Source organism: Salminus brasiliensis, chromosome 20 (assembly GCF_030463535.1).
Source record: "Salminus brasiliensis chromosome 20, fSalBra1.hap2, whole genome shotgun sequence".
Classification (NCBI taxonomy): domain Eukaryota; kingdom Metazoa; phylum Chordata; class Actinopteri; order Characiformes; family Bryconidae; genus Salminus; species Salminus brasiliensis.
Window position 1 is genome coordinate 26,438,668 of NC_132897.1, and position 72,089 is coordinate 26,510,756.

Genomic DNA, 72,089 nt, shown 5'->3' on the forward strand with positions numbered 1-72,089 from the left:
GGATGTCATGACCCACCTGACGCACCTTTTTCCCTGAAAGTGGATCTTGCAATTAATCTGCAACTGTGTAATAGGTACGTGTTAATTCGGTTTTTATACATATATTGATTTTCTTTTTTCTTATCACACAGGATCTCATGACGCACCTTTTTACCTGAAAGTGGATCTTGCAATTAATCTGCAACTCTGTAACAGGTACGTGTTAATTCGGTTTTTATACACATATTGATTTTCTTTTTTTTTGTCACACAGGATCCCATCACGCACCTTTTTACCTGAAAGTGGATCCGGCCAACAAGGGGATATCCATGTCCAGCTGTGAGAGGTTGCCTGCATCTTGTTAGAAATCCGGCGTCCAGGAGACAGATTCAGGAGTCAGGAGACTGGATCTTCAGTGTTGATGAGTTTATTGGTACACACAGAGATGTACAACTCGATCGGTCACGGTCAACCCAGTCTGATTAGGGGTATTTTGAGAGGGCCTTATATACATTAGAAATTGTGGGAGGAGAAAGGTTGATGAAGAGGAGTTTAAGGAGGGGTAGGAGGGGGATGAAGGATAGGTCACTTGGAGTATCAACAATAGGGGGTCATAGTTATCACTTTAAAGAGGGGTAGGAGGTGGGTGAAGTTGAGGGGGGTTGAGGGTTATCACACATCAAAGGTCATCGGTATGCTCACTTGATTATCACCTTTTGGGGGTTATTAGAGTGCGGCAGACGAAGGGTAACAAAAGGTGAGAACAAAGGTTTAAGATAACCATTTGATCACAAGTTGAAACCACATGAAAGTAAAGTTAGAAAGGGCCATATTTTCTCTCAATTCCCCCTTTGATTCTCCCTCATGGAGAATCACAAAACAATATTATAATTACAAGTACGAAATATATGTACAATGAGAAGCCGGGAACAAAAACAAACGGTACAAATTGTTATAACTGTACAAAGCAAAACAAGACCTATCTCGACAATGTTATGCCAGAAAGTCCCAAAAAGTCCATGTAGCCAAGTACCAGAATTGTTCATGCTTGATACCTGGTCATGTAAATTCCGCAAGTCTGTCAGGATATTTGAAATGTTTTCCCTAGGATTCATAACATCCGTGCAGCATTCAGGACCTACTACTGAGCAAGTTCCACCTTGGCTGGATAGTAGATAGTCCAGAGCAATGCGGTTCTGCAGAATCATCATTCTGTGGGAGGCTAAAGCTAAGCTGATGTTGTTCAAGGCAAAGACAGTGTCATTTATCAGCTTGTCCATTTGTCTTGAGAGCGTACGGACCTGATCCAGGGATTGCATGACACCATATGATGGAATTAGAGCACCTAGAGTGCGAGACCACAAAGTCTGTTGACAGGTTAAACCAGGAATGCAGGAGCCACTCTGGTCAGTGCTGTCAGCTGTGAGTTTTAGCTTTTCTTGATTACTCCTCATGGATGGATACAGATATGCAAGGGTGCATCTACCATTAAATCTGGAGGGCAGTTCAGACCAAGCAGTGGTTCCACAGAGCCAGTAGGTTCCTGCTGGTGCAGGTAGACGGCATAACTGGGCCAAACCCAACAGGTTATGCCAGTGAGCACCTTCTTGTACACATTCTTCATCATCAGCAAACTCATCATTGGTTTGAGAAGAAAATTTCAGTGATGGTTTAGATGTATGTCTGTAGACTTTGCTCTTGTTGTCTCGGACATAGATTTTGGCACATGACTGCTTGGGAATTTCACCTAGAGAAGATGATTCACTTCTATTTTCAACGCACCAAGGAAAAGAACTAGGAGTAATAAGGTCTGAGACATTTGTTGTCGGAAGTGAAGTGGTGTCACATTTCATTTCACCAGGAATACAGCAGCTAGTGATTACTGGTACAGTAACATTATGACAGGAGATAATGTTGACTGGCTTGTTAGTGCGGACTTGTAAGATAGAGCATGTGTCACAATTGGAGATCGGATGTGCAGTCCATGAGATTCCTCCAGTTACGCTGACAGGTTGCGGGACACATACAGACTGATCTCCAAAGAGGTGAGTTCTAGTCAGTGAAAAGAGATGTGAAAAAACATTTTCTTTTGGGGTAATCAAGGAAATGCTTGGAACATGATTTCCCCCTTGGTTTGTATTCACAGCAGTATTTACATAAAGCTGATGATACTGGACATGATTACCACATTTACATCTATACAGGCCTTCGTTGTCATGTTTTATCTTGTTAAAGGATAAGGTTCCATTTCGTTGTAGAACAAATGGGTTGTTTGTTTGTTGTGTTATCAGTACAAAGTCTGCTTTTGTTCTGAAGCTCACTATTAGTGAACTGAGTCCTATTGTTCCAGAATCTTTGTGACTGCAGAAGTTCCAAAAACATAGGGTGTTTTCAGGTAATGTTTGTCCATGATGAATGCAGGTCAGGGAGCTTGGGTTATTCGCCTCTGCATGCTGGAATGTCATATCTTCAGTGGGCATACGTGTGCAATCCCATGCATTTACACCATGGATCACTATCATGATCATGTACAGTGTTTGGATTTGTGATGTATTCATGTTGTCCTTGTAAACTTCTCAGCGTGTTCTCCAATTGGCTGTGCAGATTTTCTTGAAGATGCTCTTTTTCTTGGAAAATCTTGGGAATCATCCAGAAGTCACTGTAGTGTCTTGAGTGGATGGGGACTCCGCCTCTGCTGTGTGGTTCTGTAGAATACACAAAAGAAGCATACGCAGTGATCTTGTTCACAATCAGAAGTTAAAGGATATTATTCTACATTTAGGTTATGCTACTCCTCACTATCTATCCCTTAAAAGAGGCTGTTATGGTAATGCACAGTGTTGTGTTGTCTTCACCTCAAGGGTGGCCCCCATGATAATAGAAATCATAGTTCTTCCTTGAGGCTCTGTACATTACCCACCTCCTCTTCTACTGGCCCTCAAACTTATATTAGAGGAGCAGGCACAACCTTACAATGAGAAACATGAATCCATGTTTTCTTTCCCTCACATTTCACTGCTGAGTCGGTAATTAAAAGAACCTGGTATGGACCTTCCCATCTGGGTTCTAAGGATTGTTTGTTATGTCTTCTCACCATGACCCATTGACCTGGAATTATCGAATGACCACCTTCAGCTTGTTTGCCCCAAGCACTAGTGACCTGACTCTGAGCTGCCTGTACTGCTTGTGTAAGTGTTTGACAGTAGTTGAGAAGTGCATCTGACAATAAATGCACATCTGCTTTCCTGAGGTCAATCACTCCTGGAACCAGCATCGGTCTACCTGTCACTACCTCATAAGGACTAAGCCCAACAGTTTTGTTGCTAGTTGCCCTTATACTGCAAAGTACTGCAGGCAAGGCTGTAGTCCATTTCACGCCCTGACTATGAAGTTTAGTCAGCCGTTCCTTGATGACACGGTTTGCACGCTCTACCTGTCCTGAAGCTTGTGGTCGGTATGGACAGTGAAGTTTCCAGTTTACCTTCAGAAGTTTACAGACTGCCTGCACTACCTGTCCAGTGAAATGAGTACCTTGATCTGACTCAATTTGCTCAGGAAGTCCCCACCTAGGAATAAAATCCTGTACTAACATTTTGGCAGTGTGTGCAGCAGTACCCTTGGAAGTTGGATAGCCTTCAATCCAGCGAGAAAATTTATCCACTACAATCAAAACATCTTGTTTTCCCTCACATTTAGGCAGTGTGATGTAATCTACCTGTAGATGGCGAAATGGACCTGGAGGTGCTACTGTCTTTGTAGCAGGAGTGCGCACCTGAGGTGCAACATTGACCTGATTACACGCTACACAATTTTGAACAACTGCTTTAGCTTGTTCCCTAAACTTAGGATTCCACCAGGAATGTGAAAATTGATTAACCATCTTTTCCACCCCAATATGACCCAAAGAATGTACCTGTGTAGCAAGGTAAGGAAGTAATGATTCAGGGGCGATTAGTTTTCCCCCTTTGGTCCAGACACCATCTGGACCAATTTTTGCGCCTGAATCTAGCCAAGTCCAGAGTTCCCAGTTTGGGGAATCGGACTGTAATTTATGAATTGAAGAAATCTCATTAGTATTGCACTCTGTGCTAGTAAGAGATGCAATGTTTGCTGATGGTAAAAAACTTGCCCTTTTAGCCGCTTCATCTGCAATTCTGTTGCCTTGTGCTTCAAAAGAAGTACCACCTGTGTGTGCTTTAACTTTTACAATGGCTAGATCTGTGGGTAACTTGACAGCCTCCAATAGACCCTGTACTAAATCAGCATTTTTAACTGGAGTGCCAGCAGCTGTGAGAAAACCCCTGTGGCTCCATAAATGTCCAAAATCATGGGCCACACCAAACGCATATCTAGAATCTGTAAAAATTGTAGCACTTTTACCAGATGCCAGTTTACATGCTTCAGTTAGAGCCACCAACTCAGCCTGCTGGGCTGAATAGGAGGAAGGAAGACTACCACTGGCCAAAGTTTGAAAGCTGTCAGTCACCGCCCATCCAGATCTTCGCTGACCATCAGTGTAAGTTGAGGAACCGTCAGTAAAAAGAATCAAATCAGGATTATCAAGAGGAACATCTTTAAAAACAGGATGAGGGCTTGATAATTCAATGCAATCATGATCATCCCCTTCCTCATAACCATCAGTCAGTGAGGACATCATAAAGGAGGAAGGGTTGTTCATGGGTGCATTCCGAATCACCACATTAGGAGCGGTCAAAACTGCAAGCCAGTTGCCCCATCTGGAGGCTGTTACTGATAACACGCGGCCATTGTTCAGCAGTGCTGACACAGAATGAGGGCATTTGACTGTGACTACCTGTTCTAACGTCCGTGGCGCAAATGCCAACAGTGCCAGGTAAGTGGCCTGTACTGATCTTAAACATGGACCCATTCCACAGGCTACAGCATCTAACTTAGCTGAATGATAAGCTACTGGACGCTGCATACCACCATGTTCCTGAGTCAGACAGGATGTCATAAAACCACAGTCTTCATGCACAAAGACAGTGAAAGGTTTGTTTGGATCACAAAGGCCAAGAGCTGGTGCAGATATCAATGCCGATTTCAAATTTACAAAAGCAGTGTTTGTGTCTTCTGTGTGCACAAGAGGGTCATGTTGTCCAGGGTTACCTTTTAGCAGATCGTATAGTGGTTGTGAAATTGCAGCATAAGAATCAATCCAAGGTCTACAGTAGTTGCAGAGGCCTAAGAAAGCTCGCAATTTATGCACTGTGGTTGGTAACGACACTGCATTAATTGCTGAACTTCTAGCCGGCAAAATTCCTCTAGAACCTTGAGTAACCCACTGTCCCAAATATTGCACACCAGAACAACACAACTGAGCTTTGTCATGACTGGCCTTGTGTCCTTTGCTCACCAAAAAGTCAAGAAGTGCTTTCACGTCTTTGTCATGTGTTTCCTCATTCTCACTGCTCAACAAAACATCATCCACATATTGGATAACAACAGATGACTGCAAAATATGTTCAGCCTGGGAAAGATGATTTCTGAGCGCTTGATGGTAAATACTGGGACTGTTGTGAAATCCCTGTGGCAGCCGTGTCCATTGATACTGCACATTCCCCACAGTGAAGGCAAGCCATGGCTGGCTTTGTAATGCTAATGGAACTGACCAAAAACCATTGGCCATATCAACAACAGAAAAAACACTGTGTGCTGTTGGAATGCCATCAAAAATGGTGGATGGGTCAGCAACCAATGGAGTTAGCTTGTCTATATGCTGATTTGCTACTCTGTAGTCCACTGTTAGCCGCCAAGTTCCATTAGCTTTACGAACTGGCCACACAGGACTGTTGGATACACTATGTGTTTTGACCAAAATACCTCTTTTCTCAAGCTGCTCTATGATGGCCTTAATACCCTCCAAAGCTTCCTTGTTAATAGGATATTGTTTAGTACAAGGAGGTTGATGACCTGTAAGAACAACTGGTTCCATATCTAAAAGGCCACAATCATCCTTATCATCAGACCAAATAGGGTGATTAGCCAAATTAGACCGTTTCAAAGAGGCAATGCTCCAAACACAAGAATCAGCATTAATAGACAAAGAACAATTCAATTTCCTCAGAAAATCCATCCCAAGAATGTTTTCAACCTTTCCTACCCAAAATTGCCACTGGACTGTTTTAGGTCCTAAATTAACATCAATGGGTGAAGATAAGGTTAAGGAAATACCAGCATTACCCAGCCCCTCAGCTGTAATGTGTCTGTCTGTTAGCAGTACTCCTAAAGATTTACAAACTGTTTCAGAAAGAGTGGTGACTTGAGCGCCTGTATCTACAAGAAATGATAAATCTTGTTCCCCAATTTGAACATCAACAAAAAGACGGTTCTCAAATACTCTACTGATGGCACACAGATGGGCAGAAGCGGCTGGGCAAATTAGTTTAAAGCTGGGGCAGACGGAGTCGCTGACACCTCTGTATATCCATTCATTGCCTTGATGAGCATAGACAATTGTTCGGGTGAAATACCCTGGAAAGATTTCTCTACTGTGTCCCCCTGTGAGAACCCCCCAGATGATTTCCCTGTGGTGCTATCTCTTGTCTTTGAATGCCTATTATAATCTGCCTGTTTCTTACGACAGTCCCTTGCAAAATGGCCAATTTTATGACAGTAATAACACTCTTTTTTCTGAGTAATTTCATTACTAGAACCCTTGTTTGTTAAGACATGTATAGATGCCGAAACGTGGCCTGAATCTAGATCAAGGTCCAATCTGTCAAGTTCACTTTTAAGCTCACTCCATTTAACCTTACGCCAGTTTGGAAGAGCTGTCACTAAGGCTTGTCTAAGGTCTGGCCGTAGTGAATCAACCAGTTGTCCAAAGTGCGGACCCTCAGTGGTGCAGTCAATACTGTCACTATTGTAGGAATCAATTCCACAATGACGGAGGAAAATTCTTTCAAACCGCTCACAATACTCTGCAACTGATTCACCTTTTCTTTGCTTGCAGTTAGTAATCTGCCCCCAGTCAGTGGTCTTACGACACTTGTGGCTAATCCACTCCTTGAAGACTTGCCACCCTTTATTGATGTCCTGACCATTATCACCTAAACTGTCTGAAATCTTATTAGCAAGTCTCCTACTATCAGAGATGTTAAGGACTTGGCTTGCTATTGCTACAGCATCATTAGGATGCAGTGAGTATAAGTTTTTCTTTTTTTCAATAAGGTCAATGAAATCAAGGCCCATTACTCTTGGGTGTTTAAATTCCTTGGACAATCTGTCTAATGTAGCTGCATCCAAAGGAATATGACCAATCTGTACTCTGGTCTCCTTGATTTCACCACCCTTATTCAGGACCTCAGCAGACCTGATTGTGACTGGTCTCATCTGAAATACTTTATTGCATGTAGGTTCAGAATCCTCATCAGAGAGTCCAGATTCTGATCCATCTGAATGGAACTCATCTAGATCTGGATACAATCTAGCCAACATTGGAGGATTTTTATCCTCTGTGTTGCATGGCTGGCCTAGAGGAGGAGCTACAGCTGGAGGTCGGCTCTGATACTTAGATTTACATCTAGCATGTAACTGTTCAACCTCGGTCAGTGATTGTTGGAGCTTTTTACATGTTTTTTGGGCATTCAGTGAAGATGTTTTGTGCTTTTTACATTCACTAGTTAATTCTAGGATAATTCCCTCAGCTTTCTCTAGCTTGTCCTCTATATGCCTAAGTTTATACCCCCAGTATTGCTTCAGTACAAAAAGACATTCCTTTACTGAATCATGTTTGATACCATAGCCCAGAGCTGTTTTACATTCTGTAATGGACCACTTGCTATCAGTAGGAAAACCTTTGGAAGCAAAGTATTCTGACCTCTTTTGTTCATTAACATGTTTTTTGACTATTTTGTCCATTACCAATTCAAATTCAGAGTCAGTCCACTGGGGCATTTCAGTCCCACCCTTAACTAAGGTGCTATTCCTATGGTTAAAAGGTTTCCAGGAATCTTTACCATTTTTCTGAGAATTTTGGCCCTTTGAAATCATGGTGAAATGACTAGTAACAAACAACCAAAATAAACAGAACAACAACCTTCTCAGAACAGAGAGGGTAACAGCCACAAAACACTAGGTTTTATCAGTGACAAAAAACAAACTTTCCTTAAAAACAAACAAACAATCAAACTTCCCTCAAACAGAGAGGATAACAGCCACAAAACACTAGGTTTTTATCAGTGACAAACAACCAAACTTTCCTTAAAAACAAACAAACAATCAAACTTCCCTCAAACAGAGAGGATAACAGCCACAAAACACTAGGTTTTTATCAGTGACAAACAACCAAACTTCCCTCAAACAGAGAGGATAACAGCCACAAAACACTAGGTTTCTATCAGTGACAAACAGATAACTTCTCTTCTTTCAGAGAGGCTAACAATTACTGACTACTCTGTCTTAGGAAACCAGAATTTCTCTTCGATTCGAAATGGCGTTTACTCACCAAGAAGGTTTCAGTAGGCCATCCGGGTCACGGCACCAAATTGAAATCCGGCGTCCAGGAGACAGATTCAGGAGTCAGGAGACTGGATCTTCAGTGTTGATGAGTTTATTGGTACACACAGAGATGTACAACTCGATCGGTCACGGTCAACCCAGTCTGATTAGGGGTATTTTGAGAGGGCCTTATATACATTAGAAATTGTGGGAGGAGAAAGGTTGATGAAGAGGAGTTTAAGGAGGGGTAGGAGGGGGATGAAGGATAGGTCACTTGGAGTATCAACAATAGGGGGTCATAGTTATCACTTTAAAGAGGGGTAGGAGGTGGGTGAAGTTGAGGGGGGTTGAGGGTTATCACACATCAAAGGTCATCGGTATGCTCACTTGATTATCACCTTTTGGGGGTTATTAGAGTGCGGCAGACGAAGGGTAACAAAAGGTGAGAACAAAGGTTTAAGATAACCATTTGATCACAAGTTGAAACCACATGAAAGTAAAGTTAGAAAGGGCCATATTTTCTCTCAATCTAGAATGGTGTCTGACTGGCTTTCTTTTCATCTGCAACTGAGTTACAGGTAAGTGAAAATTCAGTTTCTATACTTATATTGACTTTCTTTTTTGTCTTTTTTATTTTCAGGATGTCATGACCCACCTGATGCACCTTTTCACCTGAAAGTGGATATGGCCAACAAGGGGCAAATCCATCTTCAGCTGTGAGTGGTTGTCTGCATCTGGAACGGTGTCTGGCTGGCTTACAATTAATCTGCAACTGTGTAAAAGATACGTGTTAATTTGTTTTTTATACATATTGATTTCATTTTTCTGGATCAGTGTCTGGCTGGCTTGCAATTAATCTGCAACTGTGTTGACTTTCTTTTTTGTTTTTCTTATTTTCAGGATGTCATGACCCACCTGACGCACCTTTTTCCCTGAAAGTGGATCTTGCAATTAATCTGCAACTGTGTAACAGGTACGTGTTAATTCGGTTTTTATACATATATTGATTTTCTTTTTTCCTTTCACAAAGGATCTCATGACGCACCTTTTTACCTGAAAGTGGATCTAGCCAACAAGGGGCAATCCATCTTCAGCTGCGAGTGGTTGTCTGCATCTGGAACGGTGTCTGGCTGGCTTGCAATTAATCTGCAACTGTGTAACAGGTACGTGTTAATTTGGTTTTTATACATATATTGATTTTCTTTTTTTTTTGTCACACAGGATCCCATCACGCACTTTTTTACATGAAAGTGGATCCGGCCAACAAGGGGCTATCCATGTCCAGCTGTGAGAGGTTGCCTGCATCTGGAATGGTGTCTGACTGGCTTTCTTTTCATCTGCAACTGAGTTACAAGTAAGTGAAAATTCAGTTTCTATACTTATATTGACTTTCTTTTTTGTTTTTCTTATTTTCAGGATGTCATGACCCACCTGACGAACCTTTTTACCTGAAAGTAGATCTCGCCAACAAGGGGCAATCCATCTTCAGCTGCGAGTGGTTGTCTGCATCTGGAACGGTGTCTGGCTGGCTTGCAATTATTCTGCAACTGTGTAACAGGTACGTGTTAATTCGGTTTTTGTACATATATTGATTTTCTTTTTTCTTGTCACACAGGATCTCATGACGCACCTTTTTACCTGAAAGTGGACCTGGCCAACAAGGGGCAATCCATCTTCAGCTGCGAGTGGTTGTCTGCATCTGGAACGGTGTCTGGCTGGCTTGCAATTATTCTGCAACTGTGTAACAGGTACGTGTTAATTCGGTTTTTATACATATATTGATTTTCATTTTTCTTGTCACACAGGATCTCATGACGCACCTTTTTACCTGAAAGTGGATCTTGCAATTAATCTGCAACTCTGTAACAGGTACGTGTTAAATCGGTTTTTATACACATATTGATTTTCTTTTTTTTTGTCACACAGGATCCCATCACGCACCTTTTTACCTGAAAGTGGATCCGGCCAACAAGGGGATATCCATGTACAGCTGTGAGAGGTTGCCTGCATCTGGAATGGTGTCTGACTGGCTTTCTTTTCATCTGCAACTGAGTTACAGGTAAGTGAAAATTCAGTTTCTATACTTATATTGACTTTCTTTTTTGTTTTTCTTATTTTCAGGATGTCATGACCCACCTGACGCACCTTTTTACCTTAAAGTGGATTTGGCCAACAAGGGGCAGTCCATCTTCAGCTGTGAGTGGTTGTCTGCATCTGGAACAGTATCTGGCTGGCTTACAATTAATCTGCAACTGTGTAAAAGATAAGTGTTAATTCGTTTTTTATTCATATTGATTTCTTTTTTCTGGATCAGTGTCTGGCTGGCTTGCAATTAATCTGCAACTGTGTTGACTTTCTTTTTTGTCTTTCTTATTTTCAGGATCTCATGACCCACCTGACGCACCTTTTTCCCTGAAAGTAGATCTTGCAATTAATCTGCAACTGTGTAACAGGTACGTGTTAATTCGGTTTTTATACATATATTGATTTTCTTTTTTCTTGTCACACAGGATCTCATGACGCACCTTTTTACCTGAAAATGGATCTGGCCAACAAGGGGCATTACTTCTTCAGTTGCGAGTGGTTGTCTGCATCTGGAACGGTGTCTGGCTGGCTTGCAATTAATCTGCAACTGTGTAACAGGTACGTGTTAATTCGGTTTTTATACATATATTGATTTTCTTTTTTCATGTCACACAGGATCTCATGACGCACCTTTTTACCTGAAAGTAGACCTGGCAAAAAAGGGGCAATCCATCTTCAGCTACGAGTGGTTGTCTGCATCTGGAACGGTGTCTGGCTGGCTTGCAATTATTCTGCAACTGTGTTGACTTTCTTTTTTGTTTTTCTTATTTTCAGGATGTCATGACCCACCTGACGCACCTTTTTCCCTGAAAGTGGATCTTGCAATTAATCTGCAACTGTGTAACAGGTACGTGTTAATTCGGTTTTTATACATATATTGATTTTCTTTTTTCTTGTCACACAGTTTCTCATGACGCACCTTTTTACCTGAAAGTGGATCTAGCCAACAAGGGGCAATCCATCTTCAGCTGCGAATGGTTGTCTGCATCTGGAACGGTGTCTGGCTGGCTTGCAATTAATCTGCAACTGTGTAACAGGTACGTGTTAATTTGGTTTTTATACATATATTGATTTTCTTTTTTTTTGTCACACAGGATCCCATCACGCACTTTTTTACATGAAAGTGGATCCGGCCAACAAGGGGCTATCCATGTCCAGCTGTGAGAGGTTGCCTGCATCTGGAATGGTGTCTGACTGGCTTTCTTTTCATCTGCAACTGAGTTACAGGTAAGTGAAAATTCAGTTTCTATACTTATATTGACTTTCTTTTTTGTTTTTTTTATTTTCAGGATGTCATGACCCACCTGACGCACCTTTTTACCTGAAAGTAGATCTGGCCAACAAGGGGCAATCCATCTTCAGCTGCGAGTGGTTGTCTGCATCTGGAACGGTGTCTGGCTGGCTTGCAATTAATCTGCAACAGTGTAACAGGTACGTGTTAATTCGGTTTTTATACATATATTGATTTTCTTTTTTCTTGTCACACAGGATCTCATGACGCACCTTTTTACCCTAAAGTGGACCTGGCCAAAAAGGGGCAATCCATCTTCAGCTACGAGTGGTTGTCTGCATCTGGAACGGTGTCTGGCTGGCTTGCAATTATTCTGCAACTGTGTAACAGGTACGTGTTAATTAGGTTTTTATACATATATTGATTTTCTTTTTTCTTGTCACACAGGATCTCATGACGCACCTTTTTACCTGAAAGTGGACCTGGCCAACAAGGGGCAATCCATCTTCAGCTATGAGTGGTTGTCTGCATCTGGAACGGTGTCTGGCTGGCTTGCAATTATTCTGCAACTGTGTAACAGGTACGTGTTAATTCGGTTTTTTTACATATATTGATTTTCATTTTTCTTGTCACACAGGATCTCATGACGCACCTTTTTACCTGAAAGTGGATCTTGCAATTAATCTGCAACTCTGTAACAGGTACGTGTTAATTCGGTTTTTATACACATATTGATTTTCTTTTTTTTTGTCACACAGGATCCCATCACGTACCTTTTTACCTGAAAGTGGATCCGGCCAACAAGGGGATATCCATGTCCAGCTGTGAGAGGTTGCCTGCATCTGGAATGGTGTCTGACTGGCTTTCTTTTCATCTGCAACTGAGTTACAGGTAAGTGAAAATTCAGTTTCTATACTTATATTGACTTTCTTTTTTGTCTTTCTTGTTTTCAGGATGTCATGACCCACCTGATGCACCTTTTTACCTGAAAGTGGATATGGCCAACAAGGGGCAAATCCATCTTCAGCTGTGAGTGGTTGTCTGCATCTGGAACGGTGTCTGGCTGGCTTGCAATTAATCTGCAACTGTGTTGACTTTCTTTTTTGTCTTTCTTATTTTCAGGATCTCATGACCCACCTGACGCACCTTTTTCCCTGAAAGTGGATCTTGCAATTACTCTGCAACTGTGTAACAGGTACGTGTTAATTCGGTTTTTATACATATATTGATTTTCTTTTTTCTTGTCACACAGGATCCCATCACGCACTTTTTTACATGAAAGTGGATCCGGCCAACAAGGGGCTATCCATGTCCAGCTGTGAGAGGTTGCCTGCATCTGGAACGGTGTCTGGCAGGCTTGCAATTATTCTGCAACTGTGTAACAGGTACGTGTTAATTAGGTTTTTATACATATATTGATTTTCTTTTTTCTTGTCACACAGGATCTCACGACGCACCTTTTTACCTGAAAGTGGATCTAGTCATCAAGGGGCAATCCATCTTCAGCTTCAAGTGGTTGTCTGCATCTGGAACGGTGTCTGGCTGGCTTTCAATTAATCTGCAACTGTGTAAAAGATATGTGTTAATTTGTTTTTTATACATATTGATTTCTTTTTTCTGGATCAGTGTCTGGCTGGCTTGCAATTAATCTGCAACTGTGTTGACTTTCTTTTTTGTTTTTCTTATTTTCAGGATGTCATGACCCACCTGACGCACCTTTTTACCTTAAAGTGGATTTGGCCAACAAGGGGCAGTCCATCTTCAGCTGTGAGTGGTTGTCTGCATCTGGAACAGTATCTGGCTGGCTTGCAATTAATCTGCAACTGTGTAAAAGATAGGTGTTAATTCGTTTTTTATACATATTGATTTCTTTTTTCTGGATCAGTGTCTGGCTGGCTTGCAATTAATCTGCAACTGTGTTGACTTTCTTTTTTGTCTTTCTTATTTTCAGGATCTCATGACCCACCTGACGCACCTTTTTCCCTGAAAGTGGATCTTGCAATTAATCTGCAACTGTGTAACAGGTACGTGTTAATTTGGTTTTTATACATATATTGATTTTCTTTTTTTTTGTCACACAGGATCCCATCACACACTTTTTTACATGAAAGTGGATCCGGCCAACAAGGGGCTATCCATGTCCATCTGTGAGAGGTTGCCTGCATCTGGAATGGTGTCTGACTGGCTTTCATTTCATCTGCAACTGAGTTAAAAGTAAGTGAACATTCAGTTTCTATACTTATATTGACTTTCTTTTTTGTCTTTCTTATTTTCAGGATGTCATGACCCACCTGATGCACCTTTTTACCTGAAAGTGGATATGGCCAACAAGGGGCAAATCCATCTTCAGCTCTAAGTGGTTGTCTGCATCTGGAACGGTGTCTGGCTGGCTTGCAATTAATCTGCAACTGTGTAAAAGATACGTGTTAATTTGTTTTTTATACATATTGATTTCTTTTTTCTGGATCAGTGTCTGGCTGGCTTGCAATTAATCTGCAACTGTGTTGACTTTCTTTTTTGTCTTTCTTATTTTCAGGATCTCATGACCCACCTGATGCAAATTTTTACCTGAAAGTGGATCTTGCAATTAATCTGCAACTGTGTAACAGGTACGTGTTAATTCGTTTTTTGTACATATATTGATTTTCTTTTTTCTTGTCACACAGGATCTCATGACGCACCTTTTTACCTGAAAGTGGATCTGGCCAACAAGGGGCAATCCATCTTCAGCTGTGATAGGTTGTCTGCATCTGGAACAGTGTCTGGCTGGTTTTCAATTAATCTACAACTGTGTTGACTTTCTTTTTTGTCTTTCTTATTTTCAGGATCTCATGACCCACCTGATGCACCTTTTTACATGAAAGTGGTTCTTGCAATTAATCTGCAACTGTGTAACAGGTATGTGTTAATTCGGTTTTTATACATATATTGATTTTTTTTTTCTTGTCACACAGTATCTCATGACGCACCTTTTTACCTGAAAGTGGATCTGGCCAACAAGTGGCATTCCATCTTCAGCTGCGAGTGGTTGTCTGCATCTGAAATGATGTCTGGCTGGCTTGCAATTAATCTGCCACTGTGTTGACTTTCTTTTTTTTCTTTCTTATTTTCAGCATGTCTTGACCCACCTGACGCACCTTTTTATCTGAAAGTGTATCTGGCCAACAAGTGCCTATCCATCTCCAGCTGAGAGAGGTTGTCTGCATCTGGAAGTCTGTCTGCCTGGCTTTCTTATTTGCAACTGAGTAACAGGTAAGTGAACATTCGGTTTCTATACAAATATTGACTTTCTTATTTTTCTTTCTTATTTTCAGGATCTCATGACCCAGCTTTTAACCTGAAAGTGGATTTGGCCAACAAGGGGCAATCCATCTTCAGCTGTGAGTGGTTGTCTGCATCTGGAACAGTGTCTGGCTGGCTTGCAATTAATCTGCAACTGTGTAACAGGAACGTGTTAATCCGGTTATTATACATATATTGATTTTCTTTTTACTGGAACAGTGTCTGGCTGGCTTGCAATTAATCTGCAACTGTGTTAACTTTCTTTTTTGTCTTTCTAATTTTCAGGATCTGATGACCCACCTGACGCACCTTTTTACTTGAAAGTGGATCTTGAAATTAATCTACAACTGTGTAACAGGTACGTGTAAATTCGGTTTTACACATATTTTGATTTTCTTTTTTCTTGTCACACAGGATCCCATGAAGCACCTTTTTACCTGAAAGTGGATCCAGCCAACAAGGGGCTATCCATCTCCAGCTGTGAGAGGTTGTCTGCATCTGGAACGGTGTCTGACTGGCTTTCTTTTCATCTGCAACTGAGTAACAGGTAAGTGAACATTTGGTTTCTATACTTATAGACTTTCTTTTTTGTCTTTCTTATTTTCAGGATCTCATTACCCACCCGATGCACCTTTTTACCTGAAAGTGGATCTTGCAATTAATCTGCAACTGTGTAACAGGTACGTGTCAATTATTTTTTATACATATATTGATTTTCTTTTTTCTTGTCACACAGGATCCCATGACGCACCTTTTTCCTGAAAATGGATCCGGCCAACAAGGGGCTATCCATCTCCAGCTGTGAGAGGTTGTCTGCATCTGGAACGGTGTCTGACTGGCTTTCTTCTCATCTGCAACTGAGTAACAGGTAAGTGAACATTCAGTTTCTATACTTATATTGACTTTCTTTTTTGTCTTTCTTAGTTTCAGGATGTCATGACCCACCTGACGCACCTTTTTACCTGAAAGTGGATCTGGCCAACAAGTGCCTATCCATCTCCAGCTGAGAGGTTGTCTGCATCTGGAAGTCTGTCTGCCTGACTTTCTTATTTGCAACTGAGTAACAGGTAAGTGAACATTCGGTTTCTATACATATATTGACTATTTATCTTTCTTATTTTCAGGATCTCATGACCCAGCTTTTTACCTGAAAGTTGATCTGGCCAACAAGGGGCAATCCATCTTAAGCTGTGACTGGATGTCTGCATCTGGAACAGTGTCTGGCTGGCTTGCAATTAATCTGCAACTGTGTAACATGTATGTGTTAATTCGGTTTTTATACATATATTGATTTTCTTTTTTCTTGTCACACAGGATCCCATGATGCACCTTTTTACCTGAAAGTGGATCCGGCCAACAAGGGGCTATCCATCTCCAGCTGTGAGTTTGTCTGCATCTGGAACGGTGTCTGACTGGCTTTCTTTTCATCTGAAACTGAGTAACAGGTAAGTGAACATTCAGTTTGTATACATATATTGACTTTATTTGTCTTTCTTATTTTCAGGATCTCATGACCCAGCTTTTTACCTGAAAGTGGATCTGGCCAACAAGGGGTAATCCATCTTCAGCTGTGAGTGGTTGTCTGCATCTGGAACAGTGTCTGACTGGCTTTGTTCTCATCTGCAACTGAGTAACAGGTAAGTGAACATTCAGTTTCTATACTTATATTGACTTTCTTTTTTGTCTTTCTTATTTTCAGGATCTCATGACCCACCTGACGCACCTTTTTACCTGAAAGTGGATCTGGCCAACAAGGGGCAATCCATCTTCAGCTGTGAGTTGTTGTCTGCATCTGGAACAGTGTCTGGCTGGCTTGCAATTAATCTGCAACTGAGTAACAGGTAAGTGAACATTCGGTTTCTATAAATATATTGACTTTCTTATTCGTATTTCTTATTTTCAGGATCTCATGACCCAGCTGTTTACCTGAAAGTGGTTCTGGCCAACAAGGGGCAATCCATCTTCAGCTGTGAGTGGTTGTCTGCATCTGGAATTGTGTCTGACTGGCTTGCCATTAATCTGTAACTGTGTAACAGGTACATGTTAATTCAGTTTTTATACATATATTGATTTTCTTTTTTGTCACACAGGATCCCATGACCCACCTTTTTGCCTCAAGGTTGTTCCTATGCAGTTGCTAGGTAGTTGCTATGGTGTTCCAGGTTGTTACCATGGATTTTGTAGGTGGTTGCTATGGAGTTGCTACATGGTAGCTATGGTGTCACAGGTGATTGCTACGGTGTCAGAAGTGGTTGCTATGTTTTTGCTAGATGGTTTCTAAGATGTTGCCAGGCGGTTGCTAGGATGTCACAAGCAGTTTCTATGATGTCACTAGGTGGTTGCTATAGTGTCCCTAAGTGGTTGCTAGGTGGTTGCTATTTTGTTGCTAGGTGGTTGCTATGGATTTTGTTTGTGGTTGCTATGGTGTTGCAAGTGGTTGCAATGGTTTCCCTAAGTGATTGCAAGGTGGTTGCTATGCTGGCATTGGCTGGTTGCTATGGTGTCGCCAGATGGTTCATAGGGTGTTGCTAGGTGGTTGCAATGGTGTTGCTCTGGAGTCACTAGGTGGTTGCCTGGCCGGGACCCAGGCCGAAGCCTGGAACCAAGCCGGGACCCAGACCGAAGCCTGGAACCAAGCTGGGACCCAGACCGAAGCCTGGAACCAAGCCTTGACACAGGATGAAGTTAGGAACCAGGCAGGGACCCAAGCCGAAGCCAGGAACCAAGCCAGGACCGAAACAGAAGCCGGGACTGTGGGAAGAGCCGTGGAAGGGGCCGGGGCAGTGAGGCTGGAGCAATACAGCTCCGTGAACCAGGCAGATGCACCAGAGAAACCCACCTGCAACCGTGGTTCTGGGCAAAATTGTTGAGTAGTGCTTTGACCCCTTAAAATTGCACTGCTTCCCAAAATCTCGACGGTACAGCTGAGTATGAGTACAGCTCAGCTACAGCTCTGTTTACAGAAGACTCAGAGTCTCAGGTTAAGCTCCTAAGAATAAGAGGAAGGTAGAAGAGACCACTGAAAAGGAATCGAGAGACAACTGTAAGGCAGACAGCAGTTCTCACCCTCTTGTTCATGAACAATTTCTGATGCTCAGCCAGCAGAGTTTTCCTCACTCCAAAGGTCATACTGCTCTCATACAGGGTCTGACAGCCAGCTTCAGTCAGACTCTCATCTCGCACTCGTAGAAGCAGCATCCCCCTCTCAGCACAGCTGACAGTGACCTGCCTGATCAGCTCATCTAAGGGAAAGACAATCAATGTGTAAGTGAGCAGTGTGTTCACATTGTATCTTACCAGGAGAATTCACCACTTATTTCAACATTTCTTTATTTCTGCACTCCAGTGGATTGATCAACTAAATCTGCTTTCTGTGAGCAGTGAGCTGGACTTCACTACAGGAAACACTAAAGCTCAGCTCACTGGAGTCACTCAATCATTTAACCTTTTCATTTCTAACCACCTCCACTCTGCCTGAATCTGATTTACAGGATTTTCATTAATAAAAATTTTAGTTCTTTATTATACAATATTCATTTATTTATTGGTCTTTATTGTTATTATAATTTTAGTGACATGTATGACTTTAATTATTATTATTGTTTAATATTTTTGTATATATATTAAAGTTACTTCAGTTAGTCTAGCTTAATGAAGGTTGATTGACTGACTGATCAATCACAGTTATTCACATTAGAAAGATGTTTCCTGCATTAGGTTCATGCTTTTAGCCTCTTTACATTCAGTTTAAACTAGATCAGTAAAAGCTTTTTTTAACCTGTTCATGGAGGAGAGGTGTATTCAGGGTGTTATCTGGCAGAACAGTGACTAAAGAAAGCCGTTGTAGCATTATCAGTATTACATGTTCATAGAAGAAAAGATGGAGATGGTAACACTGGTAATTTCAGTAGCAGCTAAAACTGCTACATGGTGAGCAGGTGAGGAAGGTCATACCTTGGTGGCAGAATGGCATTAAGGATCTTCTGGGTTTCTCCTAAAGGTAGACTGTGGTTTCAGGGAAGGTGGGACGAGGCACTGCTGAGAATTTTAATATGAACACTTTTGAGATAAATTTCTGATTAGCACTGCTGAGAAATTTTATAATAACACTGCTGAGGTAATTTTAATATTAACACTATTGAGATAAAAATATGATTAGCATTGCTGAGAAATTTAATATTAACACTGCTGAGGTAAATTTATGATTAGCACTGCTGAGATGCATTTCTTATTTACACTGCTGAATTTTGTTTTAGGATTAACACTGCTAAGGTACATTTAAGATTAGCACTGGTGAGAATTGTAATATTAACACTGCTGAGATACATTTATGATTAGCACTGCTGAGATACATTTAAGATTAGCACTGCTGAGATAAATGTAATATTAACACTGCTGAGATGAAAGCGATATCAACACTGCTGTGGTTAATGTATGATTAACACTGCTGAGAAAGTTATGATTATCACTGCTGACATAAAATTAAGATTAGCACTGCTATGGTACATGTATGAACATCACTGCTAAGATACATTTAATATTAACACTGCTTAAATAAATGTAATATTTTATAAATATTAACATTCATGATTAGCACTGCCGAGATAAATGTTATATTAACATTGCTGAGATAAATTTAATACTAACGCTGCTGGGAAATTTAATATTAACAGAGATAAATTTAGGATTATCACTGATGAGATAAATTAAAAATTAACACTGCTTAAATAAATGTAATATTAACATTGATGAGATAAATTTATGATTAGCACTGCAAAGATGCATTTAATATTAACATTGCTGAAATAAATTTGAGACCAACACTTCTGAGAAAAATGTAGGATTAGCACTGCTGAGGTAAATTTAATATTAACACTTGTGGTAAATGTATCATTAACACTGCTGAGATAAATGTAATATTAACACTGCTGAGATGAAAGCGATATCAACACTGCTGTGGTTAATGTATGATTAACACTGCTGAGAAAGTTATGATTATCACTGCTGACATAAAATTAAGATTAGCACTGCTATGGTACATGTATGAACATCACTGCTAAGTTAAATTTAAGATTAACACTGCTTAAATAAATGTAATATTTTATAAATATTAACATTCATGATTAGCACTGCCGAGATAAATGTTATATTAACATTGCTGAGATAAATTTAATACTAACACTGCTGAGAAATTTAATACTAACGCTGCTGAGAAATTTAATATTAACACTGCAGAGATAAATTTAGGATTATCACTGATGAGATAAATTTAAAATTAACACTGCTTAAATAAATGTAATATTAACATTGATGAGATAAATTTAAAATGCACTTAAATGCATTTAATAACATTGCTGAAATACATTTAGGATGAACACTGCTGAGAAAAATTTTGGATTAGCACTGCTCAGATGAACTTAATATTAACACTGCTGAGAAATGTAATATTAACACTGTTGAGATTAATTTATGATTAGCACTGATGAGATGAATGTAATATTAACACTACTGAGAAATGTATAATTAACACTGCTAAGATAAATGTATTTTTATTAACACTATTGAGATAAAATTATGATTAGCATTGCTGAGAAAATTAATATGAACACTGCTGACAAATTTAAGATTAGGACTGCTGCGGTTAATGTATGATTTTTAAAATGTAATTTTCTGATGAACACTGCTGAGATTAATTTAATAATAACACTGCTGAGATTCATTTATGACTAACCCTGCTGAGACAAATTTAATATTAACACTGCTTAAATAAATGTCATATTAACATTGCTAAGATAAAATTAAGATTAGCTCTGCTTAAGTGAATTTCTGATTAGCACTGCTGAGATTAATTTAATAATAACACTGCTGAGATTCATTTATGACTAACCCTGCTGAGACAAATTTAATATTAACACTGCTTAAATAAATGTAAGATTAATACCACTAAGGTACATTTAAGATTAGCACTGCTGAGATACATTTAATATTAACATTGCTGAGATACATTTCTTATTTACACTGCTGAGAAAGATTTAGGATTAACACTGCTGAGGTAAATTTATTTCTAACACTGCTTAAATAAATGTAATTTTAACATTGCTGAGATAAATTCCAGATTAGCATTGCTGAGATAAATGTAATACTAACATTGCGGAGATAAATTTAAGATTAACTTCTGAGAAATTTATGATTGGCACCGCGGAGATAAATTTATGATTGGCACTGCTGAAATAAATTTAATTTTAGCACTGCTGAAGTAAATGTAAGATTAGCACTGATGAGATAAATGTATGATTAGCACTGCTGAGGTAAATTTAAGAGTAATACCGCTAAGGTAAATTTAAGATTAGCACTGGTGAGATAAATGTAATATTAACACTTTTGAAATAAATTTAATATTTAACACTGCTGAGATAAATTTAATAACACTGCTGAGATAAATTTCAGATTAATATCGCTAAGGTATATTTAAGATTAGCGCTGGTGAGAATTGCAATATTAACTCTTCTGAGATAAATTTATGATTAGCACTGCTGAGATAAATTTCTGATCAACATCGTTGAGATAAATTTATGATTAACACTGCTGAGAAATTCTGGATTATCACTGCTGACATAAATTTAATATTAACACTGCTGACATAAGTTTAGGATTAACTTCTGAGATAAATTTAAGATTAGCACTGCTGAGAAAATTACGATCACTGCTCAGATGAATTTATGATTAACACTGCTGAGATTAATTTATGATTAACATTGCTGAGATTAATTTATGATTAACATTGCTGAGATTAATTTATGATTAGCACTGCTGAGATCAATTTGATTAGCACTGCTGAGATCAATTTATGATTAGCACTGCTGAGATCTATTTATGATTAGCACCATTGAGATAAATTTAACATTAACACTACTGAGAATTTATGATTTACACTGCTGAGATAAATTTAGGATTAGCACTGCTGAGAAATTTAATATTAACACTGCTAAGAAATTTATTATTAACACTGCTGACAAAGTTATGATTATCACTTCTGAGATAAATTTAATAGCACTGCTTAAATAAATGTAATATTAACATTGCTGAGATACATTTAAGATTAACACTGCTCAGATAAATTTCTGATTAGCACTGTTGAGAGAAAATTTGGATTGGCACTGCTAAGAAAAATGTAATTAACACTGCTGAGGTAAACTTATGATTAGCACTGCTAAGATAAATTTAATATTAACACTGCTGAGAAATTTATGATTAGCGCTATTGAGATACATTTATTATTTGAACTGCTGAGATAAATTTAATATAAACATTGCTGAGATAAACTTATGATTAGCACTGCTGAGGTAAATTTATGATCACTGCTTAGATTAATTTTATATTAACACTGCTGAGATAAATTTAGGATTATGATTAGCACTATTGAGACATTTATTATTTGAACTGCTGAGATAAAGTTATGAACACTGCTCAGATAAATGTAATATTAACACTGTTGAGATTAATTTAATATTAACACTGCTTAACTAAATGTCATATTAACATTGCTGAGATAAAATTATGATTAGCATTGCTGAGATAGATTTATGATTAGCACTGCTGAGATAAATTTAAGATTAACACTGCTGTGGTAAATGTATGATTAGCACTGCTGAGATAAATTTCATATTAATACTGCTTAAATAAATGTAAAATTAATACCGCTAAGGTACTTTTAAGATTAGCACTGGTGAGATAATTGTAATATTAAGTCTTCTGAGATAAATTTATGATAAGACCTGCTGAGATACATTTAATATTAACATTGCTGAGATAAATTTAAGATTAACACTGCTGAGAAAGATTTAGGATTAACACTGCTGAGGTAAATTTATTTCTAACATTGCTGAGATAAATTTCAGATTAGCACTGCTGAGGTAAATTTAAGATTAGCACTATTGAAATAAATGTAATATATAGCACTGCTGAGAAATTTATGATTAGCACTGCTGAGATAAATTTATGATTAGCACTGCTGAGATAAATTTAGGATTATGATTAGCACTATTGAGACATTTATTATTTGAACTGCTGAGATGGATTTAATATTAACACTGCTGAGATAAATGTAAGGTTAACACTGCTGTGGTAAATGTATGATTATCACTGCTGACATGAATTTAATATTAACACTGCTGAGAAATTTAATTTTAACACTCTTAAGAAATTTATGAGTGGCACTGCTGAGAAATTTTATATTAATACTGCTGAGGTAAATTTATGATCACTGTTGAGATAAATGTCATATTAACACTGTTGAGATTAATTTAATATTAACATTGCTTAAATAAATGTCATATTAACATTGCTGAGATAAAATTAAGATTAGTTCTGCTGAGGTGAATTTCTGATTAGCACTGCTGAGAGAAATTTAGGATTAGCGCTGCTGAGAAAGTTATGATCACTGCTCAGATAAATGTAATATTAACACTGTTGAGACACTGCTTAAATAAATGTCATTAACATTGCTGAGATAAAATTATGATTAGCATTGCTGAGATAAATTTATGATTAGCATTGCTGAGATAAATTTATGATTAGCACTGCTGAGATAAATTTCATATTAATACTGCTTAAATAAATGTAAAATTAATACCTCTAAGGTACTTTTAAGATTAGCACTGGTGAGATAATTGTAATATTAAGTCTTCTGAGATAAATTTATGATAAAGAACTGCTGAGATACATTTAATATTAACATTGCTGAGATAAATTTAAGATTAACACTGCTGAGAAAGATTTAGGATTAACACTGCTGAGGTAAATTATTTCTAAAATTATAGAAATAATTTAAAGTAAATTACTTCTAAATTTAAGATTAGCACTATTGAAATAAATGTAATATATAGCACTGCTGAGATAAATTTATGATTAGCACTGCTGAGATGCATTTAATTTTAACACTGCTGAGGTAAATGTATGATTAGCACTGCTGAGGTAAATGTAAGATTAGCACTGCTGATATAAATTTAAGATTAGCACTGCTGAGGTAAATGTAAGATTAGCACTGCAGAGATCATTTTATTATTAACACTGCTGAGGTAAATGTAAGATTAACACTGCTGAGGTAAATTTAACATTAACATTGCTGAGATAAATTTAAGATTAATCCTGCTGAGGTAAATTTAAGATTAACACTGCTGAGTGGAGGGTGGAAAAGGGGTAAATTTAAGATTAGCACTGCTGAGATTTATTTAATATTAACACTGCTTAAATAAATGTCATATTAACATTGCTGAGATAAAATTAAGATTAGCTCTGCTGAGGTGAATTTCTGATTAGCACTGCTGAGGTGAATTTAATATTAACACTGCTTAAATAAATGTAAGATTAATACCGCTAAGGTACATTTAAGATGGTGAGATGCATTTAATATTAACATTGCTGTGATAAATTTATGATTAGCACTGCTGAGAAAGTTATGATCACTGCTCAGATAAATTTAATATTAACACTGCTGAGATTAATTTATGATTAGCACTGCTAAGGTAAACTTATGATTAGCACTGCTGAGGTAAATTTATGATCACTGCTGAGATGAATTTAATATTAACACTGCTGAGATAAATTTCTGATTAGCACTGCTGAGATGAATTTATTTTTATTAACACTATTGAGATAAAATTATGATTAGCATTGCTGAGAAAATTAATAATTAAATTAATATTAACATGGCTGAGAAATTTCAGATAAATTTAGGATTAGCACTGCTGAGGTAAATTTCTGATCAACACTGCTGAGATAAATATAAGATTAGCGCTGCTGAGAAAGTTATGATCACTGCTCAGATGAATTTAATATTAACACTGATTAGATTAATTTCAGATTAGCACTGCTGGGATAAATTTAATATGAACACTGCTGAGATAATTTAATATTTAGCACTATTGAGAAATTTAACATTAACACTGCTGAGATAAATGCATGATTAGCACTTCTGAGAAATGTAATAATACTGCTGAGACAAATTTATTATTAACACTGCTGAGATCAATTTCTCAGCAGTGCTAATCCTACATTTCTCTCAGCAGTTCAAATAATAAATGTATCTCAATAGTGCTAATCATAATCCTAAAGGTATCTCAGCAGTGTTAATATTAAATTGATCTCAGCAGTGCTAATCCTAAATTTCTCAGCAGTGCTAATCCTAAATTTCTCAGCAGTGTTAATAATAAATTTCTCATCAGTTCAAATAATAAACGTATCTCAATAGTGCTAATCATAATCATAAATTTAGGATTAGCACTATTGAGATAAATTTATTATTTGAACTGCTGAGATTAATGTAAAATCAACACTGCTGAGATTAATGTAAGATTATTAACACTGCTGAGATTAATGTAAGATTATTAACACTGCTGAGATTAATGTAAGATTATTAACACTGCTGGGTCAGGACTGGTTAGGACAATGACGAGTGAACACTCGCGGTGCGATGCAAGACTTTATTAAACCAAACAGGGGAAACAAGAATGCAGCAATAACAAGAAAGAATGAATAAACCAAACAAACGAGACAAACTAACATGAGCTAAACCTGAAAGCCACCTGAGGCTGGTTGGGAGTCAGGGTGTCAGGCGAGATAGTGAGATGTGTATATAATATAAAAGTCCTGGACCTTGAAGCCTGTGGACCTGACAAAGCACTGCTGAGATATATTTAATATTAATACTGCTGAGATATATTTAATATTAACACTGCTGAGATAAATGTAATATTAACACTGCTGAGATAAATTTAATATTAATATTGCTGAGATATATTTAATATTAACACTGCTGAGATAAAATTAATATTAACACTACTGAGATATATTTAATATTAACACTGCTGAGATAAATGTAATATTAACACTGCTGAGATAAATGTAATATTAACACTGCTGAGATAATTTTAATATTAACACTGCTGAGATAAACGTAAGATTAAAGTCATTTTTCTGGAACGATCTTCTCCAGGAGGTCTATGAACTGATTAGCTTCCAGCAGATGGAGATGAAGCTCCAGCAAGCGGAACTGAATTTCCGGTCTGAAGCAGACAGGACTTATTTAGTGAAGGTAAAGGGAGCAGGGGTAGACAGTGGGTGTAGAAGTTCTGATTTACAGCTCTGTAGTTTTTAAAGCGGGTTTTTTTCTGCTTCACTGTTTAATCATCTCATTTTAGCTCCACTTTTTAGCTCTTCACCTCTCTCCTTCTCTTGAGTTTGTGTGAATTATTGTTTATTATTGTAAGTCCATTGTTAATCCTCCTCCTTCTACTAATAATAACAATAATAATAAAAGTGGAAATAAATAAGTATGAACTGCAGTTTGAAATCTAGAGGTGAAACATTAAGATGAAATATAATATAATATTTTTAATATAATAAAGTGCTGCTACTACTTTTTTGCTATAATTTTTACAGGGATAAGGACAGATATTTGAAAGAGATTTACATTGTAAACAGGTCTGTATGTGTTATGATCTATATTTATAATATATTTTATTTGAGATTTCAGAATCTTAAATTTTGGAGCATCACTGTAAAGATTTGATTGCATTTATCAACAAGGGCATTGGTGCGGTCAGAATATTGGATGATCATCACCCAACCTCATCCCCAACTGAAAGATTAAAGTTTCCCCAGCTCATCCCAGAAGTAATGGGCACCGTTTACCATTCACTGGCCACTGAATGTTATTAGTTGCACTTGTTTCTGAACCCATTTTCCATGTTTTCAACTCACACTAATCGTACAGGATACTTTACATAATAAAGTATGCAGAGAAACAGGAGGACTACAATCTGTAATTCTAGAACTACAAAGTTCTCCTACAGTGGGGAAAAAAAGTATTTAGTCAGTCACCAATTGTGCAAGTTCTCCCACTTAAAAAAATGAGAGAGGCCTGTAATTGACATCATAGGTAGACCTCAACTATGAGAGACAAAATGAGAAAAAAAATTCTGAAAATCACATCACATAAAGAATTTATTAGACCCAGGGAATTGAAGTACACTGAGATGCTGGAGCTGTCGTCTCGCAGCTTACACGCGATCACTCAGGTTTGTTGACGGTGGAGCAGATGGGTGCTCCCGTGTCCGTGATACCTTCTGGCTCTCTCCTTTTAATTAGGCTGTAATAGTCAGACCTGCTGGAGTCGTCAGACACAATCTGATACTGACCAACATTCTCTGCTCTCCGAATTAACCCTCTCTCTTTACCCTCTCCGAGTAAATGGCCACCCGGCCCGACCTGCTGGAAGATTGCCCGTTAAGGTCCCCTCTACCTTCGTCAAACCAGCTGCCACCTACCGGTCCAACCAGCAGGCCCCCGACCCACCACCACCCATAGCAGACCAGCAGCTCACACGCCTACCACTGCTACCTGTTTAGCGACCATGTTAAAAACATTTTTAACTATCTGTTGTATCTGGTTTGGAAATTTTATTATTAATGTTTAAATAGTTCTGGCCAGAGGAGGATGGGTCCCCCTTGTGAGTCTTGGTTCCTCCCAAGGTTTCTTCCTCCAGCTCTGAGGGAGTTTTTCCTTGCCACTGTCACCGTTGGCTTGCTCATTGGGGGTCTTTGATTCGTTATTTCTTCTTTGTCTCTCTTTTATTAATCACTATTTATGTAAAGCTGCTTTGTGACGACAACAGTTGTAAAAAGCGCAATACAAATAAATCTGACTTGACTCTTCTGCATTTTCTCTTTCATTAGTCCAAACAAGCCCGATTTTCCTCTACACATTGCAGGTGCGGCGTCTATGGTTAATCCAACCAATTTTTGCCAGGGCAATGCATTTTTACTTAAGGACTTCTCCACCGCATCAAAAATGTCCCGTACTGTTGTGGTCCCATGCATGGCAGCTATATCCAACAGCTCTTCAGTGACAGAGAGGTCCGACTTCACGCCTCTAATGAAAATGGATAGCTGCGCTGTATCCGTGCTGTCTGTGCTTTCATCAAGCGCTAATGAAAAGGTGATGTACTTGCACGTCTCTGCGGCCAGCTGTGTTGCCAGGTTTCCTGCAAGTTTCCTAATTCTCTGGTCGGGACACAGCTGCTCACAGACCTTCAGCATACACTGCTTCAAAAATGCAAATGAAAAAGACTTAGATGCGCGAGCGATTTCTTCAGCTACAATAAAGCCAGCTTTCACAGCTGCGTTGTTTTGGGCCGTAGCTCTTGTGAACATATTCTGCTGCGATCGCAGTTTGCCTTTTAATTCTTGTACAATTTGTTGCTTTTCTTGAAGGCTAACTAAGACATACCGGTTTTTTCTCCTTGAAGCACAAACATGTATTCGCCTTCCCATCTCTCTTGAAACTGTCTTCCATCTGCATCAATTTTTCTTTTCCTGGACATTTTGGGATCAATTTTTGTAGCTATTTCTTAATTCCACTTGTTGAAAAAAATCACATCAAAAAGGATACACTGTAATCTAGTGGTGGAATGCTGTCACTTGGCGGGCAACAGAGGAAAACAATTATAGGACTTCAGTGGTTAAAAATGTTTGAATGTTGTTTTCTGGTCTTTCAGGCAGGAATAATCTTTAATTAGCAGAAGAAATTGTTACATAAATGAATATGATGTATTGTGTCGAGAATGATGCACAATCAGGATTGTGGTGTGAATCTGAAGTGCTGCTTCAAAAATGGCACTTCCAAGTTTTTGCTTTCCCTTTTTGGCGAAATTGATACACGGATTGGACCATGTATCAAAAGGGCCGATGGTAGCAACAGTGAACAAACACTGGTTGGCGCCAGGTTTTTCAACATTTGCAGAAAAGTTTTGCAAATCCTGAGTCATTTGTATGAACATAACATAGGGAAAATGACACGACAGCTCAATCGGCATATCCTACTCCAAATTTTTCCAATTGAACACATTATGATTGACTTCATTGAGCTAACACCATGCCAAAATTACTGGTATTGTCTGATAATCATTGACATGTTCAGCAAATGTCCAGAGTGCTTTCCATGTAGAAAACAAGACACACTCGCAGTAGCAAAATGCTTGCTTAGGGAAGTAATTACTAGAGTACTTCCTTTGGAGTTCCAGTAAAAATTTCATCAGACAATGGCAAGCACTTTTAGAACAAACTGATCCAACATCTTTCTGGTGCTTTGAAAATTGATTTGAAAACACATTGCGCTTATCATCCGCAGTCGGCTGGTGCATGGGAACGTCTAAACCAGACCATCAAATAATTCAAACCGCCAAACAGGACTGAGCCCAATGGAAGTATTCTGTGGTTTTCCTAACCTTTCTCTTTACAGGCCAGTTGAATGCTCTCTACAGCAGGTCGATGATCACATGATTGATTATATGAGTGCACTGTGCAAAACTCTTCAGTCTATTCATTCACAGGTGAAAGAGGTGTTGCCAGTGAGTGCTGAGGGTCCTCTACACTCTGTGAAAGTCGGTGACGGGGTGGTAGTGAAAGCCTATCGAAGGAAGGCTCATGGATCCACTGCTCACATTGCAAGAGAGAGACTGTTCCAGACAGCTTTGTGTCTAAAACTGAAGATCCAGGTGATCAGATGACGTGCTAGTAACCTCTCACTGTTATGCCCAATGTCTCCTATGTAGTGCAAAACTCCACTAGGCAGAAGACGGTTGTTTCCATGCCATGGAAACCAACGCTGGCCCGGAGTAGTGGCCCAGAAGCAGATGCTTGTCGACAAGTTTGTTGTTATTTCCACTGTTTTCCGTCTAGTGTGTTAAAATTTTCTTTAGGGAAACAGACAGGACTTTGACCTTTGTGTTACACTTGTTCTTACTTATACTTCATGCTCTCCTATCTTTATGAACAATTGTATTAGATTTTATGACATGTAGAGGTAATTGGAATCGTGGACATAGATCTAAATTCAGATCAACTAATTCTGAACAGTTAGAATCTTTGTTTGACATTTTATGTTTAAAGGGAGGAAATGTGGTTTTGAGATCATAGTAGTACATAGTCAGATGATTATTATCTCTCACATATACCATATGTATTTCATTTCATCATCATTCTCTTAGTAAATTATATCCAGGCTAACATACTACTAGACTTACGCACTTAATCAAAACTTTTGGGTGGACTTTTACTGCTCCATATGAAGGAGACCACAAATCAGTTACTCCCCTTCAGCCGGAGTGGAACAAACTAGCTACTCCTCCGATCCCAAGTGTAGACCTTATCTGTTTTCTCTATGCTGGCCACAGTGAGTTATTGTTCAAGTGACCTCGAAGTTGCATACCAACTCGTTTGGGTATCTCCAGGTGTGAGGGGCTTCTAAAAAACATATTTGAGCTTCCTTCCTCTTCATTAATTATGCACGTATGTTAACACCCTTTTGTTTATTCATATCACAGTTAGGTGTAACCAATGCGCTTCAATAACTTCTTTGTCTTCTGTGAATCAGTGGAAAGTGACAACACCCCTTTGGGAAGATATATATGACCTTTTGTAACTTGGTCAACCTTCAGAGATCTCGGAGTATTTGCCAGGAGCTTCTCCCCGGCCGAAAGCTTTTCAATAAATATATTACTTTGGAGAATTTATAGTGATTTCTGCTTATTTAAAAAATGTCCACCATGGCTTAGTGTCAGTTTTAGGTTCAGCTCAGGTTAGGCTTGATTAAAAGTTAGGCCTGACATCAGTTTTAGGTTCAGCTGAGGTTTAGGCTGGATTTAAAGTTAGGCTTGACATCAGTTTTAGGTTCAGTGCAGGTTAGGCTTGATTTAAAGTTAGGCTTAGTGTCAGTTTTAGGTTCAGCTGAGGTTTAGAGTTGATTTAAAGTTAGGCTTAGTGTCAGTTTTAGGTTCAGCTGAGGTTTAGAGTTGATTTAAAGTTAGGCTTAGTGTCAGTTTTAGATTCAGCTGAGGTTTAGGCTATTTTAAGCAGACCTTTGTAAGAAGATAAAGTAATGGGAGGTAAAATACTGGACAGATCAGGTGGTTGTAGGAGAAGACTTTATTGTAGTTCCAGACGACTCAGTTGACCATCTTCCCTCTAGAGGGCAGCAGCATCTTTTTGATTATATTTTCAATAACTTAGTCTCCAATACTAATCTGACAAACTGTTGGAGGACAAGAAACCCCAATTCCAGACAGTACACCTGGTTTAATGCTTATAATAATGCTTAGTGTTCAAGGCTACACTACTGGTTAATCTCTCACAATAAGATAAGATAAGATAGTCCTGTATTAGTCCCGCAGTGGGGAAATTCACAGTGTGACAGCAGAAAGGGATAGCAAGACACTCAGTTACAAAAATTTAGATAAATAATTTACACTATATACACAATATAACTAAGAATTAAAAAGCAATAAACAATATTATTTACAGCAAAAGACTCTTAATTGCACATGGGGGGGGGGTATTGCACATAGTATCCCCTGAACATGAACATGTGTGTGTAGTTAAGTGTGTGTGTATGTGGTCCGCTGGGAGCAGTGCTGGTTGTGCAGTCTGACGGCAGCAGGAAGGAAGGACCTGCGATACCGCTCCTTCACACACTTGGGGTGAAGCAGCCTGTCGCTAAAGGAGCTGCCCAGTGATGCCAGAGTCTCATGCATGGTATGGGAGCTGTTTTCCAGCATGGATGCCAGCTTGGTTGTCATCCTCCTGTCTCCCACCACCTGCACTGGGAAGCACCCCAGGACAGAGTCGGCCCTCTTTATGAGTTTGTCCAGTCTCTTCTTATCTGCCGTCGAGATGCTACTGCCCCAGCAGACCACTCCATAGAAGATGGCAGATGCCACCACTGTGTCGAAGAACGTCCTCAGGAGCGCTCCCTGCACTCCAAAGGACCTCAATCTCCTCAGCAGGTAGAGTCTGCTCTGGCCTTTCTTGTAGAGTGCAGCAGTGTTGACTGACCAGTCCAGTTTGTTGTTCAGATGAACACCCAGGTATTTATAAGAGTCCACACTCTCGATGTTCATACCCTGGATGTTCACTGATGGAGGGGGGTGTCTGCACCTGCGGAAATCCACCACCAGTTCTTAGGTCTTTCCAGCGTTATTCTGCAGATGGTTCTGCAGACACCAGTCCACAAAGTCCTGAATAAGTTCTCTGTACTCGCTGTCCTCCTTATTGGATATGAGGCCGACGATCGCTGAGTCATCAGAGAACTTCTGGAGGTGACAGGTCGGTGAGCTGTACATGAAGTCAGCAGTGTACAGGGTGAAGAGGAACGGTGCCAAGACCGTTCCTTGAGGGGCTCCTGTGCTGCTGACCACCAAGTCAGAGACACAGTCCCGTGCCCTCACATACTGTGGTCGGTTGGTGAGGTAGTCCAGTATCCAGTTTGACAGGTGACTGTCCACTCCACAATGTCCCAACTTGTCCTTTAGAAGCTCTGGCTGTATGGTGTTAAAAGCACTGGAGAAATCGAAGAAGGTGATCCTCACAGTGCTGCCGGGCTTCTCCAGGTGAGAAAGAGCTCTGTGTAGAAGATAGATAGATGATATGACGAAAAGTATTTAAAGTTGTGAAATTTCAGCATCTCCTTTAACTGATCACTGTTCAGTTCCCTTCTTCCTCTCTCTGAACAAATGTAAATCACCTTTGAATTCAATTAGAAAATTTAATAGTAACCTTTTGCTTAATTGAAGATATTTCACTACTGGAAATTTCACCTTTGAACAAATGGGAGTGGTTTAAATGCAATGTTGGAGCAGCAGCAATTAGGACAGTATGCTTCTAAACAGATGAGGGTCCAACACTCACAACAGACACACACAGATTCGTTCAGCATTGATTAGGAAGTGAATATGGGTTGAATGCAGTGTATTAAGCTTAGCCTGTAGCTCAGCTAGTCTGTGCTGCAGCATGACTGAGGAGACAGAGGCTGCTTCTCTTTAGTGAACTGCATCTCTTCATTTCATTTAGACGGGCTGGAGCACGGTCGAAGAGAAGAACCAGGCTGAACCAGCAGACGGAGTCCAGCCTGTTTCTCTGTGCAGCTGGACACAACGCAGAGTCGTGGACGGGTATCCCGGATGTAAAGAGGACCGGCTACATTTATACACTGATCCATTAATAAAGACTTTTATCTTAGATTTTGTCTGAATAACTTAATACTTTTGTCTCAGTCCCTCTGACGCCTACTTTCCAGAATGTGTGAAAGTGTGTAAAAAAGAAAGAAGAGAGAGACATTTTTAAGTTAATTTTATTATTTTTTTCGGTGGTTAATAAGAATGAGAATTATATCAGTTCAGTGGTATATTAATTTAATTTTGAAAATATCAAATTGACATTTGCGTTGTATGAAAGGTGTAGTTGTATTAAACGACAGAAACCGTCATTGTAGGAGATTAAACTAGACGCTAGGTGGCAGCATGGAGTCAGGAGTCAAATGCTTCAACAGCACTGAACTGTGTTAATACTCTGAAAAGCTTCTCAGTGAGCATCTCTATACCAAAGCTGCTCAAGTACTTCAAGTACATCGCTGCGCTAATGGCGCCCCCTGTGGAGAGTCTTAAGCTCGCGGGAGCCATTACAGCACAGTGTGTAATAAAAACTGAATCCAAATTTCTAAAGAATTTCATTTTTAAAGCATAAAGAAAAATGATATCACTCTCCAGTGTAAATTAGACCTTCCAGCAGTAAATATTCACTCAGCTTCTAGTTAAAGAAATATTTGAAGGAAACAGTGGCGTAGGGTTCAGTTAAACTGCTCACACCACCCAACCTAACCCCTCATATGAGTCGTGTTTTATGTTAAATTAAATATAGGAAATGTTACACAAGGAACGACAACAAATATTTACCATGTCACCCTGAATGTCACGAGAAGCGCCGGGAAGCGAGTCTTTATACAAGGAAGCTGTTACTGACATATAATGATCGCTAGATGCCGATTCTTCCACGCATCATTCAGTTGGGTGTAGAGACTCTCGATATGCCCGGTGAGTTTAAACTGTTCACTGGATGTTCAAAAATAAAATTGTTATAATTAAAAATATATTAAATAATCATATACATAAGAATAATCAGTGTAATTACAAATTACAAAAGTATATTTAAGTATTAAATAATTGTTTACCGTTGTCTGCAGAATATTGGTTCTGAAAGATGCCAATGCCCCCTACTGTTACCATAAAGCTATAACTGTCAGGCCCTCGTTATCGTGCCCTCCCCCGGGCCGCTGCCCACAGGCCCAAATAGGGACTTCCTGATCGTGTCTGTTTATTTGTGTTGATTCATTGTTCATGTGTTTCACCTGGGACTGGGAGTAAGGAGAAAGGAGTGTAGTTCCCTTTGCCGTGAATTGACTCGACTGGAATCCCTGTGACGCTCTGGGATTTATCACGCGTTACTGGCGTGTTCAGCTCAGCTCTAGTTTTGCGGTCCATGTTTAGGAGAGATTCTCCGTCTGACTCGGAGGCAAGCGAGGTACATTCGCTTCCTGCTCAGGTTCCAAGGCGACCTACATTTTAGGCAGTACTCTGCAGGTTCAGGTTAGGTCTGCCCTGCTTTCTAGTCTGGCAGCTGGCTCTCCAGCTACCCCTGTGTGTTTACGATACCATAGTCTGTTTCGAGAGGCAAGCGTGTTACATTCGCTTCCTGCTCAGGTTCCAAGGCAACCTACGTTTTAGTACTCTGCAGGTTCAGGTTAGGTCGGCCTTGCTCGCTGGTCTAGCGGCTAGTTCCCCAGCTACCTTCGTTTGTACACAGAGTTCAGCTCTGTCCTTAGTTTTGTATCTCCCCTCTCTGCCCAAGCGAGGCTTGTGGCTTTGTGTTTATCTCCCCTTTAGTTCTCCCCTCGTTTCACTCTCCCTGCTCCTCCCAGTCCCGGGTTTGTTTTGTTCGCCATCTGATTTGTGGTGTTTTGGTTCTGTTCATGGTTTTGCCCATGTTGCTGCACTTTGCTGTTCATATCTCTTTGTTTTGTATTTGGTTAATAAAGTACCATGCTTTGATTTCCATCTCTGCGAGTGTTCATCCCTTCAGGTCTGGCCGTACACGCCATGATAATAACATTAACAGGTGAACGTCATTCTTTTTTGAGGTTAATTTATTTAGATTTTCATTTGTTGTATTTAATAATCATTTAAGAAAGAGGAGAGAGGTCTGTAATTTTCATCATAGGTACACTTCAACTATAATCCAGGAAATGACATTGTAGGATTTGTAAAGAATTTATTTGTAAATTTTGGTGGAAAATAAGTATTTGGTCAATAACAAAAGTTCAACTCAAAACTTTGTAACATAACCTTTGTTGGCAATGACAGGTCAAACGTTTCCTGTCTTCACCAGGTTTGCACACACTGTAGCTGGTATATTAAGCATGATTAAAAAACCACATGTATCCAGGATGTACTTGGATTACCTGGATGTCATGCAAGCTAGCAGACCAAGAAGCATTCTGGTCAATAAGACAAACAGATCTTCCATTAACTTCTGTTATTAGACTGTACTATTACACTGCATAGTGTTAGAAGGGTGAGCTGAACTGTATTGATTACTTAAGTGCTGATTTAACACTGGGAACTTTACTGTGCATGTAGTCTTTATAAGTCAGAAGTCAGAGGTTTCTTAATAACAAAAACTAACTGGCACCATTAATGATCAGAGACTAATCACATTCCTTCAACAGACGCCCTGGAGAGCCCAAAGCTCACCCTAAACACCTCAAACTCGTCTCACCTGGGGAAGCAGTCCAGTACAGCTGTGACCACTGTAACATCTTATACAAATCAGACAGGAGCAACTCCATCAGCATCACTGTGGGTAAGAGAACAGAGAATGACTTTATAATAAGCTCATCTGACTGCAGTAGTAGTAGCAGCATTCTGTAATCATATGTGAGCAGCACGGATTGCTACTGGCTGTCTAAAAACGTCCATAAAAAAAGTGTGCCACTACCGGATTCACACCCGGCCAGTTTTGTGCTTAGCATGTGCTGCTCTGTTTAGAGAACAGGTATGGACTATAAGAAGTTATAAGAACCAATGAAAATTAAAGAGAATATTATATTATACTAATTAGCGCTAAATCAAGAATTCTGTGATTTACACTATATGGACAAAAGTATTTGGACACCTGCTCATTCATTGTTTATTCAAAATGAAGGATATAAAAAAAGTATTTATCCTGCTTTTGTTGGAGTAACTGTCTCTACTGTTCAGGGAAGAAGGCTTTCTACTAGAGTTTGGAGGAGCATTGCTGTGAGGATTTTATTGCATTCAGTGACAAGAGCGTTAGTGAGGTCAGGATGTTGGATGATCACCACCCCACCACCTCATCCCCAACTCCCCAACTCATCCCATCTAAAACTATTAGATGGAGCACCACCATAATTCAGCTCAATGCTGGGTGGTTTTATACCCCTCTAACCCACGCCTGACATCAGGCATGGCGCAAGCAGGTTCATGTTTACTATCTGCTCCATAAAAAGTGTCCTATTCTAATGGCAGTACTTTTCTACAAGCACTAGACAAGCTGCGTGCTGTTTGCACATCTGTGTCAGAAATAGGTGCACCTTAAAGATGCTGAATTCAGTCCATTATCTATTTTTAGTAGAGCAACTTAACTGATTGGTATCTGTCTGGCTGTCATCAGCTCACAAACAGTAGCTGCCTTCCCCACAGAGAACTGCTGTATGTGTGAACAGCCACTGTGGGTGAGCTGCTGCAATCACAATGTGGCCTGTGTGAATGTTGTACCAGTTTACAGCTACTGATACCAGTTCCTCTTCTTTTCCAGTGAATTTGCTGCAGCCCAACATCTCCTTCAGTGCTTCACCAGTGTTTCACTGGTGGCTTGAAGGGCCTGAAGTGACCAGGAGCTACAGCTCCATCATCTGCTCCGTTCAACCGCAGTATCCAGGAGGCTCCTGGAGTTCAGTGGTGAATCCAGCATCACCAAAACTCAGTCAGCTGTTAACCACTCAACCACCTTCTCCTTCCCTGAGGCTGATTATGTCCACCAGGGAAACTACAGTTGTGTTTAGGAAGTAACTGTGTCTTCACACTCTTTTAGATTCTCCAACACGGAACTCTTGGCCGTCACTGTGAAAGTTACAGTAATAAGATGAGCTCATCGTTTTTCTGGACTAGTTCTCCTGAAGTGTAAATGTTCTGACAGTTTTGGTTCCCATCATCAGTTTTTCAGCAGCAGCAGCAGCAGGACTGTTACTCGTATCAGTGCCGATCATTGTTTTCCTCAAAGGGAGAAATAAGCAAAAACTGCAGAAAGCTGAGAAGACGTATCGTAGACACTGTGAGTACTTTCTGTTCAGAGGACAGTTTACTGAGGTACACTGAAACTCACAGAAGGTAAACAGAGAGTAGATACACATGTCCAAATGTTTGTGGACACCTGCTCATTCATTTCTTCTGAAATCAAGGGTATTAAAAAGTATCTTATTTTCTTCTCTGCAGAACGAACATGGATGTGAGGATTTCCACCCCACCTCATCCCAAACTCCCCAACTCATCCCAAAACTAATGGATGAAGCATCATCCATTATATTTTGAAGACATTTTATAAAATCTATAAGAAATCCCAAAAAGAAACATTCTTCTTGCAGACTACTTTGTTGAGTTGTTGTGGATCTCTATATTGAGAAGAAACAATGAGCATGAGCAGGTGTCCCAATACTTTTGTACCTAGTTACATAGTGTACCTAGGTACTGTGTAGAATGCCTTTTGGTAAAAATGTACTGATATTAAAAAAAAAATTATTTAACCAGGCAAGGAACCATGTAAAATTCAGTAGTTCTTTGATGTGTCATGGTTTTATAAAGAGGCCTTTAAGAACCCCCTTGTTTAAAGTGTAGAGAAATGTGCTGCTGTAAAAGATGGTTAACCACTAAAAAGATGTATTTATTTATTTATTAATTTATCTATCCACACAATTCTTCAGGTGCCAGAGCCCCGGCGGGAAATGAGGAGACTGAGGGGGAGGAGGAGGATGATTATGAAAAAGCAGAAATCGCTCTTCAACAAAGAGAGGACTCTAATCTGGTGCATCCTGTTACACTTAGTAGTCTAATGCCTCTCTGGTTCGTCAGACTGGAATCTGATTGCTTAGTGGGATGGAATCTGCTAATTCACTTATTTCCCAGTAAAGGGAGGGGATTTGGTTCTACTGGGAGGGACTTTGGATGTACTGAGAGGAGTTAAGGTGGTACTGGGAGGAGTTACGCTTGTACTGGTGGTGATTTTGTTTGTACTCGCAAGACTTTTAGTTGTACTGGGAAGAGTTCTGGTTGTACTGGAAGGAATTCTGGTTGCCCTGGGAGGAGTTTGGGTTGTACTGGGAGGAGTTGGGGTTGTATTGAACCAGGTGTAAGAGAATTAAAGAACTCTGGAATTAGAGAAGGGTGGAATTCTGGTGGCTTTTGCTTTGTGGGAGAAGACCAGACCCTCCTCTGAAAAGTGAAGCTAGGACTGAGAGATGTGGCAGAGTTAAGTTTTAACTGTATTGTGACTCAGTTATTCTGTAGGGGGAAAACACAGGATCAGGATCACCTGTTTGAGGAAGAAGATGGAGGATGAAGATGATAATGATGAAAGTGGAGAAACAGTTCTTCCAGAGAAAGAAGATTCGGTGACTCTGATGATGACTACATCAATGTAGATGCTGATGTGGAAAAACCAGCGTTGGAAAATCAGCAGCAGGTGAATGTTTATGTAAACTGTGTAGAACATCATAGTCATTTCAGTCAGTACTGGTTATAATATTGGAAATTGACTTATTTTCCCATCTTTCAGGTTCCTGCCCACTTTGTAGTTCACATAACATTGACATTTTGTGGCTAAAATTGTGTCGTAAACCAGTTTTTCATTTGTGTGTTCTGATATGATCATCCTGTAGATGCCAAACACACACACACGACTGCCCATGAGGAGATTGAATCCTCTGAGTTCTCATAATAGTCTTCATCATCCATCTCAGAGTTCTCTGATGAGGACTACATTAATGTAAACTAGATAGTGGTGATGACGTACTCTGACCAGAAAAGTCAGGAGGTCTTTATACACATTCAGCCACTAAGCTCAGAGGAGCAGATGCTGTTCTGCTCTCCACAGCTGTACAGAGTGATTCTCTGAGTCACTGTAGCCTTTCTGTCAGCTCCAACCAGTCTGACCATCCTCTGTTGACCCTCTCCTAGTAACAACGTGTTTCCGTCTGCTGAACTGGATGTGTTTTCTTTATTAAATCTCTGACTGTCTCAATTCCAGAAGAGGTGAGGAAAGCTTCTTCAAGCACCTGCTGAAACACTTTCTAGTGACAGATGTGAGTAACTGGGGCAGCGTCACTGCTCACACATTCAGACAGGAGGGACAGTGTGGAGGAGGCCGGCTGTGGTTTTCCTTCTGGGCTTTGCATGTGCTGCTATGTTGTTGATGCTCGGTGTAAAACATTAAGGAAAGGCCACACAAATACAAATCAGCTGGCCCTCCTGTTGGCTACCTGGAGAACTAGGGGCATGTCTGCAAGTGATTGCTGTGATTGTCTAAGTTCATCAACAGTCAAAATCAGTTCAGTTTCAAGTAATGAATAAAGGACATCATTATTATTACTGTTGTTGTTCATTTATAATTAACAATAATGGCAATATAAATATATTCAAATATTTAAAACTGTAAACATAACCGTTATTATTAATAGTAAAATAAATGATATAAATGAATTGTGTAAATACAGTGTAATACCTGTAACTGTCAGGCCCTCGGCACGCGCTCAGCAGCCGGCTTCCCTCATTAAGCGGATCAAGGTCAGCTGGGACTGGAGCTTCTTAAGCCGTCGCTTTGTTTTCTCTCGTTGTCGTGAATCAGCTCTGTTACAGCCTCTGTAGCACTGCGCTCTACGCTCTGCTCAAAGAGGAAGCAGACTGATCCTGTCGTTGCCTGTTTGGTCTTATGTCTGTTATCCTTGTTGCTCTGTCTGCTCTGCTGATCTAAGCCCTGATGCCTCCCTGTTTCACTGAAGTCTTTCTTCTCTGTTTTTCCTTCATTATTTTGGTTTGTTGGTTTTTCTGCTTCCAGGTTTCTGTTCATTGTTTTTTTCAACACCTCGCTTGTGTTCTTTCTCCTGGCCCGAGCTCCGTCTAGTGTTCTGCTTTTGTTTGATATGTTTCTCATTTTCCTGAATACTGCTCAGCTTCCTCCCAGTCCCAGCTGTGTTACTGTGTCCAGTTTGAGTTGTGAGGTTTTGATTTTGTTTCTGGTTCTGTGCATTAGATTGCTGTTCCCCCGGTTGTGCTTTGCTTTGTTGTGTCTGTTTACTTTTGCCCAGGTTACATTAAAGTCCTGCATCGTCCATCCCTGCAAGTGTTTCCTTGTGTTCACTGCCACGTCTGACCAGGTATGACAGTAACTAATAAATTATTTATTATCATTATTATTTATTATTATTATTATTATTATTATTATTATTATTGAAAACAACTGTATCATGAAAACATCACATCTGTAATACATAAAGGAAATTATTATTGTGGTTGTCATTATTTATTAACAATAATAACAATGGTAATATTTACATATTTAATGTGCTAAAATGCCTTAAGATGAGACGATTAGCCTCGTTAATAAGTGAGGAAATGATCGTTGGCTTCTTCTTCTCAGTCTATGACTGGAGCTGCTGCTGCAGATATGATATCTGACCTGTAGGTGGCGCTACTGTGTCGCTTTTCATCCTGAATCAGTGTAATCTCTGTGAAACTGGACTGAATTGTCTACTTATGTCTCTTTACCCTGAACTGTCTCCGTTTTGTTGTGCTAATAACCACAGTCTGAGGAGGCCTGGAAAAAATGACCTTAACGTGGTTTCAGACTGACCTTAAGTTCCATAATGAGTGTAAACAGTCCTTATTTCCCAACATGAACCCAGACCCAGATTCATTTTAGAAACTATGAACTGAAACTCCATGGCAGCATTTGAAAACCATTAATATGCAACATTATGGGCTGTTTAATTTAGACGTCTAATAGACTGTAGCGTCTAAACGATTAACTCTGGCATATATTAAATATAACAGCAGTTTATTAGTTCTTATCTCCTGCTCTCCGGGACCCTCACCTCACTTGGCCTTGGAGAGGCAATCTCCCCGCACCCTCCCACAAGCCTTTGCAAGGTCTAGGCCACAGAGACCAGCTACAGTTTGTTTCTTTAGTTCCAGTGCATTTAAACATTCAGTTCAAGTGAGGATTCTACAGATTTATCCATTCTTCTGTTTACAGACCGTCACTCTCCCTTTTCATGATGGTCATGAACTGAACTACATCCAGTTTTTTCACATATTTTTTTATTTTAAGATACGATTCTTCTCATCCCACCTACCACCTGGGAGTCCATGTTCAAGTATTTTCCAAGTATCGGTCGATAGATGCTCTAAATTCAGTTCAGGATGAGAAGATTACAGAGAGGACGTAATGTACACGAGATAAGGGGTAAAGATAAATTTACCATAACAGTGAAAGTAAATGTGTGTTCCCCTTTTACTCGCATACTGAATTTACATATATATGGTCACCTGAAGTAATTCATAATTAATATACTGGCCTTTGGCCCGAGTAAGCTCTTCCTGTCGTGAGTATTCAATCAGAAACCTCTAATCAGCATTAGTGAACAGTTCAGTTGTTTTTTGTATTGACTTTTACTGTTTTGACTTCTACATAGCCTGGTATACATAGAGACTAAATCTATAACCACTAGACCACTATAATAACACACAAAGTAAAGTAACAGCAAATGTTACATGTATTATGATTATTATTATTAGTAAAAAATAGGAAATAGGAAAGTACGAGCAGTTGGCGTCATCACTCGACTATATGTTCAAAGTGTCAACAAGTAATAAATGATAGGAAAAGGGAGTGGTATTGAAACATTGGCAAAAAACAAAATAGATAAAAGGGGAAAAGCCTTATAAAATCAATTCAAGTTTATTTATAAAACAACAAATGTCATCACAAAGCATTAAACAGAGATCTGGGTATAAATACCTAGAATAAAACCCAGGAATAAAAACAATAAATCAATACTGAATTAAAAGAGTATGGAAATGCGCCGTCAAGCCATAAAAGATGAAAACGTGAGTGAAATGTTGAAGTCCAGGCAGGTATACATGGTCATGCAGTGAGGTGAGGATGAATCAACACGAGGCTCTAGATCAGGACAGTGGGCTGTAGGATAGTCGAGAGCCAGGTCTGGTGGTACAAGGATGGAATAGCTGGAACTGGGCATCTCAATACATGGTAGAGGTAGAGAGGTAGAGAGGTAGAGAGAGAGAGAGAGAGAGAGAGAAGAAAGGAGGGGGGAAAACAAGGGGTTAGGAGATCCAATGGGTAGGGTGGGAGTCAGATCACGGCAAGCTTAAAACATCAACAACAACAAAAAAAAACAAACAAAAAAAAAAAAACAGTAAAGGTTTCAAGCACATCTTAGATAAAACAAGGCCTTGATTCACAGGGAAAGTCCTAACTACATAAACATACTCAAAGGATTGGATACAATAAAAATGTCCTTCCCTAAACTCAGGCCTCTTTTGCCACAGGACTTACTGTACAAATGACACGGGTAGAATTGATCAAGGTCATAACAGTAGAGACAGAATTGTGGCCAAAATACATTTGCAAAGAAACAGACATATCTACCACTCCGAGAAAAAGGACTTGAATGAACAGGATAATACAGCAGTCTCGAGCACAAGCACTGCAATCCATATGATCAGCTCAGAGTCCATAAACATTTTCCATTTACCAAACATGGATTTCTATCATCCCGTAAGACTGGTGTCCTCACCCCCTTATTTCAGTCCTGAAGCACTGTGGCTGTAAAAGCTACATAGGACAACCACATGCGGTCATTTCCTAAAGTAGTGTTGGTAAGAGTCTCAAACGCGAGAACAGCTCAGCCAGTTTGGATGAAACACTTGTGTATGATTGACTAACTAAACATTAGGTGGTGCATTGTCCTTGTGTGTGAAAAAGGATAGGAACCAGATTCCTGGGGGCCTGAAAGGAGGTCAAGGGTGCACAATGTTCTGGGCCATTTTCAAGAAGAAAATTAAGAAAGGGATTTAGGAGTATGAGTAGACTGGTGTACGACCTATAAACGTAGATTAGAAAGACAATAATAATCAGAACCTGTAATCAGATCAGGACAGAACAGTGTTAGTATGAAAACAGGCTACAGTAGCATGATTAGAATACCCCCAGAGTTGCTTCTTCTGAAGTGGGAAACTGATAGTAGTCCAGAATCCTGCAAAAGAAATGTACGTTACTGGTTGTAGGTTTTAAGAAGTTCTCCAAGATGCTGTGGGGACAAACAATCAAGAGACTCATTTCAGAAGATTTATTTTATAATCAACATGGAATTTAACTGGAATCCAGTGCAGGGACGAGAGAATAGACACATGTGGTCACAATTTCAAGCAGATGAACAGAAAAACAACCACAGAGCTGCAGATTTAAAGACAAACACAGTTGCAGACAGTCAGAGTTGGAACCAGAGTCTAAACAGAATGAACTGCAGATTTATAACCAGAGAGGTATAGATTGACAGACAGACAGACAGACAGACAGAGATGCAGAAGGACCGAAAGCCAAGGGACATACATACAGTCAAACAGAGTTGCAGATGCATAGTCGGAAAAACAGCCAGCCAGCCAGAACTGCACATTGAAAGAAAATTAGCCACTAAATTGCCACACAGTTGCAGATAGACACAACCAGCCAGAGATGCAGATAGACAGTTTCACATGGATACAGCGTTTCATATGGATAAACACAGCCAGAGTTGCTGCCAGAGCCTTAGCAGGATGAATTGCAGAGTTTTAGATGGAGACAGACAGAGATGCAGAACGGTAAGCAGCCAGCGAGCCAGCCAGAGTTGCACAAGGACAGCCAGTCCAGCCACAGAATCACACATGGAAAGAAAGCCAGCCAGCCACAAAGTTGCACATGGACATGCAAACGGCGCCACACACAGTTGCAGACAGACACAGTTTAAAATGGACAGCCACCCAGTCAACCAGTTGTAGATGGACAAACAGCCAGAGTTGCGGAGCGAAATACACACTGCCAAACAGTCAGAAACAGTCACACAGTCAGAAAGACAGCCATCCATTGAACTGCACATGGATAGACAGCCAGCCATCAGAGTTTAAACAGAACGCAACAAAATTGCAGATTCATAGACAGCCAAAGAGTGCTGATGGACAGACAAGCCAAAGAGTGTTGATGGACATTCACACAGCCAAATATAGTTACAGACGCACAGTCAGAAAGACAGCCAGCCAGAGTTGCACATGGATAAACAGTCAAAGCAGCACACAACAACAGAGACGCAGACACATAGTCAGAAAGAAAGCCATCACTGCACCTGACAGCCAGCCAAACAAAGTTGCAGAGGGATTATCATACATTTGCAGACGGATAGGGAGTTTCACATGCATAGACAGCCAGTCAGAGTAGCTGCCAGAATCTAAACAGAATGAACTGCAGCTTTATAGACAGCCAGAGAGAGGTGTAGATGGACAAAGGAACATACAGTCAAACATGGTTGCAAATGCATAGTCAGAAAGACTGCCAGAGTTGCACATTGACAGACAGACACTGAATTGCAAACAAATGGCCAAGCAGACAGCCACACAGGTGTAAATGAAAAGGCAACCAGAGTTTTAAATGGAGAGACAGCTAGAGATGCTAAAGAACAGGCAGCCAACCAGAGATACACATGAATAGCCAGGCAGCAAGCGTTGCACATGGACATGCAGACAGCCATACAGTTGCAGATGGAGTGACAGCCAACCAGCCTGCCAGAGTTGCAGATCCTAAGGGAATGAGGGCGCTGGTGAGTGGGTCTTCTAGGAGCCACAGTTAACCTATAAGGGGGGGGGGGGAGAAACACACCAATAGCATTAGGATAAAGCAATTAATTACATCTAGCTTAGCTTACCAGTTTACATCAACAAGGCCATGTAAACAAGACATGTAAATAATGTCGTATTGTCATTTTAGGATGTGATGACCACCCCTATAGCAAGCACTTGGTTCACTCCAGGCTAAGCAAAGAACGAGCGCCTTATGTATAGAGTGTGCGACTTGTCTCTTTCATGTTCCGTTTTGACTTTGTCTATACTTTCCATTGACTTTTTTGCACGAATTCAATAAACATCACTGGATGTATTCAGCTGTGTACTTCTGGTAAAGCCACACTACCACAACACAGAGACAGCCAGCCAGAGCTGCAGATGGACAGACAGCAAGCTATCGTCTTGTAGACAGATAAAACAGAACAAGTTGCAGATGGACTGAAGAACAAATACAGAGCTACAGATTTATAGACAGACAGTTGCGGACTGAGAAGAGGGACATACATACAGTCAAACAGAGTTGCAGATGCATAGTCGGAAAAACAGCCAGCCAACCAGAACTGCACATTGAAAGAAAGTTAGCCACTGAATTGCCACACAGTTGCAGATAAATACAACCAGCCAGAGATGCAGATAGTCAGACAGTTTCATATGGATAGACACAGCCGGAGTTGCTGCCAGAGCCTTAGCAGGATGAATTGCAGAGTTTTAGATGGAGACAGACAGAGATGCAGAACGGTAAGCAGCCAGCGAGCCAGCCAGAGCTGCACACAGACAGCCAGTCCAGCCACAGAATCACATATGGAAAGAAAGCCAGCCAGCCAGCCACAAAGTTGCACATGGACATGCAAACAGCACCACACACAGTTTAAAATGGACAGCCACCCAGTCAACCTGTTGCAGTTGGATATACAGCCAGTCAGAGTTGTAGCCAGAGTCTAAACAGAACCAATTGCAGATTTATAAACAGCCAGAGAGTTGTAGATGGACAAACAGCCAGAGTTGTGGATCGAAATACACACTGCCAAACAGTCAGAAACCGTCACACAGTCAGAAAGACAGCTGCACATGAATAGACAGACAGAGCCTAGGCAAAACCAGTTTTAAAAACTGTGATGGAACTATGCTAAACAAGTCCTTTTCAGTAACTGAAGCAGGTCTGCTTTGGAGCTGGTGCACCATTTATTAACACAAAAAGCTGTGGTAAGAGAGTGATGTGCAGGCTAGATCATCTGTTACATGAATCAGATCTTTACGGTGAGTCGGTAGGGAGATTATATGCCTTATATGTAAAGAGAGCTACCTCAGATTAAAAGTTGGACTGACACACAGACACTGAAAGTTGCAGATGGATGGACAACCAGCCAGAGTTACAGATGGACAAAGAGATAAAGATATACAGACAGTCACACACTGTTGCAGGTGGAATAGATAAAAAGACTTAGCTTTTTATCATAAATATGCTGCCACGACCAGACCTGTAAAGAAAACTGTAATAGTTAAAACCTGGGGGAGTGGATTCATTCAGGGCCATGTATTCATTAGACATGGTGAACTAAGGTGGTTATCCCTAATAAAGTCATTGATAATGTTTGGTTACAATGTGTGGGACCAACACAGGTTAGATACTGCAGGGTTCGTCAGAAATATGAGCTAGAGACAATTTTTAACACAAGCAGAGCAATGACAGAATTAATGATTGGAATAAAGTAAATCATGTAAATCACTGGCCCTACCCAGTCACACCAGTCAGGTAAGTCAGTCCTGGCATAGTACCTTCTTGATGTTCCCGGAGAGATCAACAAACCCCAGGGAGCACAGATGAAGCCTTTCTTTGCAGAAGGGGACCGGACGTCAAACCTGCAGCCAGTGGTGGAGCGTGAAGAGTTGGCTGAACGGCTTGCTCTCTCATCAGTAGATGGGCATAGGGCTAGAAATGACGATCCTGGCAGCGGTCTTCTTCCATATGTTGTCTGGGAGCCTGCAGTAGTGGTCCTCCAGGACACTGGCACCTTGGAGTTACCCTTTGTGACAGATATTAATTAGTGTTTTAGAAGAAGTCTCCAAAAACGAGAACACCACCCTGAGTAGTTGTCCTTCGCTGAAGACAAAGTGCCGAGGACATTTTACCGGTTTCCCTGGTCACGCTGACTCTCCCAGGGCCTCTCCACCGCCACCGTATTCCTTGAGTAAACACAGGGGTTAGTAAGTTAGTAAAGCAAAATAATATAAAGTAACACACTAGATAACACAAGGATTAAAACTGGCTAAGAAACAAGCCAATGCTAATATTAAAGAAAATGAAGAAATGCCTAGGAGTAACAAGCAACATGAGAGGTCTTGTGGACAAAATTGTGTGCTGCTCACTAGCACTTTGAGGGGGGTTAAATTGTCTGCAATCACTCCTTTATTTACATGTAGACCTATATGTAGACCATGGCTTTGTAGCTCATCCTCAGGTAAAAGAGAGAGTGAGAAGAGAACAATCCACTAAAAGTTATTTGGTTTACTACACCACAAACCCCCAAACCCAATCAAAAACCCTAACATTCAAACAAACACACAGTCATTACACCAATACACACTTTGACGCAGGTGACAGCAAAGTACGACCTTCGGCTCCAGCAGATGGACGTTACAACAGCCTCCTTGAATGCTTTAATTAATTGTGAGATCTGTAAGAAGCAACCAGAGAGATTTAAGCGAAAATCAAACATGGTGAAAAGGTTTTCTGTAAAATGATTAAGTCATTGTATGCTCTCAAACAGTCTGGAAGGACCTAGGGGGTGCATTATTATCTAGATGAAAATGGCTTTACACAGAACCTAGATGAAACATTGAGTGACACTGATATTATTTTTTCTGCTTGTATCAAAAAGTAATATCGCACACACACACACACACCTGCCAACTGTCCAAATCACCAAGAATGAACGACGGACCCCAGGCTGCCTCTTCGATCCTTGAGTCTGTCTTTTTCGGAAAGGTGTCCAGAAGTGTGCGGCAGTGCTCCTTCAGGGCCTCGCTGAGTCAGGTGGAGAACAGTGGAGAAAGATGATGCTGAAGGTGTCACACTGCCGAAGCACCAATGGAAGCCTGTTCAGGACACAGGCACCTAGAAAACAGGAGACAGCGGCGTTACTCTTTGGGCCCAAAATGTAAGTGTTTCACAGTGGAATCTCCAACAATGAGAACACGACGACTCTCCCAGGCTGCCTCCGGCCTAGTCTTCCATCTGTGGAGTTTGGTCTGTCTCTACAACAGCAACTAGATCTGCGGTTCAAGCAGGACGAGCTCCATGAAGAGCGTCTGTTCCTCCGCGGTCGCCATGTTCCTCGAGTGTAAACACAAAGACAGAAATGCAAAAGTCAGTTAGTGAGAAAAAGTACTGTACAGTAACACAGGTAGCAGATAGCACAGGGATTACAAGATACATAAGACAAAGCCAATATTAAGGCTATAAAGTAGGGATAGTTGCTCGACTCAGAGCCCAATTACGTCACAAGCTTTCAAAGCAGGACCGCATCGAAACAGCAATTTGGAGTCTTGCTCAAAATACTAGCTGGTCCTATAGATCCAGTGTGCAAAAGAGGGTTATAGATACACTCTGATTAGAGCTATCCAACTACTGTTTTTGGGTTGTTCCAATAGACAAAGTATAAAAGAACCATTAAAAGAATTGGTGGATGTTTGTATGTTTTGTTGTGTTTTCAGTGGGTTTGTGGTGCAGTAAGCAAAAAAACACTTAGTGGATGGTTCGCTCTGCATTTTTTTCTTATTAGTTTGAAGACAACTTACAAAGCCGCAACCATTACAACATGTACAAGACCTGAACCAAGTTGGACAGTCACCAAATTGTCACAGTTCATTTGGGTCAGACAAGAACACTGGACTGCAGTCAAGCATGTAAGGAGGTACTTAAAGGCTCCAACTAATCATGGACTGTGTTACCAGAAGAGAGGAGAGAAACTGAAGCTTGAGGCACACAGTGATGCAGATTTGGCTTCAAATACAAAAGACAGGCGAAGCACAACAGACTCCGGTTTTAGTCCAACTAAAGATGGTCCTCTTACTCTCTGCTCGGTCTACATGTGAAGGAGAATATATGGCACTCGCTGTTACCATTCAGGAAAGCTTGTACCTCACACAGCTACTAAGTGCCATGAACAGTGATCACCAATATGCACCTGTGAAAATACCTGAAGACAATCAAGAAGCAATCACTCTTTCCATGAACCCTGTATGGTGACAAAGATGAAGACACGACCACATTAGACACCACTTCATTCGATCAGTGCTCCATGAGTGTTAAATAACTCAACACTGTCCCACAGCAGATATGGTTATGAAAAAGCCAAACCTTTTAAAGAGGAGAGTATTTGGATCAGTATACAACACTTACAAACATGACAGATAGAAGCTAGAGTCAAAATGAGAAAGGGAATCTTTGTAGGGTACAACAAGAACAGTCCATCATACCTAGTCTACTATCCAGACACAGGGAAAGTCCTCAAACACAGACTGGTGAAATTTCTTACAGAGTGTGTTACTGAACACCAAACCCAGACTGACCAGTCAATAGCAGATGACTTCCATGGGGAGAGATGTGTACCCCCATGCCAACAGCCAACCGTGTTCAGACTCCAGAAGAGGTAAAAGGGTTTCAAACTGACGCTTAAGATGGCGTTTAAACAAAGATTGACATAACAAACACTATTCAAAGAGAGACAGGAAAGCACCTCAGTATTTAAGCTGACTGTGTGTCAGATATTAAAGACCAGATACTGACCAATACTGACTACTGTTACAGGGTCTGTAATGTACCACAGAGCTTCAAAGAGGTGTTCAACAAAATCACAGTTTGAGTTGATGCAGATGACCTTGAGCTCCACCAGGTGGACATTACAACATCCTACTTGTATGCACAGATTGATGGAGAGATGTGTATGGAGCAACCAGAGGGATTTAAAGGAAAGACAAATACAGGTGAAAAGGTTTTCTGTAAACTGAATAAGTCACTGTATGCTCTCAAACCATCTGGAAGAACCTGAAACATGATTATTAAGATGAAAATGGCTTTACACAGAACCTAGATGACCATCGTGTCTTCAACAAACACCCTGAAAACAGCAGGATGATACTGATAATCTGGGTTGAGGATCTCATCATTGCTGCCAGAAACAATGACTTACTCATGGAGGTGAAAAAAAGGCAAACAACATTCAAGATGAAGGAAAACTGAACTATTTTCTAGGTACTGATTTGGATCAAAGTCAAGGAGCAGTAAAGAGGAGTCAAAAGAAGTACACATCAAAAGTACTAGAACAATTTGGTATGTCTGCTAAGGTCAACCCCATGTAGACAAAAGTCACAGTGTAACAAGTAGTGATTCTGTTGATCCTACAAGATCTCACAAAGCAGCAGGTAGATTGATGTATGTGAAGAGCCAAAGGTGTGGGGGGGTATTAGGCAGCAAGGAAGCTTAGTAATGTGGACAAATTCAGGCCTCACTGTATTGAAGACCCTTATTTAAGGAACATAAGGTTCTAATACTCATTGCAAGTTTTTCCATGGTTCCATTTTTTATATATTCATGTTGTGTGTAGGTTTTACTCCTTACAATTAACTTGCTCCCCATATGGCTATTGGGATAAACATTACACAGAGGACTCTGTGGGACAACGGCAGCATTCCTGAATGGAATCACAGAAACTCAAACCAAGGACTTCCCTGGTTTAGACTTTCCTTTCATAAGGAAACACCCAGGATATATAAACTGTCTTCAGAGAGAAGGACATCTGAAGTAAAAAACACCTCGGTGAGAGCTACTGTTTTCAATTGTTCCAATGGACACCAAGTATGAAAGAACGGTTAAAAAAAAACTGGTGGATGTTTGTGTGTTTTGTGTTTTTACTGGGTTTGTGGTACAGAAAAAAAAAATACAAACACTTGGTGGATTCTTTTCTTTTTAATCTAAAGACGACTTAAAGCTGCAACAGTTACAATGTGTACAAGATCTGATCCAAGTTGGACCGTCAGTAAATTGTCGCAGTACGTGTCTGAGCCAAATGAACAACACTGGACTGCAGTCAAGCATGTATAAGGGAGGGTGGGGAGAAACTGACACTTGAGGCACACAGTGATGCAGATTCAGCATCAAATACAGAAGACAGACGAAGCACAACAGACTCCGGTTTTAGTCCAACTAAAGACAGTCCTCTTACTCTCTGTTCTCTACATGTGAAGGAGAATATATGGCACTGTCTGCAACCACTAAGGAAAGCTTGTACCTCACAGCTACTAAATGCCATGAACATGTGATCACCAATATGCACCTGTGAAAATATTGGAAGACAACCAAGAAGCAATCGCTCTTTCCATGAACCCTGTATGTTGATAAAGATGGAAAGATGTATGTAGACATTAGACGCCAGTATTTGATCAGTATACAACCATTACAAACGTGACAGATAGAAGTTAGACTCAAAATGTTAAAGGGAATCTTTGTTAGGTAGGACAAGAACAGTCCATCATACCTAGTCTACTATCCAGACATAGGGAAAGTCCTCAAACACAGGCTTGTGACATTTTTTTACAGAGTGTGTTACAGAACCCCAAACCCACACTGACCAAGTAATAGCAGCTGATTATTTCCATGGGGAGAGATGCGTACCCCAATGCCAAAAGCTAACCGTGTTCAGACTCCAGAAGAGGTAATGCCAACAGCTAACCATGTTAACCCACCCCAGAAGAGGTTCAAGCGTTTCAACCTCATGCTCAGGGATGGCGCTTAAATAGAAGGAGACAGACATAGTGCACGCCATCTAAAAAGAGAGAGGAAAGCACCTCAGTATTCAGCTGACTGTGTCAGATATTAAAGACCAGATCATCACAGATACTGACTTCTGTTACAGGGTCTGTTTTGGGTTCATGCAGATGACAGCACAGTATGACCCTCAGCTCCACCAGATGGACATTACAACAGCCACTTGCACAGACTGATTGTGAAATGCATATGGAGCAACCAGAGGAATTTGAAGGAAAATCAAGAGGTGAAAAGGTTTTCTGTAAACTGAATAAATCATTGTATGCTCTCTAGCCAGTGACTTCTTTAGAGTCTATAGATCATATATTTAACAGCCCACATTCAGTGTGGGAGCTGCTTGTACTCTGAAAGCCAAACCTTTTAAAGATGAGAGTATTTGTATCAGCAAACAACACTTACAAACATGACAGATAGAAGCGAGACTCAAAATGAGAAAGGGAATGATTATTTCCATGGGGAGAGATGTGTACCCCCTTGCAAACAGCTAACCGTGGTGATCAGATTCCTGAAGAAGTTCAAGAGTCCCAAACTGATGCTAAAGACATGGTACACACTATTCAAAGAGAGACAGGACAGCACCTCAGTATTTAGCTGACTGTGGGTCAGATATTAAAGACCAGATACTGACCAATACTGACTACTGTTACAGGGTCTGTAATATACCACAGATCTTCAAAGAGGTGTTCAACAAAATCACAGTATTGGGTTGAAGCAGATGACCTTGAGCTCCACCAGATGGACGTTACAACAGCCTACTAGCATGCACAGATTGATGGAGATGTATATGGAGCAAACAGAGGGAACACACATTTAAAGGAAACACAAATACAGGTGAAAAGGTTTTCTGTAAACTGAATAAGTCACTGAATGCTCTCAAACCATCTGGAGAAACCTGAAACAACATGACCATTTACACAGAACCCAGCTGACCATCGTGTCTACAACACACACCCTGAAAACAGGAGGATGATACTGATAATCTGGGTTGAGGATTTCATCATTGCTGCCAGAGACAATGACTTACTCATGGAGGTGAAAAAGAGATCAACAACATTCAAGATGAAGGATCTAGGAAATCAGAACCATTTTCTAGGTACTGATTTGGATCAAAGTCAAGGAGCAGTAAAGAGAAGTCAAAAGAAGTACACATCAAAAGTACTAGAACAATTTGGTATGTCTGCTAAGGTCAACCCCATGTGGACAAAAGTCACAGTGTAACAAGTAGTGATTCTGTTGATCCTACAAGATCTCACAAAGCAGCAGGTAGACTGACTTATGTGAAGAGACAAAAGGGGGGGGGGTATTAGGTCATTAGGACATCTGAAGTATAAACACCTCAGTGAGAGCTATCTAACTCCTGTTTTTGGATTATTCCAATAGACAAAGTATGAAAGAACCATTAAAATAACTGGTGGATGTTTGTATGTTTTGTTGTGTTTTCAGTGGGTTTTTGGTGCAGTAAACAAAATAACACTTAGTGGATGGTTCTCTCTGAATTTTTTTATTTTTGATTTCAAGACGACTTACAAAGCCATAACCGTTACAACGTGTACAAGACCTGATCCAAGTTGGACCGTCAGTAAATTGTCGCTGTTCATTTGGCTCAGACAAGAACAACACTGGACTGCAGTCAAGCATGAAAGGAGGTACTTATAGCCTTCAACTGATCATGGACTGTGTTACCAGAAGAGAGGAGAGGAACTGAAGCTTGAGGCACACAGTGATGCAGATTTGGCTTCAAATACAGAAGACAGGCGAAGCACAACAGACTCCAGCACTAAAGACGGTCCTCTAACTCTCTGCTCGGTCTACATGTGAAGGAGAATATATGGCACTCGCTGTTCCAACTTAGGAAAGCTTGTACCTCACAGCTACTAAATGCCGTGAACAGTGATCACCAAGATACATCTCTGATAATACCTGAAGACAACCAAGACGCAATTGCTCTTTCCATGAACCCTGTATGGTGACAAAGATGAAGACACGTCCACATTAGACACCACTTCATTAGATCAGCGCTCCATGAGTGTTAAATAACTGAACCCTGTCCCACAGCAGATATGGTGGCAGATGTTATGACAATACCTGCAACTAAGCTGAAGCTGGAGTTAGTTAAGAGCTTTGTGTTTGGGATGTAAACAAGTGAGCAAGTGAGGCTCGAATCAACTGATGGGCTACACACTAACCATTTTACACAGCAATTTACCTAAAGAACTCTTCACAACAGGAGCTTAAACAGCAGTTTGAAACCACCTCCATACAACATGCTGACAGGGAGAAAGCCTAACCTAGACTCAAAGTGTTAAAGGGAATCTTTGTAGGGTAAGAACAGTCCATCATACCTAGTCTACTATCCAGACACAGAGAAAGTCCATAAACACAGACTGGTGAAATTTCTTACAGAGTGTGTTACTGAACACCAAACCCAGACTGACCAGTCAATAGCAGATGATTATTTTCATGGAGAGAGATGTGTAGCCCCTTGAAAACAGCTAACTGTGGTGATCAGATTCCTGAAGAGGTTCAAGAGTCTCAAACTGATGCTAAAGACAGACACACTATTCAAAGAGAGACAGGACTCAGTATTCAGCTGACCGTGTGTCAGATATTAAAGACCAGATACTGACCAATACTGACCACTGTTACAGGGTCTGTAATGTACCACAGAGCTTCAAAGAGGTGTTCAACAAAATCACAGTTTTGGGTTGATGCAGATGACCTTCAGCTCCACCAGGTTGACGCTACAACATCCTACTTCAATGCTTTAATTAATTGTGAGATGTATATGGAGCAACCAGAGGAAAATACAGATGAAAAGGTCTGCTGTATGCTGAAATAAGTCACTGAATAAGTCACTGTATGCTCTCAAACAGTCTGGAAGAACCTGTAACAACATGTTACCTGATTATCCAGATGAAAATAACTTTACACATAAGCTAGATGATCACTGGGTCTACAACAAACCCCTGAACACAGGGTTAGATGTTCATCATGAAGTACAGTAAGCTAGCTGTGATGCTGTTGGTTATCATGATCACAGGTGTGTATTTATTGTCTCAGGAACAGACTGGCTCCTTTACGAGTGTGTTGCTACAGTATCTGTACATAAAGGCTCTTTATAACATGACATTGAGGTCAGAAGTCCATCATGAACGCTAAAAGCCTCCACAAACTTCCAGAGGGGCTGATTCTATGTCCCCCACCAATGTGAAACCCACTCCTAGGCCTTGATTCAGAGCTCTGTATTCACTAGGTTTTGATCAAGTTTCACAGAGACATCGTGAACTAAGGAGCTGATCAGTCAGAACTTCACTGACCGTGACTTCTTTAGGGGCTAGAGATCGTATATTTAACAGCCCAGATTCAATACAGGAGCTGCTTGTACTCGGAAAGCTGAATGAATCTGGATCAATTCTAATAAAGTTGATAAAGACGATTTTCTGACGTTACGATTATAAATCATGCGGGGACACAGACACAGTCTCCATACTGCAGGGTTTGTCTGAAACACTATGAGTGACACTGATATATTACTTTTAATACAAGCAGAGAAATCACAGAATTAATGCTGATAAAATCGAGGAAATCCTCTTAAACTAACCTGACTGGTGGGACTGGGAAGGGCCAGAAGCCGCGACGCTGCCGCTGAGGGAAGCCGCCTGCCGACGTCCAGAACACGAACACCTGGAGAACAGGAGACCGTGGCGCTGCTCTTTGGGCTCCGATACTCTGAGGAGTTTTACAGTAGAGTCTCCAGCAATGAGAGCACCGCCCTGAGGAGCTGTACTCGGAGCCGGAGCAGGTGAAGGAGAAGTCGAAGAGCTGTGGTGGTGGAGGAGCCCTCGACTTTTTCGACCACGCCGACGCCCCCAGACCCTCTCCGGTGCGGGAGTGGATGTGACGATCCTCGGGGTCTTCCGCTCCGGTAGCGCTGGAACTGAGACCGCCGCGTTGGAGACGTCGCGGGCTGCCTCTGGCCTCGTCTTCCGTCGGTGGAACTCGGACTGCCGGTCCAGCTGGACGAGCTCCAAGCTGAGCGTCTGGAGAGCTCGTTCCTCCGCGGTCTCCATGTTCCTCCACAGTAAACAGACAGAAACACAGACGGTCAGCGAGACAGAGGACTGTACAGTAACACAGCCAGCTGCTGTAATCCTCGAGCTCTCTGCTCCCTAAGATCAGTAAGACAGAGCTGAGAGTAAAGACTATAAAGGAGAGTCGGTCGCTCGACGCTCTGAGTCGACTCACGTCTCGAACAGCGGTTCAGAGTCTCGCTCAAAATACCGGAAATCACGTGATCGCTGGAAGCGAAGCTTCGTTACGTCACTGAAACAAATCACGTGCCAACGCGCGTCTGAAATGTGTACTTAAATAAAATATAAATGTATAAAATTAATGAATTTGGTTGACTTTCATTTTAAGAGAAATATTTGAACATCAGGTGTCGTTTCCAAACCGATAAAAGAGATAAAAGTCCTTGACAAACCTCCGTATTCGAGGGTTTTTAACTGGAGACGACGTGAAATGTCCTCTAATAAAACATCAAAAGGAACAATAAGGACTAAATGACAGCAATCGTTTAAAATGTCTACCGCAGTCCAATTTCCAAACACTGGAGAGAGGGGTCTGCCCCGCCCCCTCTACACCAGACCCGCAGCTCGAGCGGGTTGCCAGGTTGAGGACACTGAACCTGCAGGAACGAGCGCGAGACGAGTTCAATAACTTTTACAATGACAAGCGACGACGAGTCATATTCTGTAAGATGATCAGTAAATATACTCGCTTGATCTGTTTTTATTGTCTGTTCATTATAAACCAGCTCATGAGGATTTTATATAACTCTGTCAACTGTTAGCGAGCTGGATGCAGCGCTGCCGGCTTTATCCAGAGCCAAGCTCGTTCTCCTGAACACAAAAGCCCACTGCTCCTAAAATACACTCTGGAGCTGGAGTTACTAATTTACACATCCTGACAACATACTGCTCAGTTTAACAGATAATATACACACTTTTCTCCGAGTAGTAGCTGCTGTAGACCTCAGTTATGAAGGGCCCTCACTGGAGCTTCACCACACAAACCTTCTGGACGCAGGAAGATCATCAGGGCTTCCAGCTCTTCAGCTTTCATTCATCACCAGCTCCCTCCATTTCATGTAGTTACTGTTACACATCAGTTTATTTCAGACTGTCTTTACCCTGATTTACACTTCTAACATTGTTGTTTGTTGTTAAAATAAAGTCTAATTATTAATGAACAATGCTGTTGTAACAAAGTATGACTTATGAGTTGATGAAAAAGACAAGATGAAAATGAACAACTTTATTAAACAGTTATATACATTATCTATTTACAGAGTAACAAGGGTTTATAAGGGTAAGTACATAAAAAACAGTAATCACATTGTTTAAAATGGTTATGATGAACATGATTTACAGTATTGAAAAGTGAAAATTTTATAGTATATTATTAATAAAACCAGGAATGGTGAGATCAGTATACAAACTCCAATCAGTGCAACAACCTTATTATAAAAATAATGCAAAACAAGGTATAGCAACAGATATGAATAAATATAATACAGAAAAATATGTAAAATGGACTTTAAAGGGACTTGAGAGATGTGCAGCTCTTCCTCCAGTGGGAACTGCTGCTCATTAGTCTGTCTGGAACGCTGCACTGTGGAGAATAACTGAAGTTATTACACAAAAAATGTAGTTATTGTTTTGTGGGCTAGTTCTTCAGCACAGTGTGATGTAGAAAAGAAAGGATAGTTTATAGCTGTGGAGCATACGGTCAAGCCTGGGTTTGCTTGAGTTCCTCTATGGTTGGTGCCGGGACAGGCAGAAGCAGGCCAAACCTTCTGGGGTCATCAGGGCGAAGCGACTTCAGTCTGGGTCTTCCCCTGCCAGTCATGAAGCAGCAGCTGTAAGAATCAAATTCTAACAAACTGTTTACAAAGACCAGGAACATATTCCTCATCTGGGCTGTCATCACCTTTTCCTTTTCTCCCTGATCATCTGTTCCCCAATCAAAACTGTCAAATGTGAGATGAGCAAATACTAGGAATCATACTACAAGTACATTTACTTCTACATTACTACTCAAAACAATAATCACAACTTCCCGAGGTCACTGATCTCATGTTCATTCATGTTCAGGTTTTCGTTGTCTTGGACTCTCCTATTCTGAAGACAATATGATAAAGAATTACACACTGTCAGCATAGGTGTGGACTGCAGCTACTATTTTCTCTGTGTCATGTTCAGTAATAAACTATAGTTACCTCTTCTCCAAAGCTTCAGAGACATCCACTTTAATTAAGGCTATTTTGCATTCTGCATGACTATGATGCCATTCAAGCCGTAGAGACTATGCGTATGGTCATTATACCAAGGCGCTAGCTTTTTCTCCATAATTAGTTTGATCTTAATTGGCACAACATTGTCAAGATTAGAGCGGAGCACAGACAGCAGATCATCTGTTTCATGTTCAAGATCTATATGATGAGATGGGCTGGAGATGGTTAAATCTGGAAGGTTATTAATAAATACACTAGCTGTAGACATTGTTACGGTACGTTTTTGCTCATAAAGTGAGGCGGCAGGCGGATATCCTGGTTTTAGACTACATGATTAGGTAATGGTCAGAAATGGAGTCAGGCTGAGATGTGCTTACTAAATGTTCTGTTTCCCAGGGTCAGAACTAGGTCTAGTGTATGGTTGGACCTATATTTATGAGTTGGACCTATAACATTTTAAATAAATCCCAAAGCATCAAGATTAATTTTAAACCCAGTTCTAAGAGGGTCCTGAGTCTTTTTTTAAAGTGAATATTGAAATCTCCAACAATCAAAGCCTCATCAGTAGAGAGAGCTACTTCTGAAAAGAAGTCAGCAATTTCACTAAGAAAATCTGTATACGGTCCAGGAGGACGATAGACTGTAATAAGCAGAACACAGTGCTGCTTTCTAGAAGCCGGAGAAAAGCCTGCCACTTTAAGACTAAGCACTTCAAGTGATTTAGCTTCATAACCTGAGTTTTGGATTATGCCTAGAACTGAATCATAGATTGAGGCTACGCCGCCGCCACGACCGGACCTTAGTGGATAACTGCAGTAGTTAAAGCCTGAGGGAGTCGATTCATTCAGAGCAATAATTCATTAGTTTTAACCCACATTTCACAAAGACACAGTGAACTGAGGGGGTTTACAGTAATAATTTCATTGACAATGACTACTTTACATGCTAGAGAACGTATGTTTAACAGCCCAAACTTAATGTGGGAGTTGCTAGTACTCGGAAATCACGAAGCGCTAACATCGATTCTAATCAGGTTGTTAAAATTGATTTTTGAACGTCTACAATTGCGGACTATATGAGGGACAGACACAGTCTCAATACTGCAGGGTTTATCTGATAAGCAATATGAGAGTGATACTGGTAAAATACTATTTCCCTCGGCCTGCTTCTCCAAAAGCCACTGGATCTTCTGGTCCAGCAGAGCAAGCTCCTTGCTGAGCGTCCGAAGAGCACATTCCTCTGCAGTCGCCAAGTTCCTTGAGGTAAACAAACACACAGAAGCACAATCAACAGATGGTAAGACAAAGTAACGTGAAGTAAGAGGTCGCAGTTGGCACAAAGATTACAATACCAACCAGCTAAGAGAAATAAGAAGCAAATAAGCAAAAGCAAAGATGAAGGGATATCAACTGAGGACTAGGAGTAACAAGTCATTTTTCAAGTAATAAGAGAGTAAACAAACAAACAGCAGGTGAGCGAGCGTACGACCTGTCCACCGGAACCGCAAACATCTGCAGTTCATAGGTTTATGATGGGAGAGTCATATGTCTGCTGTAACTGGTGGGTCATCATTTTCTATCTGTGGGGCTCTGGTAGGAATCTGCACCCAACATGTTGCACAGCTGGACTGTAATACCTTTATGTGTGTATTGGGGAATGTGGGGATGGGTCATTTATGCTTGATTTAAATATTAGAATGTAAGAATAAATCACAGGTAATAACTTTTGACTGTGGTTTTACAGTTTATAGAAACATGAATTTCACTTACTGAAGAATTCAGTCTTTAAATGAATCAAATGCATCAATAAAGTTAAAGTTCAAATCTGTTCAAATATCATTTATACCGTCTCATAAGGTAGACAATCTTTGCTCACATATTTTCTAGCAGTTCTTATTTTTTACATGCATTATTGACAGTATTTGATGTATTTGGCAGAGATATATCAGCATAACTAAAGTCTTTTTGTTAAATTGCAGATGATTCTGCTATTTTTGTCAGTAAAGATTACTTTATTTTACAGGTAGTTTTGTTAAAAAGCCTTAACAGATTAAAAGCTGTTAAAACAGATTTTTAATGTATTCCATTTATTCAGATTTTGTCAATATGTGCATCTATTTATAACTCTTGCAGTTTATCAGTTTGACCACACGGTGACATCCAAGCTCCATCCATGAGGTCAATTCCAAAGGGATTCCTTCTCACTATATAGAAGTGCACTCTTCTATTCGAGTGAACGGCTTCTGTGTCCTTAATAGTGAGTGATTGAAGTTAATATTATGTGAATATTAAAGAATATTAAAGACAATGTATTAGACTCTCGAGTGCAGAAGCCGTTGTGTGTTTTTGCTTTATAAAAGTGAACTCTATAGAGAGGGAGAGTGTTCCCTAACATTACTTCATGAACTAAACGAAAGTCAATCAGAACCATAAACTAATGCCAATTTGCACAACAATAAACTAGCTTTATCTTATTATTTCATATTTTAATATTTAAAAAAAAACATATTGAACTTTAGCATTAACTGAAAGAGCAACAGAAACAGAAAAAAAATTAACAATGTTTATGGAGATTAATTTGAAAGAAATTGCACTCCATACCATTACAATATGGCATTAACAGCAAACAGACAATGAAACTAAGTAAAAAGGTTTTATTAAACCAGCTAAAAGAATCATATTTCATCCTGACATGGCAAAATGTACATAATGTAGGTTTCACTTATATAAGAGAATATCAGCCTTATTAAAAAGACACCCACCAGAAACCACAAGCAACATTTTACCACACAGAACCCACACAGTGTCTATGTTTTTTATATATGTGATTTTCCAAAACAATGGAATCACTTCAGTATGCAGACGGCCCGTCACACCAACATCATCAAGGGAATACTTACATAATTCTCCCTCTGAGAGCATCACTGAATTTAAGAGTCTTCTGTAGGTCTGCTGGTGGAGATGAGAATGGTGTGCTTACACTTTTGCTGAGCATCTCTTGAAGATGACCTGGGAGTCCTTTAGAGGAAAACTTGCAGCCCTGTTTCAGCTAAAGCGGTGACAAATGTTCCTCATCACAGGATGGATGCCATCAACCTCATCATACACAAAAGCTTCATTATGATGTTGCAATAAAGTGTAGTGATGAAGGCAGTAGAGCAGAGTAAAAACCTAGAACAGTCATAAATGAAGTGCTTTGAGAGACTGGTTCTACAGCACATCAGAGCCAGTCTCCCACTCAGCTTTGACACACATCAGGTTGCCTTTAAGACAAACAGGTCCACTGAGGATGCCATCGCCACTGCCCTTCACACAGCACTCACACACCTGGATCACCAGGGGAGTTATGTGAGGATGCTGTTCATAGACTTTAGCTCTGCCTTTAACACGGTCATCCCCAGCAGACTGGTGACCAAACTCACAGATCTTGGACTTTCCCAACCCACCTGCATCTGGATTAAGGACTTTTTAACAGGCTGCACCCAGTCTGTTAGATTGGGCCGCCGTCACTCCTCTAGGGTAACACTCAACACTGGAGTTCCACAAGGTTGCGTGCTGAGTCCTCTTCTCTACGCACTCTACACCCACGACTGCACCCCCACCCACTCCAGCAACACAATCATCAAGTTTGCGGACGACACGACCGTGGTGGGACTCATATCTGGTGGAGACGAGACCGCCTACAGGGATGAAGTCCAGGGACTGGCTGAGTGGTGTGCAGAGAACAACTTGAACTCCTCTAAAACAAAGGAACTGGTTATAGACTTACGGAGGAGATGCATCGATCCCACACCACTCTTCATAAATGGGGACTGTGTGGAAAGAGTGCCTTCCTTCAGATTTCTGGGTACGCACATCTCTGAAGATCTCTCCTGGAACACCAACACCACAGCTGCGGTCAGGAAGGCACAGCAGAGACTCTATTTCCTGAGAATTCTCAGGAAAAATAACCTCCATGAGAAGCTGCTGGTGTCCTACTACCGCTGTGCCATTGAGAGTGTGTTGACCTACTGCATCTCAATATGGTACGTCAGCTGCTCAGCGGCAGGAAGGAGAGCACTACAGAGAGTGATCAACTCAGCCCAGAAGATCACCAGCTGTCCACTGCCCAGTCTGGAGGACCTGTTCAGCTCCTGCTGCCTCAGCAGGGCAGCCAACATCCTGAAGGACTCCTCCCACCCTGGACATCATCTGTTCCAACAGCTGCCTTCTGGAAAACGCTTCAGGTCCATCACATCCAGGACAAACAGACTGAAAAACAGTTTTTACCCCAGCGCTGTACGGGAACTGAACACAGCAAAACACACACACATTCACAGAGCACTACCAAGGAACTGAAAACTGAAAAGTAAAAAAAACAAAAAAACAAAAACAAAAACAAAACAACAACAACACTGATAGCTGCACTTTCACCAGCCATGCGCACTTTCACTTTTCCATATTTATTTTGAAAAAATCTCTTGGATTCTCAGGACTTGTGCAATAATCTGTTACTTATATTGTATATATTTTCATCATCCACTGTGTAAATTTGTGTGTCTATTTTTGTTTTTAGTCGTGTTAATTATTGTATGCTTAAGCACCTTAAGGATTGCTGCTCAGTTTCGTTGTAAATTGTGCAATGACAATAAAAGTATCTTATCTTATCTCAAATATCTTATAATCGACTATAAAAGACACAATTATTCATATGAAGTTGGTTCATCACATTACATTTGATGGCTATACTGTTTCACCTCCCATTACTTTATTCCACTTACCCCTGAGAATCTTCCAAGAGTCTTCTTCTTTTGTTTTCTAAGTAAAAATAATGAAATATCCTCCACAGAGAAAATTCTGTATGATTTCATGCAAATGACTTTTCTATTTACTAACTTTCTTTAATTATTTGTGTTCCCATTAATAAAAATGCTGACCTTTCACTGAACACATGGTAGTTAGCTAGCTAATGTTCAGGATTTGTCTCCAGATATTAAAGAAACACACAGGTTTCAGCTCCAGCATTTCATGACCGCAGTGCTTCTACCTGTATGGTGGTCTTTGAGGGGTCAGGTACGGAGCGGATCTCTGGTTGTGCTGTAGCTTCCTATCCCGCCCATTGCCCCACTCCCCCACCCCCCAGTCCTACTGCCACACCCCGGGTTGCCAGATAAGGAAAAACAACAGCAAGGAAACACAGCGAGCTGCAGCCGTGGAGGCGAGGAAGCGACCTGGACCTGGATCATAAGATGTTACACAACTAATCTACGTCCGACTATCTTTCCAAAAATCCCTTTGAGGCGTTGATTCGTTATTTTCACAATGAGGAGTTTAGTGATCAGTGTAAAGAGGCTGCTGCATCCCTGTATAACATTCTAATGAAGTCTGAGGTTGGTGAAAAAAATGCTGCTGCTACTGTTACCGCTTTGTTTTTCTGCACGCTGTCATTTCATTTATTAAACATGTTCCTCTTCTCATTTTCATGTATTTCATGTTATACATATATATCCTGATGTAGAAAAAAGAAATCCCCATAGTATTACTCCATATCCATATTTATCATGTTTTTGCCTTAAATGTATTTAACTACACTGATTAAACATATATAGCATGTTTTATATTATTAATACAACATATTATTACTTATGATGTTTAACAACTTTTTTTACTTATTCGGTTTTACTTCTTTTTTTATTTTTCAACAAAAAAAAAAACAAAATATAAAAAATTGCATCCAAATAAAAAAACAACAAAAACAATCTACAACTTTTTATTCAAATTTTTGTTGTTGATAAAAGGGTGGAGGAGGAACGAGTTCTTCTGGAGGTGGGTTTTTCCTTGACTTTAAATATATATATATAGGTATAAAAATACACACACACACAGTCTGTCATTTGAGTTTTTTTTTGGTTTGTTAATTTGCTTGTTTTGTTTTGGGCTTTATTTCTAAACGTTATGGCAGCGAACGAACGTTTAGAAGAACTTTATTAGGACGGTGGGGAGTTTGAGCGGTAGACAGAGTTTTATCCGTAGTCTAAAGTACTCCTTCAAATAAATCTAAAGTTCCTTCAATAATAATAATAATAATAATAATAAAAATAATAATAATAAAATAAGGCTGATGTTTTTCTTGGGAGTTTAGACACATATTCCTTAAATAAACCCAGACTAATTAATTTCAGAAGGAACGTGGTTCTAGTTTAAGGAAAAGGAAAAGGAAGCTCAGTGGTGAATTGATTTGGTGGATTTAAGCAATCTTTCAGTACAATGATGAAAAAAAAATATTCTCACGTGTACAGACATTTTTTCTAAATATGCCTGGGTAAAATAAATGAGCAGGAATCGTGACTAGGGCTTATAAAATATTTTTGGAAGGCAGACGACCCGTCACTCTACAATCCGACAAAGGTAAGGAGTTTTTAAACAAATCTTTTTAAAACCCTTTGAAAAGATATAACATTAGACATTTCACTACGGCTAGAGAACTGAAGGCCTCGTGGTGGAGCGTTTCAACACAACTCTCACGGGTCGTATGTTTAGGTATTTTACGGGGTTAAACACTTACAGGTATTTAGATGTGTTGAAAGATCTGGTGCATTCATACAATCGTACGTTTCACAGATCTATCAGAATGAAACCCGTTGAGGTGACGCGCCGTAATCAAGTTCAAGTTTATCATTTATAAGGTAAACGGGTTGGTGGTTAAAATATCTGGCTCTCTACATTTACAGTGAACGACGTGGTTCACATTTCCGAAGAAGGCAGGGCGTTCACCAAAGGCAAACATTTTCAGACGAATATTTCAGAAAGCGGGTCGAAGATTTACGGACAGTCAAGAGGGCACAGGTCTGTCCGCGCTCAGTCGCGTGCACATGCGCCCTCCGGGGCAACGCGTGTCTGACCCCCATAAAATCAGAGGATCTCCTTACAAAGCAGAAAGTGACTGAGGCGCTGACCTTTGGACATCCTTTGAAGAAAAAGCAAAAGAAACAAAGACCAAAACCGCAAAGAAGAGGAAAAGAGTTTGACTGAGTCCCGATAAATTTTAAAAAGAAGAAGAAGAAGAAAAAAACAACAAAACAAAAACAAGCATGTCTCTGATACACGCCGCTTCTACCGAGTGTTTGAAATCAGAGTTGGGCTTATTTACTCTGCCTATCACACAAACCAGCATCGAATCTTACAAATATGTGAAACGCCACCCATCACATCCATCACAGACACCGGTCCCATACATTTCTTCGTAGCAGGTTCGGGAGACGAGCATCTGGATTTGAATCGTTGGCTGTTGTACCTGACCTGCAAAATGACGAATCCGGACGGTTCTGATTTAGCGCGCGACGCCAAGGTCGGTTTGATCAACTACCCCATCGCGAGTCTTTTAGCCAGGTGGAAGTTTCTCTGGGCGATAAACTGATTTCCCAGAGCAGTTCGACCTACGGCTACCGAGCCGCCATGGAGTGTTTGCTGAATTATTCTGAGGAGACCCTGCATCTCAATTTCCCACCGGCATGTTTAGAAGGGATACTGCGGGACATATGGACGACGCTGACCCCACTGGAGAGAACCAGGGCCTGTCATAGAGGAGCGAATTCAGCGAACAGAGCCGGGTTTTTGAACTGCTGGGACACAGACACAGACATTTTTAAATTCCGTGGACGTGAGAGTTAAACTGCTGCGTGATAAATACGAATTAGTTTTGATGTCTTCTGATCAAAACCCGGCTATAATCTACGCATCCTGTCGGCTCTGCTGTACGTCAGAAAAGTCAACGGGCGTGAACCTCGCTCACACCTCCGCTCTGATGAGCTCAAACACCAAGTATCCGCTGGAGCGCGTGACCGCTGCACTGATCAGTGTCCCCGCCGGTCACCGCGGATCCAGTCAAGATCATTTGTTCCTGAAACAAGTGCCTAAATTTATAGCGTTGGGATTCGTCCATAACCAGGCCTTTAGGGTTCTTACACTCGCAACCCTTTTCATTTTCATCACTATGACGTAGAATCTTAACATTTGGCAGTGGATGGCGTTTCCTACCCCGCTACACCTTTCCACCCTGTTTGTAACTGTCAAAGAAGTCTGAGAGAATATTTGAGTCTGGTCGAGGCCACAGATCAGTACCTAAAGGATCAACATTTGGCCATGAGCAGAGAAGACTATCACCGAGGTTATACTTTATTTATTTCCAGAGTTGGGGGGCTTTATAAGAAAAGGCTCTTCTCCCTGCTGAGGTTTTCAGAATTTTGGGAACTACTAAGAAGTCAGCAGCCTGAGATCTAAGTATTCTTGATGGATCATAATATGTAATAAGATCTCGCAGGTACTCAGGAGTGAGGCCATGTAGGGCTTTGTATGTTAATAGAAGAATTTAATAATCAGTACAGAATTTAACTGGGAGTCAGTGCAGTGCTGATAGAACTGGACTGATATGGTCAAATGTTCTAGTTTTAGTAAGGACCCTGGCTGCAGCATTTTAAACTAGTTGAAGTTTATTGAGGTTCGTGCTGGAACAACCTGATAAAAGTGCATTACAGTAATCTAGTCTTAAGGTAGACAGTGGCAGGGGACAAATGAACATTCTGAAATTGTACAATAGTACAGCTCATTTACACTCAGCTAAACGTCTCGCCATAGACGCTCTATTCTTAATGGGAAAGAAGGAGAGGAACAGTAGCATTAGCACAGCATTTACCCTGAACAGCTGATAAAGAGAACCTTTACGTTAAAAAAGTGACAAATTCCAGCATATTTTAAAAGTATTGAGAAAAGAAGTTATTCAGTGAATCAAGAAGTGTGTCCACTATTCTTAAAAGGTCATGTATAGACCTTGATGGTCAGGCATAGTTTTGAACTGCTTTAAGAGAAAATACAGGAGCAGTGCTTGAGCAGTTCTCTACCAGCTACATGATCTATATATAAACAGAACTCCAGCAGAATCCACTCCGTGCATGAACTTGATGAGACTCCACTGAACTCTGCGTGCAAGACACCTTTTACCACCCTGTATCCTGTCATTATTTTAAATGTATTTTTTTGTTTTTTAACATTTTTGATAATATAATAGCAGTGATGTGTGAAGATTAAGACACACCTAGGGCTGGGCCTAAATGTCCAAATATTATGTTAAAGGACCATAAACTCCATTTTTCCTCTTTTCTCTTCAGTCCTACTTAGTGTTTGTGAATCACACTTTAGCCCTTACAATTAAAACTGTTTTTGTTTATTACAGTGCCTTTAAGATATATGTAAATGAGCTTTGTTCTGATTAGCTTAACTATGGAGTGAAGCATTTGTCAAGTTCTATCAGACATATGAAGTGGAGAATTCAGCATTTCATTTCAGGTCATTTCTCCTGTGTGGGGTGAAACTTTTGGCGTTCTCGGTCAGGCACTTAAACTACAGGATGTGGGAAAATAAACATTTTATTTTAGGTCTTTTCAACTGTGTGAAATTCTGCTTCAGGTACTTTAACCTAGATACAGTGGGGTATGAAATGTTTGATTTCTGATATTTACAGTATTTTTAGGATTACATTTCAGGTGGTGAATCATGTTATCTGAAAAATGGGCTACGCTAACCCTCTTATAGAATCCATAGGGGGCACTACAAGCTCTGTGTTGAATGTGAAGCGCAACACTGTTGTATCCCGTATTCAGAGCTATGCTACTGAATTCTGTATGAAAAGTAGCAGAACTTTCCTACAGACCACAGTAACAGAACACTGTTCTACCAGAATAGAGTAGCGTAATGATGTCTTACAGAACACAGTAGCCTGAAACTGTTCATTCACAATAGAGTAGCATAACGCTTTCATTCAGAAGACATTAGAATAATTATTTTAATACAGAATACAGTACCAGTTCTCTTTCAACCAGAATATGGTAGCATAACACTACACAACCAGCATAGAGGAGAATAACTCACACAGAATACAGGATTCAATTCAAGTGAATTTTATTTATACAGCGCTTTCACAACAAATGTGGCCACACAGCAGCTTTACAGAGATCGTTTGAGCAAGCCAGTGGCAACAGTGGCAAGGAAAAAGGAGGAACCAAGACTCAAAAAGGGAACCCATCCTCCTCTGGTCGACACCGGATAGCACAATGAAAAGCAAAACAGCAATAAAACACGGAAATAAGGGAATATGGCCAATGTGCCGTCAAGCCATAAAAAGATGAAAACAGGAGTGAAATGAAGTCCATGCAGGTACACGGTCATAAGCACAGCCATGCAGTGAGGGGAGGATGACTCAATTCGAGGACCCAGGACCGGACAGCGGGCAGGAGGGTGGAGAGAGAGAGAGAGAGAGAGAGAGAGAGAGAGAGAGAGAGAGAGGTCTGTCGATGGAACAGTTGAAACTGGGCATCTCAACACATGGAAACGAGAGAAAAAACACAAAAGGGTTAGGATGGGAGGGGTGGAATCACAGCAAAAACTTTTTAGAAATGGTTGCAGCAGGACATTGTAGGCAAAAGCAGCCAAACACAAATGCACTCGGACCCGCAGACAGCAGGGGGCAGCTTAGCACATGGAGACCAGAGATGAAATGAAGAAAAAGTAATAATGAAGAAAAGGTTTAGGTTTATATACAGTGAGTCCAAGAAGTATTTGATCCCTTGCTGATTTTCTTCGTTGGCCCACTAATAAAGACATGATCATTCTATACTTTTAATGGTAGATGTATTCTTACATGGAGAGACAGAATATTAAAAAGAAAATCCAGAAAATAAATCTAAGGAATATATATTAATTGATTTGTATTTCATGGAGTGAAATAAGTATTTGATCCCTTAGTATTCATTAGCAGTTCTGGCTTTTACAGACCAGTTAGACACTCCCAATCAACTTGTTACCTGACCTGAAGCCACCTGTTCTCACTAATCACTTGTGTGAAAAACACCTGTCCACAGAATCAGACAGATCACACAGATTTCAAGTCTCCAACATGGGTAAAACCAAAGAGCTGTCACAGGACCTCAGAGTCAGAATTGTTGACCTTCACAAAGCTGGAATGGGCTACAAAAAGATTAGTAAGGTGTTGGATGTGAAAGTAACAACTATTGGTGCAATTATCAGAAAGTTTAAAGAGTATAACATGACAATCAACAGACCTCGGCCCGGTGCTCCAAAGAAGATTTCGCCTCGTGGGGTGGCAATGATGCTGAGAACAGTCAGAAATCGTCCTGCAACCACTCGGCAGGAGTTAGCAAATGACCTGAAGGCAGCTGGGACCACAGTTTGCAAGGAAACAATTGGCAACACTTTGCGCAACAATGGATTCACATCCTGCAGTGCCCGAAAGGTACCCCTGCTGAAGAGAGCACATGTGGAGGCGCGCCTCAAGTATGCCAATGATCATTTGAAAGATGAACCAAGTTATTGGGAGAAGGTTTTGTGGTCAGACGAGACCAAAATTGAACTTTTTGGCCTCAACTCCACCCGCCATGTGTGGAGGAAGAAAAATGCTGCCTATGACCCCAAGAACACTGTGCCCACCGTCAAGCATGGAGGTGGAAGCATAATGTTTTGGGGGTGTTTCTCTGCCAAGGGTACAGGGCTACTTCACCGCATCACTGGGAAGATGGATGGAGCCATGTACCGCACAATCCTGAGGGACAACCTCCTCCCCTCTGCCAGGGATCTGAAAATGGGCCGTGGTTGGGTCTTCCAACATGATAACGACCCTAAACATACAGCAAAGGCAACAAAGGATTGGCTCAAGAAAAATCACATTAAGGTCATGGAGTGGCCCAGCCAGTCGCCAGACCTCAATCCGATCGAAAATCTATGGAGGGAGCTGAAGGTCAGAGTTGCCAAGCGACAGCCCACCAACCTTCATGATTTAGAGAGGATCTGCAAAGAAGAGTGGGCCAAAATTCCCCCTGGTGTGTGTGCTAAACTTGTGGTTAACTACAACAAACGTCTCACCGCTGTGCTTGCAAACAAAGGCTTTGCCACTAAGTATTGAGTGTGTTTGGCAAGAGGGATCAAATACTTATTTTCCTCATTGAAATACAAATTAATTAAAATATATTCTTTAAAATTATATTCTGGATTTTTGTCTTGATATTTTGTCTCTCCATGTTAGAATATATCTACCATTAAAAGTGCAGAAGGATAGTGTCTTTATTAGTGGGCAAACAAAGAAAATCAGCAAGGGATCAAATACTTCTTGGACTCACTGTATGAATATGAACAACACTAACACCGCTCAAGCACAACAATTTATACAGAACACAGCAGCGTAATTTTCATGCAAAACACAAGCAGGACACAGCAGGCCTACATGGATCAAACTGAACACAAGCAAGTGGCACAGCTGCAGCCACCTTTAGCACTGTGCTTGCAAGGCAATCTCGAGAAATTGGATTTTTAGACACAGCAGCATAATTATTATACAGAACACAGTTAATTGACATCGATCAAGCAGAACACAGCAGCGTAACAATTTTAATGAAAAACACAAGTAGGACACAGCAGCGAAATACCAAATCAAGCAGAACACAAGCAAGTGGCACAGCAGTAAAATCTCGTTCAAGCAGAACACAGCAGCGTACCAACGATCATACAAAATACAAGCAGGGCATAGCAGCCCAATATGGATCAAGCAGAGCACAAGCAAGTGGCACAGCTGCAGCCACTTTTAGCACTGCGCTAGCAAAGCAATCTCGTGGAAAATTGGAGACTGTGGGTGTAAAAGTTTTACCTGTTTCTTACTGAGAGGGAGATTGTGGAGGAGTCTGAAAAGTACAATGCGCCACCTTTCTGCACGTCGCTGGGGAAGATGCAATAAAGGTCTACAACACGTTACAATTCAGTGAGGAAAATAAATAAATAAATAATAAAATAAAATAATGAAGAAAAGGTTTAGGTTTATATATAAATATGAAGAGCACTGTAACAACGCTCAAGCACAACAAAGCAGCAAAACAATTTACATGCAAAACACAAGCAAGACACAGCAGCCCAACACCGTTCAAGCAGGACAGAGTAGCGAAATATTATTCAAGCAAGACACTAGCAGAACAATTTTGATGCAAAACACAAGCAGGACACAGCAACGCAACATGGATCAAGCAGAACTTAGAGAAACATTATTCAAGCAGAACACAGCAGCGAAATACCAAATCAAGCAGAACACAGCAGTGGAACAATTTTGATGCAGAAAAAAAGCAGGACACAGCAGCAAAATTATTATACACAACACAGTTAATTGACATCGTTCAAGCAGGACACAAGCAAGTGGCACAGCAGTAAAATATCGTTCAAGCAGAACACAGCAGCGTACCAACGATCATGCAAAACACAAGCAGGACACAGCAGCCCAACACGGTTCAAGTAGAACACAAGCAAATGGCACAGCTGCATCCACCTTTAGCACTGTGCCGGCAAGGCAATCTCTTCGAAAATTGAGACTGTGGGTGCAAAAGTTTTACCTGTTTCTTACAGAGAGTGGGATTGTTAAGGAGTTTAAAAAAGTCGAATGCGCCACCTTTCCGCACATCGCTGGGGAAGATGCAGTGAAGGCCTACAACATGTTACAATTCAGTGAGGAAGAAACTGAAACAAGAAATGTGCTGAAAAACAAGTTCAGCGATTACTGAGAGTCAAGAAAGAACCTACCCTATGTTTGCCATTTGTTCTTCAAGAGAGCTCAGGATCCAGTTGAAAGCGTACGGGAAGAATTCAGGAACCGGAAACTGTAGAATTCAGCAAAATACTCACATATTCTGGCCACCGTATGTCACTGTTGGGAAAGCTACCACTCACCTGTGAACACAAAAGCCAAAAATGCTAAACTGAATTTCACATATTGTTGACAGTGATGTACCAGCAATACTAGGACGTTAGACATGGGAGAGGTTAGGTGTGGTTTAAAGAGTGCATGGAATCGCAATGTAAAATGACATTCTGAAAGACATTGATCTGTTCACTGTTCTTGGATTCCTACCAGGGCATCACCACATTCAAGTAGATCCCATGGTCTTACCAGTGATTAATCCACCAAGAAAAGTCCTAATTGCCCTGAAAGACAACAATCATTGATGAGCTACACAAAATTAAAGGGTGTAAATCACCAAACAGCATGAACCGAACGACTG